At 42.2% G+C, this 72,089-nt stretch overlaps 1 protein-coding gene across 2 annotated transcripts; it reads left to right on the top strand.

Moving 5' to 3' along the window:
• The first annotated feature begins 11,901 nt into the window (after positions 1-11,901).
• KCNG4 (potassium voltage-gated channel modifier subfamily G member 4) lies at positions 11,902-42,207 on the top strand. 2 transcript variants are annotated; one of them, XM_048816930.2, is made up of 3 exons: positions 11,902-12,233; positions 13,071-13,879; positions 40,493-42,207. In XM_048816930.2, the coding sequence occupies exons 2-3, from the start codon at positions 13,130-13,132 to the stop codon at positions 41,276-41,278; spliced, it is 1,536 nt and encodes a 511-aa protein (XP_048672887.1). In that variant the 5' UTR covers positions 11,902-12,233; positions 13,071-13,129; the 3' UTR covers positions 41,279-42,207. The 2 variants fall into 2 exon arrangements, with proteins under 2 accessions (XP_048672887.1, XP_048672888.1); XM_048816931.2 differs by lacking the exon at positions 11,902-12,233 and having other exon boundaries at positions 12,981-13,879.
• The last annotated feature ends 29,882 nt before the right edge of the window (positions 42,208-72,089 follow it).

Genomic DNA, 72,089 nt, shown 5'->3' with positions numbered 1-72,089 from the left:
TCACGATATCTAAATTGACTTCTATTTGGTATAACCAAGTCATAAAAGAGCAACAAAAAACCATTCTGCTTAGGACACCGGCTCACGTATTGACTGATATATTTGATGGCTACCTGATTTTCTGAATTACATCCTAAACCAAAAATATCCCCACCACAACTCTTCAAAAATGGTTTAGGCTACAGGTTTGTGCTACAGTAAAACATTCTAGAAAGCTCAGGTTCTATAACCTGCATGGATCTGGAACCAATCAGCCATAACAAGTATGCAAAAGGCTGGAGCTCATTAAAGTTAAAGCAACTGCTTGGTTCATGTTTTATTTCACAAAGGGCAGTTTGGTTATTAGGATCCATTATGGCCTGCTCTTTGGATACTTATTTGTTCTGCCACACAGATATGATCTGACATTTGCTTTGTGATAATCTCCATTTATGCTACATACTATCTGGAGATGTGAGTGTGAATAACCCTCAACTGCCTGAAAATGATTTAAAACAGCAGCGCAATGACTATGAAAACCGAAACATAACCCCCGCCATCTAGATATATTATTAAAACCAGAGCAACATAGTCAAGGTGAAAGATATAGATACACAAGCCAACAAAATAAGGATCTAGTTTAACCTTGTTGGTATTACTTTCAAATACAAAATCATGACAGTAAAGAAAGAATAGTTCATTCCTTCCATTTCCAGTCATGTGGACAAGGCTGAATTAACATATAGGTCATACTTGAAAGGGCGTACTCTAACTTTGGGCCTTTGAAAATGGTTTTCTGTGCTTAATTTATTCCCTCGCTTCAGTTCTGTATAATCCTGGTATTTTTCACTATACTTTTCATCTGCTGTCTTTTTATGTCCCAAAACATTTGTAACCTCTACTCTGGCTCATCTGATTGTAATAGCAACGTCTTCTATTGTTACTTCGTACACTACATGAATAACAACAATAATGCAAGGTTCATGATAAAGCGGAGGCAGGCAAACTATGGCCTGTGGGCCACATCTGGCCTGCAGGACCGTCCTGCCCGGCCCCTGGGCTCCTGGCCGGGGAGGCTACCCCATGGCCCCTCCCCTACTGTTCCCCTTTCCCCACAGCCACGCCGGCAGTGCTCTGTGCGGCGGGGCTGCGCGCTCATGCAGGGCAGAGTGTTTGGCTCCGGCTGGGCAGCGTGGCTCCAGACATTCTGTTCTGAGCGGCATGGTAAGGGGGCCAGGGCCAGGGGTTGGATATGGGGCAGGAGGTCCTGGGGGCAGTCAGGGGACAGGGAACAGGGGGCGGTTGGATAGGGCAGAGGTTTGGGGTGGGCAGGCGACTGGGAACAGGGGGGGATTGGATAGGGGATGGGGTTCGGGGGGGCCTGCCAGGGAGCGGGGGTCCCTGGAGGGGGAGGGGATAAGGGTCAGGTGGATAGGGGTCAGGGCAGTCAGGGGATAGGAGCAGGGGGGGTTGGATAGGGGGCAGTCAGGGGACAGGGGGCGGTTGGATAGGGCGGTTGGATGGGGGGGTTGGATAGGGGGCAGTCAGGGGACAGGGAACAGGGGGCGGTTGGATAGGGCAGAGGTTTGGGGTGGGCAGGCGACTGGGAACAGGGGGGATTGGATAGGGGATGGGGTTCGGGGGGGCCTGCCAGGGAGCTGGGGTCCCTGGAGGGGGAGGGGATAAGGGTCAGGTGGATAGGGGTCAGGGCAGTCAGGGGATAGGAGCAGGGGGGGTTGGATAGAGGCGGGGGGTCCCAGGAGGGGATGGTTAGGGGCGGGGGTCCCGGGAGGGGGCATTCAGGGACAAGGAGCGGGGGGGGGGTTGGATGAGTGGGGGATTTTGAGGGGGGCAGTCAGGGTGAGGAAAGTGGGAGGGGTCGGATGGGGGCTGGGGCCAGGCTGTTTGGGGGGCACAGCCTTCCCTACCCAGCCCTCCATACCGTTTCTCACCCCGATGTGGCCCTCAGGCCAAAAAGTTTGCCCACCCCTGTGATAAAGCGTTAACGCTGGGATGAGATTTTCAAAAGTTCCTCTGTGGTTTAGGAGTACACCTCCTGGGATTTGAACTTGTTTGGGGGAGGGCGGGGGGGAATGAAAAATTTTGAAACTTCAAAGTTGTTTCCGTTTTGAAGTGGTCAAAACTGACCCAATTTACAATGTTTTGATTATTTTACAGAACTTTGTAATCCAGCTTTTTATCAATTGTTTTTATTGCCAATGCTTTCGAAACCACTATCAAACTAGTTATGGACATTTTTCGTTTGTTGAAAAATGTGGTTTCAGGTAATGAAAAACTTAATCATTAGAAACGTTTCAATTTTTTTTTTGCAAAAAGTAAAAGTTGTAGAAAAGCCACCAGCTTCACAGCATTTTCCATTTTCCATAAAAGCCCATTTTTCATTTAAAAAAAATCCCTTTTCATTCTAAAACTTTCAATAAGTTGTACTGACTATACAGATTTTTAAACAATGTACCATGCCCTGAAATAGGCAAAACTCCATTAACTCCAGTGAGAGTTCTGCCTTTGTAAGGACTGAGTAAGACCTTCAGGATTTGGGCTGTTGTGAGGGGAAAAAATATGAAGGAATGAAGCAGCATCAGTTCTTGATAACTGTTTCTTGTAGCTGTCTACCGTCTTGGCCTGGGCAGCCTGCTATTTAATGCGCCTCCTCCTGGGTCCTCCCACAGAACCACTTTTGGTTCTGACCACATTCTCCACACAGTCAAAGGGCTGTGAATATGTTTTGCATGGATGCCACTTTCCTTTACATAGCAACTTTCTCTCTCTGTGCAGCCCCACTGTGGCATCTTCTTCATATGTGGGAGAGCACTGGACAGTACACCTGGGTCTGAGATCACTCATACCGATGTGCAGTTTTTTGTTCTATGGCTTAATTTCTCCTGCCAGAAAACTCTGTTTTGACTAATAAGAAGCAGGCAGGAAATCAGCTTTTACAGATCTGCAGATTGAGATTTGAAAAAGCTGACAGGATAAGTATCTCAAAAACCAGCTCTCACCTTGGCAAGCTGCCACACTTTCAACTCTGAACCCAATTAAAACACTTTGGCATCAGTACTCTGAAAGAAAAGGACACAGCTTTGTTTCACAGCACCCCAAACTCTTACAAATACTATTATTATCAATAATATACTATTATTACTATACAAATTAACTATAAAAGCCCGCTATTTTCATCCTCTTTTTTCAGTTCTCTCTGAAACATGTTTACTCATTTGACCTTGGCAGCTGAACTCACTTATTTTATGGTTTACTAAAGTACCAATCAAGATGGACGAAGTCCTTTACAGACAGCTCTTGAACTGAGTGGGTTAAAGTCATCCCTGGTGTGCAGTGTAGTTATGCAAGGTTTGAATTTGGACCAGTCTCTCATCCCGGAGAGTGTTGTACCAATTCATAAACCAGAACCTAGTTAAAAAGCTAATCATATTTTTTTTTACTGAAATGTTTTTCACTGGAAAATGGCTTTCTGAAGAAACACATTTTTGTAAAAGACAAAAATTCTGTTTTTGTAAAACATGTTTAGGTTTTTGACAAAAAGAACCTGGAAACATGAAAACCAAAAATGTATCACTTTTCAGCAACCCAAAACCATACATTTAAAACCTCTTTTTTTGTTTGTTACCAAGACCCAAACAAGATTCAGTTTTCAATGTATTGGTTTTTCAACAATTGTCCAAAAATTATGAAGAAGTTTTTTGCCAAAACCGTTTTCATTGATTTTTTCCACTGGAAAAAAAAACCCTCATAAAATCTATCTAGATTCCATTCTCTCATAAGAAGCAGTCTTCTCAAATCCCACTCCCACTGGAAAATTTTGACATATGGACAGAAATATTTCGAGAGAGTTAGGACGTGGGTCAACACTTCAGTCAGCTTCCAGATTCTGGTGAGGTTCTAATTGCTGCATACCATGTACTACATTCCACGGAGATAAATACACAGAAACATTTGCAAAACTTCATGTTATCCCCACAAGCTCATAAATGGTAAGGGATTTCTCCTCATTTTAGAAGGCCACTGTACTAGGGTAAGAAGCAGCATGGAAAAGGGGATGGTGTAGTCATTAGGGTGCTAGTTTGGGCCTTAGGAGACCAGGATTAAATACCCTAACCTACCATAGACTTCTTACGTGAATTTGAGCAGGCTGCTTAGTCACTCTATGCCTCAGTTCCCCATCTGTAAAGTGGGGAAAATAGCACTGACCTACCTCACAGAGGTGTTGTGAGGAAAATACATTAAAAAAAATGTATTTTTCAACAAAGGTACTCAACTCCACTGTCAATTTTTTCTCCTAGCTGGGCCCCACAGGGCCCCAAACTTTGACTATCCACTCTGGCTGAAAAGGGAATCCATACTATCCCGATTTATGGCATCTTGTGTTGTTCCCTCTGAGCCAGGGTCCTTTGATATTCATAATTCTTACACAAGTTTAAATACATCCTATTGGAAGATGCACGCCCCCACACAAAGTGCTGCTATTCATTTATTCTTCTTTTTAGCCTTCCCAAAAGACACTTGAAATCAGAGCAAATCCCCAGTGTAGACAAAGGCTACAACTGAATAATTTAAGTAGAGAGATTCCAGCACTTCCCTTCCAAAGTCTAATAGAACTTTTTGGTAGGATATTTTTCTTGTCCAGTCTAAACCTTCAAATTGTCAATTTTTGCCAAGTATTCCACCCTGAACCACTCTGAAGAATTCTTCACTTTCCTTTAATATCTACAGACAGTTTTCATATAACCCATAAACAATCTTCTAGCTGTTATTCTTTTTGCCTCTTTTCGTCAGTCAGTACTTCCAAGTCCTTAGTCAACTTTGTCAATCTCCCCTGGAACCACCTCCATATTTTTAATATTTGTTTTGAGCTATGAAAATCCAACGTGGGACATAGAAATGGAACAAACCCAACTCTACATAAAGAAAATCCAAGACATTATGCGTACACGTACCAGTATATTCTGATTTGTTGGTTGTCTGTGTGTGCGGGCGGTAGTTTTTTTCTCTCTTGTTTGATGCTACTATATTACATTACAAGCTCTTTCAGCATTACTGCTTTCTAGACACCTCTCTTCCATTATACACCTCTCCCGCCCTATCATATAGCCTTGTTTCCTTCAGATTATTCCGCCCACACACCAGACTGTAATAGCTTTCCAGGTTCAATCTAATTTTATTAAAGCCTGCCATTTTCTTTAATCTTACTAAGTCCATTTATGGTTCTCTCTCTCTATCCTCCTGGGCACTTCCCTGGGCTTTAGTATTCATTAAAATGCCTTTTTAGTATTTGAGACATCTGCTGTTATACAAGTGCATGGGGTATTCTTCTACCCCACAAAAGTCAGACCTTTTCAAAATCAGTGTGATGACTGTTCTAAGATCAAAAAGAAATCAAACAGTGTTTGAATGAGCATGTTTTCCCTAAGGTATGACATCACTGGTAGATGGTGATACCTTCTGACTTTACAGGGCAGGAGGTAAAGTACAGGTTGAGACTAGAGGGAACGGTTTGCAAGAATGGACCAGCTCTTCTGCTGTGGCTGAGGACTGCACAGTAGAGGGGCATCGTAGAGATGGACCTTGCGCTACCCCAATATATCTTAGAGCAACTTGAAGGCTCCTGCATGTTATGCCAGTACCAACAGCGCCATTTTGCTTGCTCCCAGGGACCATTTTCCAGCTCTTTCAGTAGGCCTGCTCTCAGTGTGACTGCATAGGTGTAACTGGAGGGACAAAATGTAGGCCACACAATTGATTTTCATAATATCCAAGGTAATAATTAATATTAATGAATAATGTTGTCAACAAATTTTGCCTCTTATTCTGCTCATGAATGGCCAGATTTTCCAGACTGAGGACCAGTAATTTCCATTGTTTTCAATGAGAACTGTTGAGTCCTACTGAGAAACTGGTCCCAGGTGGATAGTCATTATTCATTATTTAAAATTCTTCATCTGTTCTTATCCCGTAGCTTATTTAAATAGTTTTGTTGTCCACTGTTCAAAACTAAAGCTGTTTAGGTGGGACATAAAGGTTACTTGGTATGTTCCAGTTGAATGTCACTCTTAGAATTCCATTGTGAATACTCATGATCGGTCATTTGACATTTGCTTTCCTCGAATACAGTCAATTATTCACTTAAAATTCGCTGTTTTGGAGAACAAACCTACCTGTTAACTCATTTTCTGGAAGATCCATGGAAAATGAGCACATAAAAGGTGCAAATAAAACTGAAGCAAATTCCCTGTTCTGTTCTAGTCTTCTTGCCCCACATATAGTGAAAATATTGGGGAAAAGAGAGAGAGAATATATAGATTTGGTCCATACTGCATATCATTGACCCAGTGCTGCAGATATTTGCATAAATGAGTAACATTATGCGTGTGAATAATCCACTGACTTCAATGGAGTCATGGCTGCCAAGAATTTGACCCGATCAGTTCATTCATCCAATCCAAAAAAGAAAATAAACAGTTTTCACAAAAGACAGTGAGTGACAAGAATAAAATACAATGAAGATGTGACTCAATATTTTAAAATGTCAGCTGTCTAGTGGTTTAAATGGGGTGCCTTGTCATACTGTGTAACAAAGCAGCAGTACACATTGCCTAATCTACCACTGGATAATTCTAGGTTTATACTGGCATAATTCTAATGGACTCCATGGAGCTACAATGGTGTCAACCTGGAGTAATGCAGTAGCTGGCCAAAGTGTATTCAATTTAATTATGCATACAAAATAGGCATTTATCAAGAAAAAATATTTCTGTTGTGTAGTAAAAACAAATCCTGGGGAGAGACATCATAGCGTGAAGCTAATACTGCTGAATTGAATCAAATGTTGGTGTAAATCCTAAAAGTTTACTTGGAAATTTATGTCATAATTAAGCTTGAAAAGAAAACTAAGCTCTCTACCTATGTTCAAATATTAAGATGGGGATCTGAAAGCACACTGAATTTCCACGTAACAAGGCTATCTAAATTCAATTAATGCTGCAACTGTTAACCAACTGGAAACCCAATGGAAAGATTTAAATTAATTCTTGATTGTTAAAATACTCCTTTGGACTCTGCGTCTTATTTATTCTGCAAATGGAATTGAGAATCATTTTATTTATCTCAGGAATTCATGTGGTATGAGCAACAAGAACCAGAAGGCAGGATGAATACATTTATGGACAAGCTGAGCTAGAGAGAAGAATTCTTAGTAGACAAAGGACCAGATCTGCAGCTGGTGTAAATGAGCACAACACTATTGTCTTCAGTGGAATTACACCTATGGGCCCAAGATCTTTTCTAAACCAATGAAGAAAGATTACAGGTGGATTATTTTTTGCTGTGTGTGCTGGTTTTTCTTTTTTCAGAATGGGGTTTGTGGGTGCTTACATTTTTGCTCTTACTGTGCATTTATATTTCTCTATATAATTAATTCCATTCACACTTTTATTTTCTCTCACTTTGGAAGCATGAAATGCCTCTGCTGGCTATAGATGCCAGGGAAAGCGTTATCTTCATATTAGATTTAAGCATTACAAAGAGGCTGGGAGGGAGGGGAAGACTGACAATAGCGCCATTATGAAATTACATGGCTGCTCATTGCAGAAGGATTGGAAGCCTCAAAAGAATGTAAATTTTCAGAATGTAAAATCTATGTTCCATGAGATTGTCTGTTACAAATAAGTAACATTAGCAATGAATGATAAATAATCTGGCCCTGATTCCAGCAGCTTGGTGCTGCTCTGGCAATGCAACAAATCCAGAAACTGGAGTGCGGCCAACTAGCAACTCCCAGGACACTTTTTGCCTATATCTTATGTAGGGACATGCCTGGAGAAGAGAGAATATTCCAAATGGATTGAACAAATTTTACAAGCTAGAATGGTAAATGCATACAGCAATGATGCTCAGAAGATTATGGTCTCTGCGTGAATCTGGAAAATGGCCATGCACCGCCTGGAAAGTTGAATCCTTTGAGGAACATGGGACTTTACTGTGTGCTCAGAAAACAAGATACACCAAGAAATACCAGAGCCCCTGTTCATTCTGTACTGGGAAGGCAGAAATTTTGAATCAATATGGGATCCTGGCATAACTGGAGGTGAAGGTAAAGGAAAAGAAAATGATCATTAAATCTTCACAATGAAGAAGACTCAAATGGAGTCAACGTCCACTGTTTCTCCTCATATTCTGCAGAATCTATATACTGATAAAAAACCTTAATGAGCAACGATGTTAATTGCGTCAGTGTCGAACTATGGAAATCCAGAAAATCTGTGTTGCCACTGCAGTTAGATATGGCCTATTGTTCCTTAAAAAGCCACTGCCAGACTCACGTATGTTCCAGTTTGTTTGGCCACTGGAAAAGACCCACACATAACCAGACTCACCCACCACCTGGGTGGATTCATGTTGGATATACATAGTTGAATTGTCATTTCTAACGTTATATACCTGCTCCTTTGGAAGTCAGTGGGAGTTTTGCCATTGATTTTCACGGAACCAGGATTGAAACTTTTACTTAGGTTCACACATGGCTAGATTGAGTCTTTAGCCTTGGTTCTGAGTAAGGGGAAATATGCAACTGCTTTGCCCCAGGAGCAGAGTCATACTTCCTCACCTGCTCCACTCTTACTCAGGAAAGGGGGAATTCTGAGAATTACACCCCTCAAAAGGAGGCAGCTAACATCCCAAGTCTGGTCAGCAAATATATGGGGAAACCACCTCTCTCCAGACATTTACTCCCGGGTGATGTATCTGGAGAGCAAGGACTGGGCTTCACCCCATTCTTAAGAAGCACATGGGCCAAACAAGAGTACATGAGTCCTCACTCACTCCTATTCCCCTGCTCGGCTGAGTAAGTGATGGGGACCATTTAGCCCATTATGAGCATTATTACTTATAGTCCGGTGCAACTCAGCCAGCTTGTGTCACATTAACAATTATTGCATGTGGCAGCATTTGGGCCTTTTAGAGTTTTCAATATTTGTTTTCCCACTGCAGAAAACAGAAAGACACCTACAATTTCCCAGAGAGTTCTTCCTGCTTTCGTCCTCAGGGTGTCCTCACTATTAATCATAGGATGGCTGGGTACAAAGGAAATGCACTAGGCATCCATAAAAGCAAGTTACAGTAGAATAGCAAAAACATCCATGAACAAAAGGAAGGGAGATAAGGACATCGTCATCACTTAGCAGGTAAAAATAATCAGGAGGCTGGGGCTGAATTTATGGTAGCAGAAAGATAACAGGAGTTGATATGACTGAGGGGGTGGGTAATAAAGGAAGGAGGGATGAGAAGAATTAGAGAGACTGCAAGAGAAATCGAACGAGAGGGAGGAAAAGGGAGAGAGGGATAGCGAGTTTCAAACTGAGTGAGTGAGGGAAATTTACAGTGAAAGAAAATTACCTGGGAACCATCTGGAGTGAGCTTGAAAAAAGACCGGTAACTAAAAGACAAGGAAAGGTAACAGAAGTGCAACTATAAGAAGAGAGAGATGAATTGGGTAGAGGGGACACAGTGACGTGTCCTTAAAAGCACAAAATAGGAGAAACAGAAAGCAAGAATTGGATACAGTGGAAGGATGGTCTGAGGGTTAAGAGTGGGATGCAGGAGATCTGGTTCAGTTCAGTTCCTGGCCCCATCACAGACTTCCATGTGTGACCTTGGGAAAGCTATTTAGGGCTTGTCTAAGTGAACAGTTAGTGCATGGCAAGTGGACTAGCATGACATTCACTCTCTTATGTGGATTCTGCTACCGTGCACTAAAAATTCCCTAGTGTACTTTGATCTACTCTGCTTTGAAATGGGAGTAGGTCAGTGTGCACGAGGGAACTTTCAGTGCGTGATACCAAGATCCACATGGACAGTTAGTGCACAGCATACTAGTGTGCTGTAGATTTATTCCCCAGCTTGTCATCGCTGTCTAGACAAGCCCTGAGTCTCTCTGTGCCCCAGGCCCTATCTGCAAAATGGGGATAATGATATTTCCACCTTGTCTATGTAGACTGTGAACTCTTCAGGACTGTCTAATGCTAATACTGCTTAGCACAATGGGGCCCTGATTTCAGCTGGGGGCGCTACTGTAAAACAAATAATAAGATTCCTAATACCAGGGATGAGGCATTAAATAGTCATAAACACACATTTTTTGGTGAATACTGATAAAATTTTATTATTCATCGTAGTGCAATTTTGCGCATTGCTGTTGGACACATTCTTGTCTCAATACACTTCAGAAACATTACCTTTAAATATACCAGACCGGGGGGAAGGAGGGGGGGGGCGGGCGCAGAGGTAACTCGGCGATGCTGATTGATTTGCCATTTTATGAAATAATTTATCCAAAGTTAATTAGAATGGGATTGTTTTTTCTTTGCACAGAAATCCATGGGAATGGCTGATATGAAGAGTAAACAGCTACATTTTTTAATGTGCTAGGATTTAGTGATTTTGAGCTACATTCCCAGGGGTCTGTTGACTAAAGGCATCTATCTCGTCTTCTCAGTAGATGGCATGATTAGCACCTGTGTGTAAACTCCAGTGCGGGAACTTGATAAGAAGTTCATCATCTGGGCACCATGTGGGCCAAAGGAGATGTGCCAAAGTGACCAATTAGAACTAGTTGCCTTCCTGTCCTAAACGGTGCCCAAGCATAACTGTACATTGATCAACAGCTGCACCATTCTGCTTCAAAGGGGCTGCAATTCGGTGGTAGGTGATTCCTCCAAAAGTTAAGTGTGGAAGTGGGGCAAAATGAGCCAAGGGAACAAAGGCCCAGATCCTAAAAGATATTTAGGCTTGATTTCAATGGAAGGTAGGAGCCACCATACCTTTGAGGATCTGGGCCAAAGTGCACAGTACATTGACTGTGTGAATGAGAGAGGCACTCAAACCAAAACCCAAAGAGCCAATGAAATCCAAACTCTGAGGAACACTTTTGCAAATAGCCCTTATCCATGCAATGGGCCAAAGAAAACCTTTGGGTCTGAACACCCTGTGTTAAAATCCAGCTCTGGATCTGAGCTCTGACTTTGGACAACCCAGGTACTATACATCCTAAGGCTGTTGCCTGGGCAGAGTTAGCTCACCATTTGGGAGCACAAGCCTTTGGGGATCTGCTGATCAGCTCATTGATCCTACTGTGGCACGGTGAGTGGAATACTGATCTAATCCATGCCTCCTTTCTTACACTCCCATCATTCAACCCCAAGTCCCAGTAGCATTGCAGCCACCAGATATATCCAATCCCCCTTGATCAAATGTGGAAGAAAGGGAGAGAAGGAATATATGGAATATCCTCCTGCCTCAACTGCTTGTGTAATAAAAAGGTGAGAATACTCTCCCTGCCCTGGGGGGCGGGGGGTGGGGGTGGGGGCTGAGAGTCTTCTGGGCAGCTCTGTGGGAAGGTTCTGACCCCACGCCCAGGTCTCAGGGGGCAGGTGGGTAGGGAGACCCACTGTGCCGGGGAATGTCTTCTCCCAGCAACCAGGAGGGAGGCGGGATACATCCTCCAGCAACCAAGCAACTTACCTTTCCCCATAAAATCCCATTAGTTAGTCCCTATTTCAGAAGATGGCCAGCGGTGCTGTGAATGGAAGCTGCTCCCAAAGTACTCAGCTGGTGTCTCCAAAGCAAACATCTCTATGAAGATTCATATAGGTAGCAGGTGTTAATGGGGACAGGGGTTGTTTTATTAACTCTGTTTGCCAGAATTTATTTATTACTGCACATGATTACAGGGGATGCCTCTTTCACTGCAGACTGCTACTGAGTTGCTGCTGCTGCCTGCTGGATGGATGGATGCTGGAGAGATTATTTCTAAGCCCTTCCTCCTTCTCCCTCCCTGCTCTTTCAGGACCACACTGACAATCCCCAAGGGAAGCAGAGGACAGATGGGGAAGAGGGCAGGCTCCACCAGCTCTCCCTCAGTTGATTTCACCATGTCGCCCCAGGAGTCCAGATAAGGAGCTGCCTCCTGAGTCTCTGATAGCCTATGAGGATGCCCTTTTGCAAAGGGACTGCTGGTCAATATATGGATATATTCCTTCCACAGGGGATAGAGTGAGAGAGAGGGGAGGGACTGAGATTTACTGGGTGCAATAGAGATTCTCAATGTAATCACTACTCTTAAAATATGCCCAAGTCTCTCTGCTAACTGGTACCAGAGGAAAGTCTTCAGTTTGCAGCATGTGTGCAGGAGAGCAGGATACCTGGAAGCAGCCTGTGTCAGGGTGGTAAGTAACTTTGGGGAAGTTGCTTTGGGATTTTTATTGTTGTGGTGGGTTCAGGAGATTAGTTGCTAATGCTTGTTACAGATCAAGGACAAAAAGAGGGGTTTGTTCTTTATTAGGAGACTATAAATCAGCCCATAAACTGGGATAATATTTTGCTCTCTGGGATTGTGCATACTCCAAAGTTTTCTCTGGCTGGGCAAATTTTACTTATGTCCTCTCAGTAATTTGCAATGAACAGCGGTAGATAAATAAGGCTACTCATAATTTATATAGCCCTTTCTATCTTCAAAAGTACTGTACAAATGCCCAGGAGAGGTTGGTAAGGAGGGAGCATAGTGAAAAAGAGAAGGAGGAATTTCAATCTGTGTACATTTCAAGTTAAAACAATTTAGAAGAACCATGCATCCAGCTGATGATGGGTAATTGACCAGTCTAACTTTAGTAACTATTAAGCAGCTTCCTTTAGCTGGTACATATTTAAGTGTTTATAGAAATAGCAGAGGCATGAGACAAGCAAATGCTAGCAAATACAAAGACATGCTTGTGACGAAAACGAACTCCAAATGGAAGAGACCGATCTGTTCACTTTATGACTTGCAGTCATCCAGTGCGCTGCAATAATAATGAACAAGGCTTCATTTTTTCTGTGTGTGTATATGTGTGTGTGTGTTACCAGAAAATTAATGACAGGGGATTCACAGGCTGCAGATTTCAAAAAGAGGTGCAGTATGACTTATATACACACGCGCTTTGTGAATGTCTTGGGAAAGTAGCCTGTGATGCCTTTTAACTCATAATAACCTTTACTATGTTTCTCTCCTCCACCCCCATCTTTAGGGTGAAGAGTTAACCCTGCTCTGGTGCCATTTCGGATGTCCCAGTAAGAGCTCTCAGAAATGCCTATTGTCTCGGGAGGCAGCAACCAGGACTATAGTAATGTTAGCTTTGGTTCTTGTAGTTCCTTGAACCATCTATTCCCTATCTCTGTTGACACCCCTTCTGTCAAAGGGGTCCACTATCAAAGGGCCAGCAGGATTTACCACCCTGATCAGCTCTGTACTGTTGATGTGAAGAGGGAGATCATAATAAATGTTGGAGGAATCAAATACCTACTGCCTTGGAGCACTTTAGACGAATTCCCACTGACCCGGCTAAGCAAGCTAAAGTTTTGCAGCAGCTACGATGAAATTATTCAGCTGTGTGATGATTATGATGAAGACACCCATGAGTTCTTCTTCGACCGGAATCCCAAAGCTTTTGGGATGATCGTCAGCTTTCTAGCAGCAGGGAAGCTGATGCTCTTCCAAGACATGTGTGCCTTGTCATTCCAGGAGGAGCTGAGATACTGGGGAATTGAGGAATCCAACTTGGAGAAATGCTGCTTCCGAAAACTGTTTCAAAAACTGCAGGAGCTGGCAGAGATGCACAAGGAGGAAGAGATGCAAATGAGCAAGGAGACCACATGTGTCCTGGTTGAGGAAACACAATTTGGACAATTTATGAATAAACTCAGGGATATGGTCGAAAATCCCCAGTCAGGACTCCCAGGAAAAGTCTTTGCTTGTCTCTCCATCCTCTTTGTGGCCACCACAGCTATAAGCCTTTGTGTTAGCACAATGCCGGACTTAAGAGCCGAAGAAGACAGGGTAAGTAAGTCCCCTTTCAGCTAATATTACAACCCTCTATAAACCTACTATAGTGTTACAAGAAACAAACCTGTCATTGTTAAACATGCATCACAAAAAGATATAAAACAATCCTCAGAGAAAATCCTCAGGAAACAATATCAAAATTTGCCTATGTATATTATTTATTATAAATAGAAATAACTCCTGAAACTGACTTTGTATCAGTTTCAAAGTCATATTCAGTCACAAAGAATTAAACAAAGTTTTGTAGTGCTTGCCAGCCAGAGATATAGAAAAGGCTTTCTGAATGGAATCAAAGAAGTAAGATCATACAGTTAGCAAATATGCATGCAATTAGCAAATACCGAGTATTCAACATTGTAACACAGCATTCCCCCCACCTTACCCACAGCTTAGGAAAGCGTTGTTAACAAAAGTTATTTTATTTGCTGCTAGCAGGAGTCTCACACTCAGTCATAGCAGAGTTTCATCTACCACATGCTTTATCCTACCATAGGATCCACTCTGGTTATCAGCAATATTTCAATCGGACTTAGTGAAAGAAATATTTTCCCCTGCATCTTTATTTTTAAAAATAGCAAGTTGTCTTCTGTTGTGATAACTAGATCAACTCTGATGTAGTTATTGTTTTAGGAGACTTGAAATAATTTTTCCAGAACAATATTGTGTTACATTTTGTACAATGATAACACAGTATGATATACAAACAAAGAACACCACAGAAGCGGAGTTTCAAAGTTTGCCTCCAAAATGGATGCACAAGTTTTGTGTCTGTAGTACCCTGCATTTGGCACACACAAAAATTGCAGAAACACTATTAAAGTGTTGCTGAAATTTTAACCCATTAAGTACATATAAACCCTCTCAAAACACTTCTCCAAAATAATTAAGGGCAAATAAAACCAAACTTATATCATATGTAGGAGAAACTTTCAATGTTTTAAAGATCTGTCATTCTAATAAGAAAAGAAATGGAGATAAGAATGTAATGTGATTTTAGGTATAATAACATCCAAACTACCACTGAATTCTTCCGCATGCTGTATTCCACAAATTGATTCTGAAAGTAACATGACACTTTTCAAAATACTGACACCAAGATTAAAGAAACAAGCCACATTCATTTTTCCCCACTGATGCCATAGATAAGTTTATCAGTTTATTGTGCATGGCTTAATTTAACCATTTTCACATTTATTGCACAATATGCTGTGTCATTTTATTGTCAAAGTAGTAATTCAGAAAGGCACAGAATGCAATCACATCAAAGATATGTCATGATATTTGATGTCTTTCAATAAGGCTAAGGATTGCACAGAAGACTGGGATTTAAAGAGATCATTTTCTGTTCTATATAACCTTGAATTTCTACTTACATTTATATAAAAAGTTTGAATCCCTTCAGTAATATCTCTGAGTATCTAAGAGCCTCCCAAAGCTATTGCATTTTGAAGTCAAAATTGTTAAGATGTTTCAGTGCCTTTTCCAAGACGCAGCTTAAACACAGAGCATGTTTTTATGGCTATAAGCAAAATGAACACAAAGACTTCTATGGGAAATATTGCTTCCTATTAACTTTGTTCCTAAAAAAGAGCATGATGCATATTTTATCTCAAATTTAAAACATAAAACAAGAGAACTCTTGTCTAAGTATTTTTAAAGAAAAATAAAAAACACATAATTGGTGTATCAGATCTCAACGAGGTCTAATTTGCTGCATTTTTAAAAATTAACCCTATCTTTAGAAGACAAGAATTTTGAGCAGAGGGGTACAAATGTAGCTGGTAGTAAGATGCAGCAGCCTCACTGCAGCCAGAGTGTTCTGTAAAATAGAGCTGTGTGAATGAGCATAGGTTTTTTCATATATAGTCAGGTTTTTAATGTGTAGACACTTTAAAAAGCTGGGATTAAGACATAAATAATATAGAATCATAGAATTCTATCCATTCAGAGATGCTGCAGTATTTGAGAAAGAGTCTGCAGGGGAAGTGGGAGTAATGGGGTGAAGTTGAGCAAAGGATAAAGTTAGGGCTGCTCTACACTGGGAACTTACATTGGTAGAACTATGTCTTTTAGGGATTTGAAATATCCACACCTTGAAAGATTTAGCAATACCAACATAATCCTCGGTGTAGACAGCGCTAGGTCAATGGAAGAATTCTTCTCATCAACCTAGCTACAGCCTCTCAGAGAGGTGGATTACCTACTCTGACAGGAGAACGTCTCCTGTCTAAATAGTGTTTACATTCAAGCACTATAGCATTTCCCGTCTCAATATCAGAATCTATTAGACGGTGTAATAGCATTCTAGGGACCACGTACAAAGTTATAATAATCCCATTGTTTGACTCAATTTAAACCAAGATTGGCAAAGCACTTGAGAATGTATGGTGGTGAACTGACCTGGCTTGTGGAGGGACAGACTACAGGATTTAATAAGTATTTTCCTTCTGTCATTTCTATGAGGCTGTGAACTGACCCTATATGCCTAAAGCGCTGCAGCACCGAAGGTCTCCTTTCTGGGGGGCCTCAGAACAGTGTCTTATCTAGAGCTTGGCAAGTAACTCATAGCAAGTAATGTAGTCAAGAAATGTAGCTTCTTGGTCGTCGCTATGACTCATCCACCCACAATCTACAATTTTCTTGAATGTATTTGTTATTCAAAAGTATTCCCCGCATGACTTCAGTAAAGGGTGCCTAGCAGGGGGTATGTTCACCAGCAGCTTCAGATGAGCATTCAGAATGTGAAATTCTTGCTGCTCGGACTAGACACAAAGGTCATGTGATTTGCTTCTTTCCACTGACTACATGAGTGCAGCTCTTTGAATCAGGTTTCCGGTGTTAACCAGCAGCAACGTTCAGATCCAGATCTGAATTCAAAACAGTCCAAAGTTGAGGGCTGTTCAGTTCTGGGGTTTTGGCTTGGACCCACCTCTGACCAGAACTTTGCTGAAAGGTATTGTAAGGGTCAATTCCCCCATGTCAGGAAGGAGGGTGTATTGCTTCCAAGATAGCAATAAGAAAGATTTTACCTCTGTTGCCACATGTACCTCTCCGGGCTCCTTTCAGCATCCCAGCCACACTCCATAGTGTCAGAATTGGCTGCTCTCCAGTGCCTGAAGAAGGAAGAAAGCAAAAAGAGAAGGGGGAATAATACAAGGTGAGCTTGACTTCTGTCGGAGGGTTTGGCTGTCTCGGCACTGCATGCTCTGCAGTAACATTCCCTTCTCGCTCCAGCTAAGCATCCCAGAAATGGGCTGCCTGGGCAAGCAGAAGAAGAACAAACAGAACAACTTGCCACCAAAGGGAAAGCGAAAACTCGGGCTCTGCTGAGAGATGTGGCACTCAGCCAAGTAACAAGCATCTGCATCAGGGAAGCCCAGCTGCCATAGTAACAGGAGAGAGGAAAGGAAGGAAGGTGGCCATTTCTACAGAAATGTAGCAATAGGGAGGGGAGGACTTCAGGAAAGCAGACTTCGACTCCCTCAGGGAACGGATGGGTAGGATCCCCTGGGGGACTAACATGAAGGGGAAAGGAGTCCAGGAGAGCTGGCTGTATTTCAAGGAATCCCTGTTGAGGTTACAGGGACAAACCATCCTGATGAGTCGAAAGAATAGTAAATATGGCAGGCGACCAGCTTGGCTTAACGGTGAAATCCTAGCGGATCTTAAACATAAAAAAGAAGCTTACAAGAAGTGGAAGGTTGGACATATGACCAGGGAAGATTATAAAAATATTGCTCGGGCTTGTAGGAATGAAATCAGGAGGGCCAAATAGCACCTGGAGCTGCAGCTAGCAAGAGATGTCAAGAGTAACAAGAAGGGTTTCTTCAGGTATGTTGGCAACAAGAAGAAAGCCAAGGAAAGTGTGGGGCCCTTAATGAATGAGGGAGGCAATCTAGTGACAGAGGATGTGGAAAAAGCTAATGTACTCAATGCTTTTTTTGCCTCTGTCTTCACTAACAAGGTCAGCTCCCAGACTGCTGCGCTGGGCATCACAACATGGGGAATAGATGGCCAGCCCTCTGTGGAGAAAGAGGTGGTTAGGGACTATTTAGAAAAGCTGGACGTGCACAAGTCCATGGGGCCGGACGAGTTGCATCCGAGAGTGCTAAAGGAATTGGCGGCTGTGATTGCAGAGCCATTGGCCATTATCTTTGAAAACTCGTGGCGAACGGGGGAAGTCCCAGATGACTGGAAAAAGGCTAATGTAGTGCCAATCTTTAAAAAAAGGAAGAAGGAGGATCCTGGCAACTACAGGCCAGTCAGCCTCACCTCAATCCCCGGAAAAATCATGGAGCAGGTCCTCAAAGAATCAATCCTGAAGCACTTGCATGAGAGGAAAGTGATCAGGAACAGTCAGCATGGATTCACCAGGGAAGGTCATGCCTGACTAATCTAATCGCCTTCTATGATGAGATTACTGGTTCTGTGGATGAAGGGAAAGCAGTGGATGTATTGTTTCTTGACTTTAGCAAAGCTTTTGACACGGTCTCCCACAGTATTCTTGTCAGCAAGTTAAGGAAGTATGGGCTGGATGAATGCACTATAAGGTGGGTAGAAAGCTGGCTAGATTGTCGGGCTCAACGGGTAGTGATCAATGGCTCCATGTCTAGTTGGCAGACGGTGTCAAGTGGAGTGCCCCAGGGGTTGGTCCTGGGGCCGGTTTTGTTCAATATCTTCATAAATGATCTGGAGGATGGTGTGGATTGCACTCTCAGCAAATTTGTGGATGATACTAAACTGGGAGGAGTGGTAGATACGCTGGAGGGCAGGGATAGGATACAGAGGGACCTAGACAAATTGGAGGATTGGGCCAAAAGGAACCTGATGAGGTTCAATAAGGACAAGTGCAGGGTCCTGCACTTAGGACGGAAGAACCCAATGCACAGCTACAGACTAGGGACCGAATGGCTAGGCAGCAGTTCTGCAGAAAAGGACCTAGGGGTGACAGTGGACGAGAAGCTGGATATGAGTCAGCAGTGTGCCCTTGTTGCCAAGAAGGCCAATGGCATTTTGGGATGTATAAGTAGGGGCATAGCGAGCAGATCGAGGTACGTGATCGTCCCCCTCTATTCGACATTGGTGAGGCCTCATCTGGAGTACTGTGTCCAGTTTTGGGCCCCACACTACAAGAAGGATGTGGATAAATTGGAGAGAGTCCAGCGAAGGGCAACAAAAATGATTAGGGGTCTGGAACACATGAGTTATGAGGAGAGGCTGAGGGACCTGGGATTGTTTAGTCTGCAGAAGAGAAGAATGAGGGGGGATTTGATAGCTGCTTTCAACTACCTGAAAGGGGGTTCCAAAGAGGATGGTTCTAGACTATTCTCAGTGGTAGAAGAGGACAGGACAAGGAGTAATGGTCTCAAGTTGCAGTGGGGGAGGTTTAGGTTGGATATTAGGAAAAACTTTTTCACTAGGAGGGTGGTGAAACACCGGAATGCATTACCTAGGGAGGTGGTAGAATCTCCTTCCTTAGAAGTTTTTAAGGTCAGGCTTGACAAAGCCCTGGCTGGGATGATTTAATTGGGGATTGGTCCTGCTTTGAGCAGTGGGTTGGACTAGATGACCTCCTGAGGTCCCTTCCAACCCTGATATTCTATGATTCTATGACTGTCGTAAAGGCACAGATCCCACTTAAAGGCAAATGAGGAAGAGAAAATTAGGAGTCTGTGTTTCCTGTAATCCCCTTCTGAGGCATGGCCAAAATGAAGACCCTGATTCATTCTGTGTTAGGGTTTGCCCACAAGAACAATAAATGCCATGTAAATTCCCATGGGTATTTCAAGCAATACTTAGACACCCAGTTATAAGCACCTTGGAAATATGAAAGACACAGAGAGAAGGACATACAATTTGTATATACTTTATGTAACCCACTGGTTAGTGTTATGAGTTCCCCAGTGTACCCAGACCACAAAGGATATGAGTCTGTTAGAGTCCCCCAGTACAGAGAACTGGATCTTTAGTTCAAGAAGTAGAGACACAAGCTTATTGCTCTAGACTCGAAGTTCCTGGCTTAATCCATGGTTTATTCGGCAAGATGGTAGCTGTCACAATTGGTCTTAATTTATAATCAGAAGAAAGAGTATAAAATGACCCAAGGACAAATTGGATCATTTGTGCAAACAGTTAATACAAGTGCATATGCAGTTATGGAAAAGGCACTCATAGGCATGCAAATATCTGTATTTTTATCTGCACTTTGATCATGCAGGCTTCTGGAAATTTGTCCCATAATGTCATCTATGAGTGTACAAAATGAAATAATCCCAACATAGGTGCACAGATGTAGATGTGGCACTTCCTTACAAGAGTTGGGAAGAAAGAGAACTGTGCTGCAGATAAGTAGATGATGTAGAGCAGGCAGACACAAGCCATAAAATCCAGATTCAAAATTTCCCAAGTGAGCAGTGGCTGTTCAGATAAAGGGGGTTAGCTCAATCCATTATAGACAAGTAAAGGGTTCTGCTCCAGGGTTATAATTCAAACACAAAGACCTGAGAGGCAGAAAAGTCACCATAATGGTCATTGCACAGTTTTCAGCAGGCTGCAGAGATAAAGAGTGTAGCTAATCCAAAGATAAAAGAAAAGGAGTACTTGTGGCACCTTAGAGACTAACCAATTTATTTGAGCATGAGCTTTCGTGAGCTACAGCTCACTTCATCAGATGCATACCGTGGAAACTGTAGCAGACTTTATATATACACAGAGAATATGAAACAATACCTCCTCCCACCCCACTGTCCTGCTGGTAATAGCTTATCTAAAGTGATCATCAGGTGGGCCATTTCCAGCACAAATCCAGGTTTTCTCACCCTCCACCCCCCACACAAATTCACTCTCCTGCTGGTGCTAGCCCATCCAAAGTGACAATTCTTTACATAATCAAGTCGGGCTATTTCCTGCATAAATCCAGGTTTTCTCACATCCCCTCCACCCCCATACACACACAAACTCACTCTCCTGCTGGTAATAGCTCATCTAAACTGACCACTCTCCAAGTTTAAATCCAAGTTAAACCAGAACATCTGGGGGGGGGGGGGGGTAGAAAAAAACAAGAGGAAACAGGCTACCTTGCATAATGACTTAGCCACTCCCAGTCTCTATTTAAGCCTAAATTAATAGTATCCAATTTGCAAATGAATTCCAATTCAGCAAGGTAGCCTGTTTCCTCTTGTTTTTTTCTACCCCCCCCCCCAGATGTTCTGGTTTAACTTGGATTTAAACTTGGAGAGTGGTCAGTTTAGATGAGCTATTACCAGCAGGAGAGTGAGTTTGTGTGTGTATGGGGGTGGAGGGGATGTGAGAAAACCTGGATTTGTGCTGGAAATGGCCCACCTGATGATCACTTTAGATAAGCTATTACCAGCAGGACAGTGGGGTGGGAGGAGGTATTGTTTCATATTCTCTGTGTATATATAAAGTCTGCTACAGTTTCCACAGTATGCATCTGATGAAGTGAGCTGTAGCTCACGAAAGCTCATGCTCAAATAAATTGGTTAGTCTCTAAGGTGCCACAAGTACTCCTTTTCTTTTTGCGAATACAGACTAACACGGCTGTTACTCTGAAACCTGTCAAAGATAAAAGAGGTGACCAGAATGGAATCCAACCACTATAGAAGTGCTTGATTAGGGAAAGGATCTGCTTTGAACTGGACACCAGTGGAAGTTTCTTTTGAAGAGTCGGGGGAGATTTGGGATGACTAAGCAGAAAAGATGCAGCAAAGCCTTTTCCTCAGAAAAGAAAACTAAAGTTAACAAAAGCAGGCAACACAGCCCCCAAACATGGACTCCACCATAGTCCTATGGTCCTGGATGTGGAGTCCAAGCTTTCTCAAGGTAGTCTGCCTTTTCCCAAGTTGTGCAGCATAAAGACCCCCAAACCAGAGGGCAAATAAAAAGAGCCTCCAAACCATTATTTGGTAAAATCTAATGATTTTGAAACCTATCAAGTATTTTGGGGCCCTGGTTTGTGATATTTGAATGCTGTATGAATCATACTGAAAATGTCCCTAGACTCTAGAGGAAACTACAGAGAAAAAAACATCTTGAGCAGTTGAAGTATTTTTACCACACAGGTGAAAAGACAATTTATTGACCTTATTGGGAAGGGAAAGAGGAAAATCAAAGACCAACTATTTGTATTGTCAGGGTTAATAACTCCACTACTCAGTCTCTTGCCTATAAACGCACTGCACCTTCTTACACTGAAATAGCCCAGGCTACTCAGGCCAGTAGTACAGGTCCAATATTCAGGAGGAACAATTATTAGTTTGCCTTACACTAGTCCAGTCTTGGCTATTTCCCAACAGTATTACAGTAGTCCCTTGGCTTCTCACTCGACTCCAGTGGATCACACAGCTGTTATTAGCACCCAATCAGTTCAAATTCTGTATGCTATCACATGCATTCTATTTGGATAAATATGCTTTATAGGGGACCTTTTTTGTGTTTTTGAAGTTGCAGATACCTACAGTAGGACCAAATCATAGAATCATAGAATATCAGGGTTGGAAGGGACCCCAGAAGGTCATCTAGTCCAACCCCCTGCTTGAAGCAGGACCAATTCCCAGTTAAATCATCCCAGCTAGGGCTTTGTCAAGCCTGACCTTAAAAACCTCTAAGGAAGGAAATCCAGTTCACTTTACTCACACAAGTAGTCTGAGTAATTTCAACAGGAATAACTGTGTAATGGCTACCTCCTTTGGAGTGATAGGCATCTCCTCTTGCGTGTTAGACCTTTCCAAAAACAGAGGTCAACGGTAGCCAGCACAAACTTTAATTTTATGACAATAATGCCTCTGTGTAACAAACCCCTTAATCTTACACCCGTGAAATTCCTTCTCCATTATGATATATTGTTTTCGAAAGTTCTCAATCCATTGATTTCAGTGAAGTTAAGTCCAGATTTAGCCTGGTGTACCTGAGATCAGAATCCGGCCTTTCATTGCTAATGAGATTTTACAGTTCTATCTCAGGCATGCTAAAGATACTGCTTAGACTATGGATGGATTATGAAATTGTGCATGGAATGTTAACATCCTTTTTTAGCAGTATTATTTTAACTTACAGTGTTATCTGGAAGTCTCGATCATGTTTAGGGGTCCCATTGGTCTGTGCACTGCACAAACATATAATAAGAGACAACCACTACCCTGAAGAACTGACAATCTAAGTAGACAAGAAATAGGAGGAGAAATGGTGGGGAGGAAGTGACTTGTCCCAGGTCTAACAGCAATCACATGAGCCCCACTCCAGGCCTCTATCCACTTGACTATGCTGCTTCTCATGTTTAAAAAGTGAGTTCCACTAAGCTTGCTCCTTGAAATACAATAATTCCTGCATAGCGACCTCCCATCCTTCATATTCTGGGCCCAGAAACAGAAGGGCCAACTTTCAGCTGGTGTAAGTCAGATTCATACCTTCAAGTCATGATCTTTCTTAGGTACTTATATGCCCCCCAGTTATCATAGTGTCTGAGCACTGAAAACTTTTAACATATTTATTCTTATACTCTGCCAGCCATGGGCAGTGGTATCACAGTTCCATTGAACAGCTGCGGGACTCAGTGTTTCCGTGCATAAGTGACTTGCCCAAGTTTATGCAGCAAGTCTGTAGCAAAGCAGGTCTGTCAAGACTTTTACTCAGGACTCAAGATTATGAATTAGTTAATATAACATAATAAAGATCATGAATACAATAATATAGAAACACAATAATATAATAAAGATTATAAATTAATATAAAATAATAAAGTATTACTTTTCCATTTTAATGTTTTGTTCCCAATAAAAGACACAATGTACTGTGTACATATGCAAACATAATATCTCAATTTATTTGCTAATGCCCATATTACTACAAACCCAATATTAACACTATTATTATTTATTATGTATACTACTTGAGTGCATTGGAGCCCTGCTAAAGGACCTGAAGCCTGTACTAGTTTTACAGTAGTTTTCAGATGTCTGGATTATTTTTTTTCAAGCTGAATTGGGTGGGAGATCGCTGTGTGACGAGAGTACACCATGTTTTTAACAGCTAGCGGTCCTGCAAATAGGTTATAGTCTTTCTTTCCACAGGCATCCAACCTTTTCATTTCACTGCATCCATAACAGGGAGTTTTCAAGTTCTCCCAGAGTGTCGTTTGATTTAACGGAGCGTAGTTTAATTATTCAAACAGCAGCAGCAATGCCGGCATGGTGACTCAGCGGCAGTGCAGTCAGATTCCTGCTGCTCCAAATCAGAAACAGAATCAGAATGGTGCATATGCTGAATCTCCAAATTCTGATTTTCCAGTCAAAAGGTCTCAGTTCTCTCCTGCATCTGAGCTCTGCTTAGCACACAGAGAAGGGGGGGAAAGGGCCTGGTTATGGCTCTCTGATTCTGCAATGGCCCAATCCAGGCATGAACTAGAGCAATTTAGGGGCTGCTATAATATATGCCATTGATGTATATTCCCTAATGGTCCTTACACCACTGAAGGGTTGGCAGAAGCAGGCCACAGTGCTGGTCCATCTCTTCCCACACACAACACACCTCCTTCCTCTGACATGTCCCCTATACACAGGTTGCTGGAACACCTGGTGCAGGAGCTGATTTTCCCAGCTTTACCCTACTGGAGAAGTTTCACTCCACCTGGGGAATACTTTGCTGTCAAGTTTTGGCCAGAATCCAGCCCTTTGTGCTGTCTCAGAGGGGACGGGGCTGGATGGTGATGCTGAATCTGGCCCAAGAAGCAAGTTGCCTGGGGAAATGAGGTGGCAAGTTCCTATGGTTGCTTACGAGAGATACTTCTGAATCCTCTAAATACAGGCCTGAATAATTTCCATCTGAGTGGACCACAGTGCTGTGCAAATGAACCCTGCTAGGATAATGATCAATCTGTGCAAGCAGGCAGAAGGCAGGTTCTATTCTACTATAACTCGAATAGCCTACAGCAACAACGCTGTCTGCTCCCATCTGTCGGTGTCTTAGTGGACACTGACCTCAATCCATATAATTGCGTGTAAGGCTGAAGGGAGGAAATGGGCAGTAATAGGCCACATTTGAATCTGCCAAACAAAATCTGCATGTGCCAAGATAAGTTTAGCAGATGTTTGAGTTGTGACCTTGCTTCACCACACTGCAATGCTGTGTTGATCTGTTGCCGGGGACCATATTCCAGCAGCCCATGTTAAAAGCACATGCTGCAAAGCAAAGCCAACCATTTTCTAATACACTCATCCAGGCAGACCCCCTTATGCTTCAGTATGAGTTTGAATTTGGGCTACTGTAAACAGTCAAACACAAACTCTTCTGGGTTCACTTACCACTGATTTTGTGCTATTTCAAAGCACATGTGGTTGGATTATGGTATTCTGCAGGATACTAATGAATCTTGTGCCTACCGCATTTCACAAAAAGCGAAGCCCTATAACTCTGACTGTGGAATACTAATAACCCTATTAACTGAGGAGGGACAGGTCTGATACCTACATCATCTGTGTGGGTTGTGTGAGTTCTGGGTTCAGTTCCTGACTTTGCCACTGACTTGCTGTGTGATGATGAGCAAGTCGTATCCCTGTCTGTAATACTGGAATAACAATATTTTGCACACTGGGTGTTCTGATTAATTCATTCTTTGTAAAGCACTCGAGGCTCCAGCACTCGAGGCTGGATTCTAAAATAACAATATTGTTAATCTTCTTTGTAGGTCACAGTTTCAAAGCCTTGATTAAGCTATTTGTATACATTCGGCTAATGCAGGATTTGAATCTCCAATATATGGCTTGAAAATAGGGTCACCGAGGACTACATTCTAGCAGCTCATGTTAAGAGCACATGCTCTTTCAACCGGAATGTCCAGTCAAAAAGGAAACCTCGTTGCTCTCTCCACCATCCTCTGTGAGGGGGAGGAAAGGGGACAGGGGCAGGACCTCAGGGGAAGAGGCAGAGCAGGGGGCGGGGGAAGGTTCTGGCACTCAGTGTCTGATTTTCACAAATGAGAAAGTTGGCCACCCTACTTGGAAAATATTATTTTCTGTAATGGTGGACAGGCTGTTGAAATAATCCACACACCAGCATATGCTACCAAAATACAAGTAATAGTATATCCTGGCCCATGTGATATCTGAAAATATACACCTGGTCAGGTGTTCATTGCTTAAACCACCTAAAGCCACTGTCCTCAACATGAGCAAGGCTGATGAGACAAAACAAGGAGGGAGGCAGGATAAATAATAGAGATTTGCTCTTCTTGTACTTCAGAAAATCAGAAATTTGTCTTGTTTATTTTGTCTTGCAAGTGGCTCATTTCACCCCACTTCATTCAGCATGAAAACTATTAGTGATTACCAGGATCTCTTCTGTAAATCTGCCTCTGGTGTGAGGCTCTTCACTCAGTTGGAGTCCATTATCAATATTCATTTCTACCCTGGCGTGGTATGGTCTTCTTAAGTTAGCTGACATGGTGGTGCACTCTATGTCGTTTGAACAGACAAGGTGAATTGTAACTACAGTTGCAGTAAAACCACTCCCGAGAGGAGCAAAGTTTTCCTATAGCAATTGAACTCTACATGCTATTCCCTCACAGAAAAACCTGATTGCACCAATTAAGTTTTCATAAGGCGTGAACACAATTAAAAGGCAGAATATCACACCACGGATGCAACACAAACCTCTCCAAGCTCGTTACTAAAAAGAAGAGCAGTGTTCAAAATTAGATCAGTGTATGTCACACTAAAGAGGTCATGTGTCCGAAGGCTGGACCAGCATGGAATAGTAAGAGAAGAGAACTTGTGCAAGTGAATATAAAAATACTGTCAGCAACCCTTCTAACTAATTAAAGCCTCAGTAAAGAATCAAAGAAACATAGACAAAGAGATCATCATAGGACTTTTAGAGACCATCAGGAGTTCTTAGCGCGTCTCCTCCAACTTAAAGTGTCCAAGACTAAGTAATATAGTAATAGATTGTCATACACTTTGCCGGTCCTTCTCTTGTATAACATCATGCAGCTCTTTCCCTATGGTGGAAAGTCATAACAAAATTGAAGAAGTCTTCAATCAAGTTTTATAGACATGGGAAAAATTCAGCCACTTATGTAATGTACCTGGATGTTCAGAAAGGCTTTGACCAGGTCCCTCACCAAAGGCTCTTTTGCAAACTAAGCTGTCATGGGAAAGAGGGAAGTTCCTCTCATGGATCTGTAACTGGTTAAAAGGAAGGAACAAAAGGGTAGGATTGGATAGTCAGTTTTCACAATAGCGAGAGGTGAATAGCGGAGTCTCCCAAGGCTCTGTACTGGGACCTGTGCTGTACAACATATTCATAAATGATCTGGAAAAGGGAATGAACAGTGAGGTGGCAAAATTTGCAGATGAAACAAAATTACTCAGTGGAGTTAAGTCCAAAGCTGACTGCGAAGAGCTACAAAACTAATCTCACTAAACTGGGTGACAAAATGGCAGATGGAATTTGATGTTCATAAGTGCAAAGTTGTGCACACTGGAAAAATAATCCCAACTACACATCCATAATTATGGGATCTAAATTAGCTGTTACTACTCAAGAAAGAGATTTTACAGTCATCATGGATTGTTCTCTGAAAACATCTGCTCAATGTGTAGTAGCAGTTAAAAAAGTTAACAAAATGTTAGGAACCATGAGGAAAAGAACAGATAAAACAGAAAATATCATAATGCCACTGTATAAATCCATGGTACACCCACACCATGAATACTGCATGCAGTTCTGGCTGCCCCATCTCAAAAAAGATATATTGGAAAGGGTGCAGATAAGGGCAACAAAATGATTAGGGGTACAGAAATACTTCCATACAAGCAGAGATTAAAAAGACTGGAAATGGTCAGCTTAGAAAAGAGACGACTAAAGGGGATATGATAAAAGTCTATAAAATCATGAATGGTGTGGAGAAAGTGAATAAGGAAGTATTACCCCTTTACATAACAGAAGAAACAAGGGTCACCCAATGAAATTAATGGGCAGCAAGTTTAAAACAAACAAAAGGAAGTACTTCTTCACACAACTCATAATCAACCTGTAGAACTTGTTGCCAGGGGATGCTGTGAAGGACAAAAGTATAACTGGGTTCAGAAAAAGAATTAGATAAGTTCATGGAAGATAGGTCCATCAATGGTCATTAGCCAAGATGGTCAGGGATGCAACCATACTCACAGTGTCTCTAAACCTCCATCTGCCAGAATCTGGGACTCAGACAACAGGGGATGGCTCACCTGTTTTGTTCATTCCCTTTCAAGAATCTGGCACTGGTGACTGTCAGACGACAGAATACTGGGCTAGATGGACCACTGGGTTGACCCAGTATGACCATTCTTGTGTTCTTAAGAAAAGTTCTGAATAAAAATGTAGGCCGATGGATAAAACCATGAGCCTGGAAAGAAAAATACTGCTCTCAACAGCAGCAGAGTTTCAGTGTCTTTTCTCAGGCCACTCAACTACTCAGAACAGGGAGCCCCAATTGCTAAAGACCTTTCCAGTTTCCCAACAGTTTCTCCAACACCACTTTCTCCTCACCTTCCTAGCCCCACCCCGAACACCCAGGTGAAAGGCAAAGGTCTGGGTTAACCCCTTAGGTACTGGGCTTGTGAAACATCTTTCTACCTTATCACAAAACAAAGAAATTGATGGCCATGATAAATAGCGTAACAAGTGAAATCCTCCTTAACATAAAGAAACTTTGCAAGGAATGACTATTTCATGTGGAATTAGGAAGCTGCTCCTCCATACATTTCATGCACACACACACTGCTGCACAAATTCTTGTCATACTGGTCAGACCAATGGTCAATTTAGTCCAGTAGCCCATCGTCAACCAGGCGAGTACCTGATGCTTCAGAGGAATGTGTAAGAAGCCCTGCAGTGAGCAGTTATGGAATAACCTGCCCATAGAAAAAAATTCTTCCTAGTCCCCATTAGTTAGAGTTTGGTTTATGTTCTGAAGCAGGAGAGTTTATAACTCTTCCAAAACTCCTGTTTATTATTTTAGTATTTTCTGTTATAACTCTCTCTCCTTATCTATGGGAATGTTCATTAATTGTACATATTGGAAGTATATTTTTTAACTTTCTTTCAACAGTGCCCTACAAAGCACTGGAGAAACTAGGAATTTATCATCATTTCCCTTGTCCCGTGCTACCAGACAACTGACATTTTACTTAATCTACAGTACAGGAGACTTATATCTGCGCACATGTTATCATTTCATAGTGCAGGACCATTGGGATGTGCCATTTTCCATGCTCTCTGGGTAACAATCATAAGCAGAATATGAGATGCTTTGAGAAAGTCACTGGGAGGAGCTGAAATTGGCTTTGATACTTAATTCCTATTTTTTTCCTCTGACATTTGCTACTTTAGAGTTTTGATGTTAGTCTTGTTCTAATGAGAAGCTCAGGAATAGGACTGTCATCTACTGAACCCTAGAAAGATTGATGGTAGGGAGGAATATTATATCCAAAACATAATATATATAGGCTAATATATAAAAATAGTCCTAATATATAAAACACACATATGGAGTCCCTGGGTGAAATTATTTTCCCACTGAAGTCAATGGGAGTGTTTTTATTGACTTCAATAGGACCAGGGTTTCATCCTGTGTTTCTAGATAGCCAACTAGACAGATTTTATTTTCAGGAAGCATATAATGTGTATGTATTTTAATATTTTTTGAGCATTTGCTTAGAGGTTGGGGTTTTTTTTGCAGATATACTATATAAATTGGCTGAATAAGTAAACAATAAATCTTTTATTTCAATAGACTGTTTGAAGCAGGGAAAGGTGTGCTTTCAACACTGTGATGGAGAGTGTGGAAGTATTATTTTATATTATTTGTCTTTTTTTTTTGTTCTACTCAAGAGAAAGTTTTATGTCCGATAAGTCTCAGATAAGTCGTGGCAGAAATAAAAAAAGCAGAGTAAGATTTCCTAGTATGTGCAAGTAGAAGGTTATTTCTCACTGAAATTGGTAATAGTGAGTTTGGGAAGATGATCATTCAGCTTTCAAAGGAAGAAAGCAGACGTAAGTTATCTACCTCTGGATGGCTGGGGGGGGGGGAGGGGGCTGGGGAAGAGAGAAGAGGGTAACAAAAGGTGTGGGGTGAAATAAACTAATCAGTTCTGAAGAAATTGTACCTGAAAATTTCACCAGGAGGCAGCTTAGACCGTTTTGTTTTATGGCTAAAATTCTTGGCAAAAAGACTTCTTTTCCTGTGGTTTCCTGGTAGAGGAGACTCATGAAGGCTGAGGGGCCTGACAGAGAGATGTGGAATCTCAAAACAAGCACCCTGCTGGAAGGCTTTATTGTATCTTAGGTAATATTCCTCCATTTGGCACACAAGCCCAAATGTACAAAGCTAAATGAAGTAGCTGATGTACTTGTAATTCAGCCCAGATACCAAAACTTTTAAATCACGCCTGAAAATAATGAATAATTCACAAGTCATTAGAGTGACCACAGGCAGACAAAGTACAGGCTGTGCTGAAAGAATAATTTCCATCTTGGAGAAAGAGAACTCTGCATACTGTGACTGCTGATTATAAGCAATTACATCAAGCTAAGTCAGCAAACTCTCCATACATAATGCGCAGCCCATTGAAGTCCATGGCACTGACTTCAATGAGGCTAAAATCTGATCCCCTATGAATAAAACAAAGGATTCAGATTCCTCATTATCTTTTGAGGTGCTTGCTTTCAAGCCTAAATCTTGAAGCTAGAGATAAAACCCAAACTGCTTATTCTAGAGCCAAGCATCAGGACACCTCCTTTAAGGGCAATCTCAGAGCAGGCAGCTCAGGGGAGGAAAGTTCTGTGATCTTATTCTCACTAAGTTTCCTCCAAACTCAAACCACATTGTTAGGGAAAAAGGTTTCCCCTCCCGTCTAGGGTTAGGAGGGTAGCCTTCCCTGGACTTCTGTATTAGCCAAACAAAACACAGAGTTGTGGCTCTTGGATAAAGTGAGGCACTTTAATGCTAGCAAGTACGACAGCTGAAGGGCTCACCAATTCCTTCACAGAGGAAAATGGCAAAGCCCCGAACAAAGAACAGAGATGAGCTTTTATAGCCTGGTTCAACATACATTGTGATATCTCTTCCAGTTCAAACCGGTTAACCCAGTCTGTTTGAAGTTCTGGGGTAGGTATGAACATGGAGGCTTATCTGTATAAGGAATTCTTTCCCCAAAACGGGGAGTACAGGTTACACACAATTCACATTCTTTCTACCCATAACTTTAGAGAGAAAACAGATAAGCATAGAAAAAAGACAGAAGCCTAGCTTTACATGATTATAGGGTTGTCTTCTGGTTCTTTTCTTTAGCAACATGGTGAGCTCTTAAGCTTGGAATCACTGTCCCACTCTGGCCAGACTGTGTCTTGAAGTCACAGGTTCACATGCTACACCTCCCCTGAGAGTGCTCTGGGATTGGGCTCCGTTCCTCCTCTTTCTCACTGGCCCACAAAAGAATCATGGCCACTGTGCTACCCATTAGACAGGTACAGCTCATGATCCTCTCTGTAGATGGTCCTCCTACCTCTCCATGATCTTTTAGGGGTGTTACCAAGGAGCTATGTTTGAGCACAGAGCATGCAATTGTAGCTGGCCCTTGTGCAGCAGGTGCAAAGGAAAATAAGATTCTTTGGACTTTCTCCATGCCTTTCTGCACCCACAAAATGGCAGCCACAATCTAGCCCTGAGCAGCAGGTATTTCAGTCTCATTTTCAAGCCTCTTAACAACATTAGCTGAAATTATTGCTCCCTAGCATCCCCTTGCTACTCCCCTGGGCCCGTAATTACAGCCTCCCTGGCAATCTAATTAGTGTAATCCCAGCATGAAATTTCAACTGATGATGACAACAGTATTTTACTAACCCATTACTCCTGTTCTCATATAGAAAACCATCCTGGATTTATGGGGAAATAATAGAATTCTTATCCCCCCAAGGACTGCACGGCTAATGCATTTGAGATGCCTTCATTTTGAATATCTATTCAGTAACAAAAAATGTATGGGCCCTGCTTCAAAACCCCTTGCTGACTTGACTGGGATTTGGATCAGGCCTATAATGCATCAAAGCATGTGTTCCTTAACAGTTATAGCATCCTGCTGTGGAAATATTATGCAGTTGCCTGTGTCTTTTGAGTCTTTGTCACAATGGTGGTTTTCCAGAGGTTTATTCACAATATTTAAATGAACATTTCAGTTTTAGTCAAACATCAAGAGCAGGTTTCATATTAATTTACTATCCCAAGGTGTAGGATTTTAATGTGTTAATCTATTGGACAGGTGGACCATATTTTAAGGCAAGAGCAAATGATGGGTACTATGGAGCATTCGGGAGAGAGAGAGAGCAATATGGACTCAGATCCTCAAAGATATTTAGGCACCTAACTCCAATGGAAATATCTTTGAGGATCTAAGTCATGCTGATTATTATCGAGTTTAGTGTCAATTTGCTATGGCCCAGTGAATTCTTCTAATTACATAGACACTGGGGGACCTGAAGGTAATGGAACTATGCTGATTTACACCAGCTGAGGTCTGACGCACTGTGACCACTGGATGGTTTTCTGATCATCTGGACTTTGCCAGAAGACCCAGTGTTTGACTCTCTTATCACTGAGGTGAAGTGCTCAATGTAGTTTCTCATGTACGCGACATTTTCTAAAGTTTATCCAATTCCTAAGTGACTGAGGGGATGGGGGAGGCAAGTTGTGTTTGACTCTTGCCTTCAGGTTGAACAAATAACATTTTTAGGCTCAGCCAGGGACAAGGGAAATAGTGAATCCATCACAGCCCATGGCAGTTGACGTTTGCAAAACTGTCTTGATGTAGCGGCTCAGAAGATAGCACTGGTATCATGTGATGTCATAAATATAAAGGGAAGGGGTAAACCCCTTTAAAATCCCTCCTGGCCAGAGGAAAACTCCTCTCACCTGTAAAGGGTTAAGAAGCTAAAGGTAACCTTGCTGGCACCTGACCAAAATGACCAATGAGGAGACAAGATACTTTCAAAAGCTGGGAGGAGGGAGAGAAACAAAGGGTCTGTCTATATGCTGCTTTTGTTGGGGATAGAACAGGAATGGAGTCTTAGAACTTTTAGTAAGTAATCTAGCTAGGTATGCGTTAGATTATGATTTCTTTAAATGGCTGAGAAAAGAATTGTGCTGAATAGAATAACTATTTCTGTCTGTGTATCTTTTTTGTAACTTAAGGTTTTGCCTAGAGGGATTCTCTATGTTTTGAATCTAATTACCCTGTGAGGTATCTACCATCCTGATTTTACAGAGGGGATTTCCTTACTTCTATTTACTCCTATTTCTATTAAAAGTCTTCTTGTAAGAAAACTGAATGCTTTTTCATTGTTCTCAGATCCGAGGGTTTGGGTCTGTGGTCACCTACGCAAATTGGTGAGGCTTTTTACCAAACCTTGTCCAGGAAGTGGGGTGCAAGGTTTTGGGAAGCATTTGGGGGGAAAGATGTTTCCAGACAGCTCTTCCCCAGTAACCAGTATTTGTTTGGTGGTGGTAGCGGCCAATCCAAGGACAAAGGGTGGAATATTTTGTATCTTGGGGAAGTTTTGATCTAAGCTGGTAAAGATAAGCTTAGGAGGTTTTCATGCAGGTCCCCACATCTGTACCCTAGCGTTCAGAGTGGGGAGGAACCTTGACATGGTGGCAGAGTGGTGGGATTAACCTGAAATCATTTTGAGATCCAGTTGAGATTTTTTGAACTAGAAATACAGATTTTAAAAAGGAAATTTTTTTGCCTTTGGAAAGGAAGTCCAGAAAGCAGCTGAAACTGAAAGCAGCTTGTTTTTTCTCTGCTTTGTGGCCAAGCAGAGACAAAAGGGGATTATCTTTGTGAATTGCAGGTTTTCTTTGCCTAGAGGCAGGGTACTTAACTCCTGCAGGGAAATTCACAGTCTTCCAACCCAGAGTTTTTTTTCCCCTAAAAGTAAACAAGGGGGGGGGGGAGTGTTCTACCGATTTGCCTGGAGACAAAAGTGGCAGGGTTTTTTTGTTTTTTTTTAGGATTTTGATTTTTTACAAGGAGCACAAGTTTGAAAAGGAATTTTTTTTTTCCTTTAGGCTGCTGGTAAGCAGGTTTCCAAGTAGTTGGAGGTTTTTTGCTTTGATTTGGGCCCAGAGCAGAGACAAGGGAATTGTCTTTTTCTGTAGGCTGACAAGTGAGCTGTAGCTCACGAAAGCTCATGCTCAAATAAATTGGTTAGTCTCTAAGGTGCCACAAGTACTCCTTTTCTTTTTGCAAATACAGACTAACACGGCTGTTACTCTGAAACCTATCAGAGAATAGGTATTCTATTCCAGCACAGCAAAATTTTACAGCCAAGTTTTGTTTGTTTATTTCTAAACCTCGGGTGTAAAGTTAGTTAAAAACAGAGAGGTTAGAATGACAAAATCCACGGCTCGACAAAAGCTGGAATTAGCCAGATTTCAGGCTGAGGAAAAACAAAGGGAACATGAAAGACAGATAGAACTCATGCGGCTGAAGAAGGAGGAGAGGGAAAAAGAGAGGAAGCATGCACTGGAGATGGAGAAGGTAAAGGCTCAGCAGAATATACCAACAAACCCTAGCAATCCTTCTCCAGGTACCACTCCTCATCCAAGAAAGTTCCCCACCTACAAGGCAGGCGATGATACTGAGGCCTTCCTAGAAAACTTCGAAAGGGCCTGCCTTGGGTACAACATCTCTACTGACCAATACATGGTAGAGCTGAGGCCGCAGCTCAGTGGACCCTTAGCTGAGGTGGCAGCTGAAATGCCTAAAGAACACATGAACAAGTATGAACTGTTTAAATCCAAGGCGAGAGTCAGAATGGGGACAACACCCGAGCATTCTCGTCGGAGGTTCAGAGCCCTAAGGTGGAAACCAGAGATGTCATTTACCCAACATGCCTACCACATTGTGAAACATTGGGATGCCTGGATATCAGGAGCAAGTGTTGAATCTCCAGTAAATTTGCCCTTCCTAATGCAAATGGAACAATTCTTAGAGGGGGTTCCTGAGGAAATAGAAAGATACATCCTAGATGGGAAGCCCAAAACTGTAATCGAGGCAGGAGAGATTGGAGCCAGATGGGTGGAGGTGGCAGAGAAGAAGAAAACTGGTCGCAGTTGGAGCGGAGACCAGAAGGGACAACCCCAGACCACACCCTATTACCGGGGGCTGCCCAAGGCCCCACCTACCTCCCAAAGAACCCTCCAGACACCTTATCGTCCCACCACCCCATTCTCCAGCAACCCACCTCGCCCCAGTGACCTGTCAGCTGGACGATGTTTTAAATGTAACGAGCTGGGGCATGTAAAGGCCAACTGCCCCAAGAACCCCAACAGGTTACAGTTCATTGCACCGGAATCACACCAGAGGTCCGCAGGCCCAGATACCTCCCAGATACCCTTGGAGCGGAGGGAAACTGTGAGTGTGGGCGGGAAGAAGGTCACCGCGTGGAGGGACACCGGAGCACAAGTGTCAGCTATCCATGCTTCCTTAGTGGACCCCAATTTAATCAACCCAGAGATCCAAGTGACGATTCAACCCTCCAAGTCCAACGCTTTCAATTTGCATACAGCCAAGTTGCCTGTCCAGTACAAGGGCTGGTCAGGAACGTGGACTTTTGCAGTCTATGATGATTATTCCATCCCCATGCTGTTGGGGGAAGACTTGGCCAATCATGTGAAGCAGGCCAAGAGGGTGGGAACGGTCACCCGCAGCCAGGCTAAAGAAGCCGTGAGGCCTAGCTTTGTTCCGGAAACTTCTATCAGGACCCGGTCAGAGGTGATGGACCCGGTCCCCAGGCCAATGTCTGCAACAGCAGTAGTGGATCCAGTCCCAGAGATCCAGACGGAACCAGTCCCAGAACCGGAACCAGCCAAACAACCAACACCAGACCCATTGCCAGCACTGAATCCAGTACTTTCAACCTCAACAACAGAGAGCCCCACCGAACCTGAACTGGCAGCAGCCGATAATCCTACACAAGAGGCTCATCCGGAGCCTGAATCCCAACATAGTGCACCTGCGGAGAGCGGTTCACCGTCAACAGAAACAGCTCCATCCCCTACATCGCTTCCAGAGGGACCAAGCCTAGGTCCACAATCCCATGAGGAACTGATGTCTCCAACATCAAGGGAACAGTTTCAGACCGAACAGGAAGCAGATGAAAGCCTCCAGAGAGCTTGGACGGCGGCACGGAGCAACCCACCGCCTCTCAGCTCTTCTAATCGATCCAGGTTTGTTGTAGAAAGAGGACTTTTATACAAGGAAACTCTTTCTGGTGGACACCAGGAAGACTGGCATCCTCAGAGACAGTTGGTAGTTCCAACTAAATACCAGGCCAAGCTCTTGAGCTTAGCCCATAATCACCCTAGTGGCCATGCTGGGGTGAACAGGACCAAAGACCGTTTTGGGGGGTCATTCCACTGGGAGGGAATGGGCAAGGATGTTTCTACCTATGTCCGGTCTTGTGAGGTGTGCCAAAGAGTGGGAAAACCCCAAGACCAGGTCAAAGCCCCTCTCCAGCCACTCCCCATCATTGAAGTTCCATTTCAGCAAGTAGCTGTGGATATTCTGGGTCCTTTTCCAAAAAAGACAGCCAGAGGAAAGCAGTACATACTGACTTTCATGGATTTTGCCACCCGATGGCCGGAAGCAGTAGCTCTAAGCAACACCAGGGCTAAAAGTGTGTGCCAGGCACTAGCAGACATTTTTGCCAGGGTAGGTTGGCCCTCCGACATCCTCACAGATGCAGAGACTAATTTCCTGGCAGGAACTATGGAAAACCTTTGGGAAGCTCATGGGGTAAATCACTTGGTTGCCACTCCTTACCACCATCAAACAAATGGCATGGTGGAGAAGTTTAATGGGACTTTGGGGGTCATGATACGTAAATTCGTAAATGAGCACTCCAATGATTGGGACCTAGTGTTGCAGCAGTTGCTCTTTGCCTACAGAGCTGTACCACACCCCAGTTTAGGGTTTTCCCCATTTGAACTTGTATATGGCAGTGAGGTTAAGGGGCCATTGCAGTTGGTGAAGCAGCAATGGGAGGGATTTACACCTTCTCCAGGAACTAACATTCTGGACTTTGTAACCAACCTACAAAACACCCTCCAAACCTCTTTAGCCCTTGCTAAAGAAAACTTACAGGATGCTCAAAAAGAGGAAAAAGCCTGGTATGATAAACATGCCAGACAGCGTTCCTTCAAAGTAGGAGACCAGGTCATGGTCTTAAAGGCGCTCCAGGCCCATAAAATGGAAGCATCGTGGGAAGGGCCATTCACGGTCCAGGAGCGCCTGGGAGCTGTTAATTATCTCATAGCATTCCCCACCTCCAACCAAAAGCCTAAGGTGTACCATATTAATTCTCTAAAGCCCTTTTATTCCAGAGAATTAAAGGTTTGTCAGTTTACAGCCCAGGGAGGAGACGATGCTGAGTGGCCTGAAGGTGTCTACTACGAAGGGAAAAGCTGGTGGTGTGGAAGAGGTGAACCTCTCCATGACCCTTGGGCATATGCAGCGACAGCAGATCAAGGAGCTGTGCACTAGGTACGCGCCAACGTTCTCAGCCACCCCAGGACTGACTGAACGGGCATACCACTCCATTGACACAGGTAATGCTCACCCAATTAGAGTCCAACCTTACCGGGTGTCTCCTCAAGCTAAAACTGCTATAGAACGGGAGATCCAGGATATGTTACAGATGGGTGTAATCCGCCCCTCTGGAAGTGCATGGGCATCTCCAGTGGTTTTAGTTCCCAAACCAGATGGGGAAATACGTTTTTGCGTGGACTACCGTAAGCTAAATGCTGTAACTCGCCCAGGCAACTATCCAATGCCATGCACAGATGAACTATTAGAGAAACTGGGATGGGCCAGTTTCATCTGGTAGAGATGACATCATCTAAGTCATCTCTACCTTGGACTTAACCAAGGGGTATTGGCAGGTACCGCTAGATGAATCTGCCAAGGAAAGGTCAGCCTTCACCACACATCTCGGGCTGTATGAATTTAATGTACTCCCTTTCGGGCTCCGAAATGCACCCGCCACCTTCCAAAGACTTGTAGATGGTCTCCTAGCGGGATTAGGAGAATATGCAGTCGCCTACCTTAATGCTGTGGCCATATTTTCAGATTCCTGGGCAAACCACCTGGAACATCTACAAAAAGTCCTTGAGCGCATAAGGGAGGCAGGACTAACTGTTAAGGCTAAGAAGTGTCAAATAGGCCTAAACAGAGTGACTTACCTTGGACACCAGGTGGGTCAAGGAACTATCAGCCCCCTACAGGCCAAAGTGGATGCTATCCAAAAGTGGCCTGTCCCAAAGTCAAAGAAACAGGTTCAATCCTTCTTAGGCTTGGCCGGTTATTACAGACGATTTGTACCACAATACAGCCAAATCGCCGCCCCACTGACAGACCTAACCAAACAGAAACAACCAAATGCTGTTCAGTGGACCAAAAAGTGTCAGAAGGCCTTTAACAAGCTTAAAGCGACACTCATGTCTGACCCTGTACTAAGGGCCCCAGACTTTGACAAACCGTTCCTAGTAACCACAGATGCGTCCGAGCGTGGTGTGGGAGCAGTTTTAATGCAGAAAGGACCTGATCAAGAATTCCACCCTGTAGTGTTTCTCAGCAAAAAACTGTGAGAGGGAAAGCAACTGGTCAGTCACTGAAAAAGAATGTTACGCCATTGTCTAGGCTCTGGAAAAGCTACGCCCATATGTTTGGGGACGGCGTTTCCACCTGCAAACCGACCATGCTGCACTGAAGTGGCTTCAAACTGTCAAAGAAACTAACAAAAAACTTTTTCGGTGGAGTTTAGCTCTCCAAGATTTTGATTTCGACATCCAACACATCTCAGGAGCTTCTAACAAAGTGGCTAATGCACTCTCCCGTGAAAGTTTCCCAGAATCAACTGGTTAAAATCGTCCTTGAGATGTGGAAAATATTGTTAGTCTTTATGTACGTGGTAGTATATTTAGAGATGCATGTGTCTTATTACCTCTGTTTTTCCTAGAGCTCCAGGAAGAAATCCCAGCCAGTGTTTCACCCTAGCTGAGATTTGGGGGGCATGTCATAAATATAAAGGGAAGGGTAAACCCCTTTAAAATCCCTCCTGGCCAGAGGAAAACTCCTCTCACCTGTAAAGGGTTAAGAAGCTAAAGGTAACCTCGCTGGCACCTGACCAAAATGACCAATAAGGAGACAAGATACTTTCAAACGCTGGGAGGAGGGAGAGAAACAAAGGGTCTGTGGGTCTGTCTTTATGCTGCCTTTGCCGGGGATAGACCAGGAATGGAGTCTTAGAACTTTTAGTAAGTAATCTAGCTAGGTACATGTTAGATTATGATTTCTTTAAATGGCTGAGAAAAGAATTGTGCTGAATAGAATAACTATTTCTGTCTGTGTATCTTTTTTGTAACTTAAGGTTTTGCCTAGAGGGATTCTCTATGTTTTGAATCTAATTACCCTGTAAGGTATCTACCATCCTGATTTTACAGAGGGGATTTCTTTACTTCTATTTACTCCTATTTCGATTAAAAGTCTTCTTGTAAGAAAACTGAATGCTTTTTCATTGTTCTCAGATCCAAGGGTTTGGGTCTGTGGTCACCTATGCAAATTGGTGAGGCTTTTTACCAAACCTTGTCCAGGAAGTGGGATGCAAGGTTTTGGGAAGTATTTTGGGGGAAAGACGTTTCCAAACAGCTCTTCCCCAGTAACCAGTATTTGTTTGGTGGTGGTAGCGGCCAATCCAAGGACAAAGGGTGGAATATTTTGTATCTTGGGGAAGTTTTGACCTAAGCTGGTAAAGATAAGCTTAGGAGGTTTTCATACAGGTCCTCACATCTGTACCCTAGCATTCAGAGTGGGGGAGGAACCTTGACATGTGACCTCAACCCTAGAACAGAAATCTCCATTGGTACGTTGCACCTGCTGGATGAGTGTTTTTTAAAATTTAATCTTCCTTTTGATTTGAATGTTATAGCATACTTGCAGATACTGGAAGAAAAGATGTGGTTCATACTAGGGCTCAACTAGGGGCAAGGTCTAAATGGCCTAGTAAGTCTTCTACATCTCTGAACTATTTCCCTTCATTACATCAAATTACCTAGTATCTGTGCAGTCACCACAGATTGAATAGTACTTTACACACAGAGCAGAAAGAGAACCAGAACATCCATAAAATAATCCCTCATTTAGGGTTAAATTTACTTCTGTTCAGACTTATGCACCATTTAAGTCTCAGTTAATTTCTATTTTCAGGGCTTAAGTGGGATTTAAATAGTCCATATGCCTTGTGCTGGGCCTTTGCACAAAGATAAATTTCATCCATTCAGACTCATAAGAATAATACAATTAAAACAACACCAGTTCACTTGAATAGCTTTTTAACAGAATGTAACATGGCTGCTATAGAAGTAGCTATTTGCTGCGTTTGTTTCCCCCCAATACCAGTACACCCATGAAGATGCACATTTCTTCTTCTTTAATGATTTCTGATGTCAGTTCAGAGATTGCTCATTTATTTGACCTTCTGTTTGTTTTGCGCCAGGGTGAATGTTCTCAGAAGTGCTATTACATCTTTGTCATCGAGACCATCTGCGTGGCTTGGTTCTCGCTGGAGCTCTGCCTCCGATTCATTCAGGCGAAGAGCAAGTGTCACTTCTTCAGAGGCCCCCTAAATATAATTGATTTCTTGGCTATTTCACCCTATTATGTTTCCCTCATAGTGGTAGATGACGAGCCAAGTGAGGAGGCTGAGAGGCCGAGCAGCAACTCATATTTGGAGAAGATTGGACTGGTGCTACGAGTCTTACGTGCCTTGAAGATCTTGTATGTAATGCGCCTTGCCAGGCACTCCTTAGGCCTGCAGACTTTGGGGCTCACGGTTCGAAGGTGCACCCGAGAATTTGGCCTGCTTTTGCTCTTTTTGTGTGTAGCTGTCACCCTGTTTTCTCCCCTGGTCTACTTGGCTGAGAATGAATCTGGGAAGGTCCTTGAATTTACAAGCATTCCTGCCTCATACTGGTGGGCTATCATCTCAATGACCACTGTGGGATATGGAGATATGGTACCAAGAAGTGTCCCAGGCCAGATGGTGGCTCTGAGTAGCATCCTCAGTGGGATTCTAATTATGGCTTTCCCAGCAACCTCGATATTCCACACTTTCTCCCATTCCTATTCAGAGTTGAGACAACAACATGAAAGATTACAGTCCCAGCTAAACAGGATAAAAAGCACCAATCACTCCGGTGAAACTGATACCTTCAATGAGTCAGACAGTTTGACTTCAGAGGCGCCAATGTCGCCGATTAAGTACATTTACAGAGGAAACTAAGGCTTGCTGCAAAATGTCTTTAAGTACATGAATAAAGCAAAGCAACAACATGTGACTTACCATGTGCAATGCAATTGCTGAAATGGGTATAATAAATTGACCAAGCCAAATGGAGTCTGACAATACATCACTATGGACTTAGTCGTACATCACTTTGACTAAGGAAGTCAAAGGTCAGGGGTTATTCAACAACAGATATTTATTAAGCACTACCATTCTCTTCTTATTGATAAAACTAATGATAAAGTCCAACTTTGTCTATATCATAAAAAATATCCAGCTGAATCCCTAACACTGAATGAGTAGCAAGCAGAATTTTGCTGACCTAAATAACAATTGTTCTTTTGTTTGCCTTTGAGTTTCCAGTGTTCTTTGCAATTAACAACTGGAGCCAAGCATTAGAATGGATTCTTGTAGGGCTACGCATCATTGCCCTTTTTACAATGCTCATCAATTGGTATATAAAAGAGTCCTTGATATCAATACATATCTATATCCAAAGGCACCAACAAGCTAAAATAAAAGTTTTTAAAGCTCGTTCTGCAATTACATGATCTATCTATAAGTAAAGAATTGCACTGCTACTGTAAATGATTTACATAATCCCATAAAAGACTTTGGTTAAAATGCAATTTCAATCTGCCATCTGTAAACATTTCACACTAGATACAAAAAGTTTTCAGGCTTTTTTCTTACATGTACTCGACTCAGATAATGACGAAAGAATTAAAAAAGCTTAGTGACTAAAAGAGAGGAATCAATGTTATCCTGTTTATTGGAGTGTGATGGTGTGTCACCATGTAAGAAAGGTTAAAAATAAATCTGGCAGACATGATAGCACTCTGATATTGATGCCCTTTGAATATTTAGAAACAGTGAAATGAATTATTTAGGATGGGACAATAGGTGTAGTTAGGAATGAGGGGATTAAACAGAAAAGGGTTTGGTTGAATATCAGGAAACATTTCCAGAAAGGTATTTGGTTTGGTTTCCTACAGAAAATTGTGGACACGTCACTTGAGACATTTAGATCCAGACAGGTCAAGGCACTAGACAATGTAATAAGCCGCAATGTTACCTCATGGGATAATCTAGATGGCCTAGACAGTTTTTTTGCAATTCTAACTTCTTAGATGCTCTGAATTAAATTAATTGGGACCTAATGTAAAGTGTGGGGCCTAACTTTATGAACTAACGCCTGAGTTCAGCATGGTACTTACATGTAGGGCTTGTCTACACAATGAGTTAGTACTCAGCAAGCTGGGGCATAAATTTACAGCACGCTAGAATGCCTCACACTAACTGTCCACGTAGGCCCTAAAAGTTCCCTAGTGTGTTTGACCTTTTGCTGTTGCACAAAGCACCCGAGGGAACTTTTGGTGCATGGTAGCAGTGTCCACATGGCCAGTACACCCTAGCTTGCTGTGCACTAACTTGTCCTATAGACATTCTCATAGGCTTCAATGGGACTAGTCTCTTAGCTAACGTTAAGTACATATTTAAGTACCTTGCTGAATCAAAGCCTAAATTAATTAAGTTTCAGACCTGACTGGCAGTCTAAATTATTGTGTTTTTTAAAATCTTACTAAAGTCCCACGAAAGTGAATATTATGGTCCAAATTTTCAAAGGGCTGTGTTATATATGCACCACTGCAAAGCTCCAATCTCACACTGTACTTTGCAGGACAAAGCCCCAATGCATTCACATTCATTGTAAACATATAATTGTTCAGGAAATTGCACATGCAATCACCTTATTTGCACATACAAACGTGCAAATACAGTGTTATGTGACTGCAATGGGTGTTTACACATTTTGTGTGGCTCACCCTTCATATGGATATTTGAGAATTTGTATTTATCCTAACTGCCTCATTGTTTATAAATAGTAAACCACAACCAGGATTATTTATCATTGCAATGAGCTGAGAGAGGGTTACATGACTTGGAATTATGTCCTGTATTGTCTGGTGTTTGACCCTGTGACCTAAAACAAAGAAAACTCAGCAGGTCAGAGATCTGATGCTCCAACATAATCAGGGCATGAAGATACTGTATTTGAGGCATTTAAACTTATTTCACACACTGAACCAAATTCTGCCCTATTTTTTACCTCTATCCACCTGATTTCTATCTGTAACTAAGCTAACCCATATTGTCCTACCTGCCAGCAAGTCTTTAAAGCACTGGTCCCCAAACTGTGAGGGGCATGCGGCAGAGCCTGGGCCAGCATCCCCTGCTCCGGCCACAGTTTCGCTCTGCCCCCTGCCCAGCTCTGCCCTCATTCCCTCTCCACCCCCAGGCCAGCTCCGATTCTAACACCAGCTGTTCCTCCATCCCCAGTTCAGCCCCCAGCTCTGCCTTCAGCCCAAGCTCCTCTGCTGAGCCAACTGTGCAATAAGGGAGGGGGACGCAGACAGATTCCATTATTGGTAAGGGGGGGCCTGACAGGAAAAGTTTGGGCACCGTTGCTTTAGAGTATATACCTCTGTGAAATACACATTTACATTAAAGCATTGGTATTCTCTGGAAACATATATAATTAGTCAATGCCATTGATTTTCTTTCTTAAATTAGTAGTTTTTATCGGTTTAAGAATTATTTCAACGTGATCAAGTGCATAACCAGCCCAGCAAAATTGTTCTAAAAAAATTAAATAACCAGGTAAGTGCATGGCCTTTTTGTTGATGTCAAGTGTCGTATCGGTTTAATTTCTGATCCGTCCTTTGTCAAGCGGCTATATCATGCTCAGTCAACGGTCCCAATGAGCTAAGCCTCAATTCAGCACTTAAGCACACAGGTAAGTCCTACTGAAGTCAATGAAGTATACATCTGTTGAACAGAAGTAGGGATTACTCGCATGATTCCGCTGAAGCGTGTGTTTCCATGCTAGGGCCTTAAGATACATTTCTATCTCTAATTGATCTCATCCTATAGCTTGGTCTGGGCTGCACTGGCTTCCATTGAAATTGGCCTTCATGATTCACTGTGTTAGTAGAAAGAAAAAAAAATGTGTTGAAAGGAACATTTAGTGCCTGTATAATTCAGTCTAGTAATGAATTCAGTACAGGCAGTTACAATTAACGGATGTTGTTGCTGCCAAGTACATATCATTTCATAACCAGACTTATGAATAGTTGAGGTACCTGACGTTCAGCTGCTCTTAGTTTCAGCTCTGTTTTTTCCCCTCAGCTAAACCTCGGAAACAGCAATCAGCAGCACTGAGAAATATGGTCTATTATCAAGGTATGGACCATAATTTTAGCTCTTACTGATAGCATCACATTCCTTTTAAAGCACAGGCCCTCTCTGTCTCTGGGGTCAACCTGCTGCTGGGTCATAGCTGGGTCACAGGGTTCCCCTTCCAAATCCTGCTCATGCTTCCATGTTTGGGGAGACTGGAAGAGACCTCATCCTGCAAGCCAGCTATTGATTCCACACATGGAGGGCAACACACAGAGAGTAGTCTGGCTCCTGCTTCAGATTTGCTGCCACAGCAACTGCTGAAAGAGGAAGCGAAATAGTTGGAGACAATGGTGACCAAGCGAAATGGTTGGAGAGTACAATGTAGGGGCTTCAGTGAGAAATTGACACAATCTGAAGGATCCCTCAAGATATTAATTAGAGATGGATCAAAACAAGGATCATAGACCCTCACCTGCTTTTGAACTTTGCTGGAGTTTGGATTTGGATTCCCTGAACAAAACCCACACACTAGTGTACTGGTTCCAGGTCAGACCTCCAGGATCTTATTTTTCTATTTCATTGCAGCTGCCCCAGAAATTTCACCAGACCAGTGCTTCATTCTCCTAGTGCGAATACAAATTACAGCTGTTTGAAAACCACCATTTTATTTTCCTTTCAAAAATTTGCAGAAGAATGTTTGCCAGTGTGGGTTTGCACTTCGAATTTCAGTGTGTGCTTACATTTGCATCAAAAATATAAATTTCCACATGTTTTCAGTGCAAAGACCATTTTATCTTGGCAACAGGCCTGTTTTTCTCGAAAACATCCATTTTCATTGAGAAAAAGGGAATCATTCTGCTATGGGTACTGCTTTGAGAACTTGCATATAAATGGTCTCATAAATAAATAAAAGTGTTTTGAATTTTATTATAAATATTTTTCCACCTTAAATTAATGCATATAGAGCAGTGTTGCCTAGTGGATCGAGGGCATCACCTTTGTGCCTCAGTTTCTCCATCTATAAAATGCAGCTAATGAGACTGATCTTTGTAAATCACTTTGCAAGTTATTGATAAAAACTATATCTATATAAGAGCTAGGCATTATGATTATTATATTTTATTTTATTGTATGTATTGTTATTATCATAACATCATTAGCAAAACTCCCACTGACTTCACTGGTGGAGGATTTTGTTAGCTTAGTTTTTTGTTGGGTGTCATGGAATCTGCTACAGCTTAACAGCTATCTTCATTGTACAGCCTGAGGTTTGTATCCCACACACTAGCATGCATATATAATTAAGGATACAGGGTTTAATATTTAACTCAGATAAATTCATCAGTGCGATTAGTGTGATAGTCTGATGAATTCTGTTACAATTTACTCCTGAATGTACTGCATAATTTAATCATGAATCAGACAGCAAAGTGAAGCAATTTAGGTGCACTCAGTATTGTTATTTCAAACTTTATTAATTAAGGGAGAATTATACATTTCTGCTGAATAAAATTGACTAAGCACCCTCAACTAAATCTTATTCATAATGAATTGTGCATAATGAATTCTGATTATTATGCAGTAAATTATTTTAAAGCTTGATACTAACCTTTAAATACAGATGAAGACATAAGAATATTCATGAAAATGAAAATGAAAACGAAAACAAGTTCTCTAATCGGCTGAGAGAAAGTTTTAGTCTCCTAACACTAGTGATTTTTCTTAATCACTCATTAAAATAAAACAAAGAGTGAAGATTTACTGTGTAATATTCATTTTCTAATCAGTCATAGAAGGTGAAAGGCCAGATAATTCAGCCCAGCTCCCTGCTAATGCATGATTGTTCCTTATGCTACGTAAGCTACTGTTCTGTCCAATCTAGTTTTAAATATCTCAGATGACAGGGCTTCCACTATTTCCCTTAGAAGATTATTGCACAAGCTTAATACCAGAATCACAGAAGTTACAGATGGAAAAGACCTATTAATTCTAATAATATATGAATAATACTGAACATTTTTAACATACACACTTGTATCTTTTCTGGCCTCTCTTTTGAGAGAGTCAGGTGGGTTTTCCCTGTAAGCAAAGCACAAAAACTAGGTAAAATAGTACTCTTTGTTTCTAGGCAGGTAACATTTATCTATCTTGATTTCTACTATTTCATTGTATGTAAGTGTTCACCACATAGTGGACAAAATTTTCAGCTTATGGGTGCTGTTCATTTGTTCTATTCATTTTTTGCAGTGTTAGGATTGGTCTCCTAAATTACATAGCATTTTTTTTTCTGGGTGACTGAAACGTTTTAATCAGCAGAATGAAGAATGAAGAACAAAGAATGATTTGTAAACAGACTTGTTTGTCCATAGGCACCTGTGTATGTAAGCAAAGAGGAGTATTGGTAGGAAGAACAATGCTTCCCTAAATTGCAAACAAATGTATTTTTTCACAAATAGTGATTTTTTAAGATGTACAAACATCATCAAACAAAAATATTCACTCAAATTTTGAATGGCTGTTTGCAAAATTTGACCAAGCCCTATTCATAAGACATCATCCATGGATTCTGAAAATACATATGCATTTAGGAAGGCATCTATGAGGAAGCAGATTTCTCTAGATTCGGTCACTCTGGTGTTATATATGAAAAGTTTTATTGAGGTCTCTTCATTAATGCCGTCTCACGATGAAAACACAACCTTCTTCCAGCTGGCCATTGTACAGGATCCTTTATACATGTACTGCTGATATCTCCCATGGCCAATGTAGTGTGACTTGGTGAAAAATGAATGAGATCTAGTGGCTTCTTGGAGGAGGATTTGTGGCTGAGAGAATAACTAGCAAAAATTCACACTCAACATCTAAGTGAACAGAGATTCTACGTAGCTAACATAAGCACTGAAATGTTGGGAAGTCTCCCCAAAAGTATCTGAATTTTTGTGGTTCCTTTTTCTGTGATCACCACCCCATCCCCTTTTACAAGTGTTAACATTCTACTTCCAACTGACCCCAGCTCCCAGGAGCTTGTTCTATCTTTGATTCTAAAGGTGAGTTATGTGCCCAGCAGCTGTTGTAGTCTCTCTGCTCAGTTCCAATGCCTGGTCTACATGAAAAATCTCTCACATGCAGTGCATTGTGGGGCTTCCTCTTTTATGAATGAGATTTCCATTCAGACTGACACCAGGGACCAAGAGATTGGTACAGTAACGGGGACCAGGAACATCAGCACCATGGGAGGAAAGCCTATGAAGCATCTTAGCCAAACTTTAAAGTAGAGTTGGGGGCCAGCTTGGGGACAGGCTGAATAGTCAGGCTGGATTTTATTTTTTCTTGATTTGATCACCCATGAAAATACCAAATGGCCTGCAATAAGGAAATGCATGTGTTCAATAGGAAATGGTTGGAACAGACCCTTTGGATAATTTTTTAGAAAGTTATAATCTGTTCTATCACCATTAATAAATTCCATAACTACGTAATGAAATGTAATCAAGCAGACACAGCACCTATTGGTATTTGAAATTTTAAATCTTTAATACGAGGTCCACTGCTTCATACCTGGCAATTTTACTTTTTTTTTTTTTTTTTTTTTTAAAATAGACTTTACTGCAGTGATACTCAGACTGAGGCTTAGGAGCCGCAAGTGGCTCTTTAATGCGTCTCCTGAAGCTCTTTGTAGCACATGATATTAAAACATTGTGATTTATTTATTAACCAGTCTAAGTTATTAACCAATTGTAGAATACTTGGTCAGTCATTTTGCTGGCAGAATTATATATTATAAGTAGTAAATGAAATAATGAATTCATACTACTGTGGCTCTTTTGGGTAAGTTTGGCTCCTGAACCACAGAGGTCTGAGCATCACTGCTCTAATACTTAATGTAGTTGGCCAGAGTTCTGTATATGTAGGCAATAAAGTAATATCTTTCAAATATTCTTGCTCAGTAGTTCTAGGGTTCAGCTATGTACCAGTTACTGTTCGATATTAGGCACAAATCACTGGTTATCATCTTGAGTGTTTCCATGACCTTTATTATCACCAGCTGTCATCATACTAACTTTTATCAACAAGAACAAATTAGGTGTAAAGTCTTCTCCTTAAAATTAAAGTGACTCATATACACCTGAAAGGTTGCAATATATATCTATTTCTAGCCCATCAGTGGGACCTGATTCTCCATTTCCTCATGCCATTTACATCAGTGCAAAGTGGAAGTAAAGTGCTTCCAAATTGGAGTAGTTGCATTTTATACCCACCTTGCACAGCTGAAAATGATGACACAAGCTGTAAGACAGTGGAGAGTGTGCTCTTATGGTATCTCCATGCCAGTACAATAACTTTTCAGATCACACTAATTACCGGCATCATATTATCACAAATGACATGAACTTTTATTATAACAAAAACTTTGCTGAGGTTTTCATAGCTTGTCTTTTAGTCAGCCTAATGTTTCTGTCCCTTTCACCCACAAAGATGGACAAGGACTAGACTGGATAAATTCTAAATTCTGTGTCTCCAGAGTTCATTTTTCTGCCTGCTTGCACATGGATCTATATGAGGAAATGCCAGTTTTCCAGAAGACGTGCTATCTCAATAAAGGATATTTTTCCCCAATCCCAAACTTATGGATATAGTGCAATAAACACTCACGATTACTTGACTCCATTAATGGATGGAAAAAGCCAATAAAACATATGGTAAGCCTTTTGTTTCTGTTAATCATCAGGCAGGCGGACTGCCAGATAGGCAAATCTGTTAAGGTTTTCTAATTACAAATTTCACTTGCAAATTACTTCTTTCTTAAAGTATCTTCTTTACAGGAACACAGCAGATAAACAATATGGTACAAAGAATTATATTTTTCAATGGGCTAGATTCTAAGCTGATGTAAAGAGGCCTAGTTCCACTGAAGCAGTGTTGTAGAAGGAACAGATAGGTCCTTACCGAAGGGAGGAAACTACTTTTCAAATCTGAGTCTGTTCAGTAATTCGTAAAAATGAGATGAGAAACAGAATTCGACTCTGTTTTAAAAACTCTGAGCCTGAATATACAGGAACACCATACAGAAAAACTCCCATTACTACAATAAGAATTTTGCCTGTGGTCAGGCATGAGGATTGTGAGACCAGCTCCTGTATACAGTTGGTGTTTTAAGTTCTATTGATTTGTTCAGGTATGAAGAGGTTACTAATAAAAGGCTCTAGTTTACGGGTAGATTGGGTTGAATAAGTAAAAAAGTATGATTCACTAAAAGAATCTGAAATTAAATTTGCTGTTAAACTTGGGGCCATATAATGCATTATTTTATTTGTACAACTACCTATATTCACCAAAGTATTTGTGATTTTCCATTTGAACCAGAAGCAGATTATTCACTGTTCGTTCTTTGCCATTCATTATTCTCCTGTTAAGAACTTTCAGATGTCCATCCAGAAAGCAGAAATATACTATATGACAAACCACACATGCCCAAAAGTGAATAAATAACTAGTCAAGGTATATGGCGAGTGAACTGTCAATAATTTGGAAAGTATTCCCCCCCCCAACTATTTTTCAAATACTTACAAATACTAGATATTCACTGAAATCAGGAATGGTTCCTGAATGATTCATAGACTACAAAAAGACCTAAATTCATTAAATTTTTGCTTCGACAAATGCTATTTGGCCAGATCCATTTAAAAGCTCTATAATAGCTGATAAATCTGCTCATTTTGTAGGAGGTGTTTGCAAACCAATAGAATTTAGTACAGTAGTTTTGAAAGTTAATATAGATAATTCCACCAGCTCAATAAGATATGTGTTTTTTTAAAAAAAACAAAACAAAGCAAAACAACTTATTTCATATTAGAAGAGGATACTTACAGGAAATTGTAGGCGGAGATTTATGCAACAAGGGAATCTGAGATTGTGAAATATCCTGTCTGAAAGAGTACAGAATTCTGAATTGCATTTCTGAATAGGATTGTTACTAAGAGTCCACTGCAGAGAGCTGTGGTGGGGCAAAATCTGCGGTGTAAAATCGCAGATGGGACATCACCAGAGCAAGACACCTCCTTTGAGGTCACACTAGAAAGTACAAAAGGTAAAATGAGTTTTAAATGATCACCCTTGGGGACAAAGCATATCCGCGGGGTTGGCTAATAGACTTTCTGGTCTTTAATCACGCTGTTTGTTGAAACAACAACAAATTAAGGCCCTGATCCTGCAAGGTCCTGAACACTTTCTTAAACTGCTAAGAGCCTTTTGCACTCACGGAAGTGCAGAGAGGCTGAGCCGCCCAGCACACTGCAAAAGCATGAGAAATCTGCTGAAGGTTAAGGTACAGCAGCTTAGTTTTATGCTCTTGTTCATCTAGAACTCTGGCACAGATTTACTCAGGCTTTCTCAGGAAAACACTGGTCCTAAAAAGAATTGTTTTAAGGTAGATAGTTTCATGCTGCCTGTGGGATGCCAAAAGATGGAGAATCAGAGCCAGATGCTCAGCTGGTGTAAATCAGCATAGCTTTATTGAAATCAATGATCCTTTCCCAGTTTACACCAGTTGAGGAGAACACTTTAAGGCACAGATCCTCAAAGGTATTAATGCAAGTTAGACACCTAAATACTTCTGGGGTCTGGGCCTAAATGTTCTTCTTTCTGCTGCAGCAATCTCTCTTCCACCCTTGTCATTCAGCACGCGCATTAAGCCTATTGTGTTATTCAGAGGTGTAAAACAGAGTATTGTAAAGAAAGACAGAAAAAGATTATTCATCCTTTTTACCATCAGCACCTAAGAATGATGGGAAGAGCAATCCACCAGATTGGCTTGACTGTGACACTTTACCCTTCAGCAGTTTTGCTGTCATGAACTGCAGGCCCCAGAAATGCATGCAAGTCAAATATAGACCCTTGTATATTTCCATCCTTAACTGCACTCTGCCATTGCAAGCACCTTTCCCCCACAACCCTCTGAAGCATATACGACCCATTCTCTGAAATGGCCACAACTGTAAAGCCATCTGCTAGTAGGGATCGTACTAGGACATTCAAATCCCAGTTTTTGAAAGGCAGGGATCGTAATAGGACATTCAAATCCCATATTAGATCTGTATTAAGTACAGGAGTACTTGTGGCACCTTAGAGACTAACAAATTTATTTGAGCACAAGCTTTCGTGGGCTACAGCCCACTTCATTGGATGCATGCAGTGGAAAATACAGTAGGACGATTTTATATACACAGAGAACATGAAACAATGGGTGTCTCATGTTCAGATCTGTATTGTGGCTGATCCCATGTGGGATGCAAGAATGGGCAATGGTGTTGCATGGTGGCAGAAGAACATACAAGAAATCTCCCCTTATCCTTGTACAGAAGCCAATTACAATGGAACCATTGTTCTGTGCTAGTTCTGATGTTACTCTCTCCAGAGGGAGAGGGGAGAGGCTAGGTTAAGGGGGATATATATTGGATAGGTAGAAGTGAGAGGTGGGAATGTCAGTACCTGCAGCTGTCCATTAGAAACCGGCTGTGTGCTTGCTATATGCTAGTTTGCCTAGGTCAGGAGAGGATATATTTTAATTAGAGCTCCGGGGAGCTGTTGAACAAGCTCCTCTAGGGCCTGATCATATAGAAAAGCCAGCGTAATCACAGTTGTTTACTTGCTAAGAGCTGGATAAAAAAGCAGCTCTGAGAGTTGCCATTATTTATTTATGTGATTCTCTCATTTTATTCAGAGAGTGAGAGCAATCAGCAAAGAAAGTCTCCGGAAACAAAACAAGCCCACAGAAGCATTCATTTTTCCTAAGTGATTTCTCTGTTGAATAATCAAGCTTCTACTAGGTTTGGAAGCTTTTCTTTTTCAAGAGAGCTTATTAGCCAAGTGGCTTCTTCCAGGCTCTCACTGGAACGCAGATCACCAAGACTGTCTAAGAGTTTAATAGGAGTTTCCAATTGTATCCACTGCATGGTCTTTGTAATCAGAGATCTCACAATATTCATTTAGTTAATGAAAACACAAGACTGTATTTAATTTCAGCAATATTCAAGCATGCACTCTTTTGTGGATGTATTTTAATTAGTGGTAGAGGATACTGTTCCTAACATATTAAAGGAACTGCATTCATATAATCAAGGGAAAAGCAGAGAGAAGAGCTAACCCAGGGCCTGATCCTGCTAACACATATGTGACACGTATGTGGGACATCCCACTGAACTGTGTTTGCCTGACTAGAGCCTTCAATGGAATGGGGAGGCAGTGTGGCCTAGTGGAGAGAGCACTAGAAGACTCAAGAGACTTAGATTCTATTCCCAGCTTTGCCACTGGTCTCCTGGGTGGCTTTAGGTGAGTCACTTCGCCTTACTGTGCCTCATCTTTAAAATGGGGATAACGGTACCTCCTTGGTAAAGCACTCAGATATAATGCCTAGCACAACTGTACCCTCAGCTCAATTGAGGTCTCAAAGTTCTACTGCAATGCAAATAATGATACTAAGTGGGGATATCGTGAAGGAAAATACTCGTATGTTGTAGCACTGTTTTCTTACAGGGGATTGCAAGAGGAGTTCTTATTCTCTGTAGCGTATGAATTACCAGACTGGATCTTACCAAGATCCATCTGTCTGTGACAGATGCTTCAGGTGCAAGAAATCCTGTAGCAGGCAGTGATGCAATATTCTGCCCATGAAATATTTTATTCTAGCCCCATATGAAAGGCCCAATTATAATTGACATCTAGGGCTCCTGTTATGCAAATACAGTTTAAAGGGACTAATCCTCTCTTTTTTCTTCTCTTCTCTCTTTATTTCAGTGACACCGAAGCATCTCCCCTACCCTGATAGTGGAGACTCGCCATCAAAATCTCGGGTCAGGAGGCACTTTTGAAACCAGCTTCCCTTAAGCCCCCACTATATTTACTGGGCTGCTTAAAAAAGGTCTTGTTACTGCTGCTTTAGCAGTACTTGTTACTACTACCGCCTAGTGCCATGTGTGCTACACAGTGAATGATGATTGAACAGATAACCCCTGCACTGGAGGAGAGATGTTACTGGCATTAACAGCTGTCTAGGAAAAATGGAATTCACAGCTTTGATTGGTTCATACTGAATTAAGATAAAATGTAAAATAAATGTTTTTTTTTCATTGTTCTGAATAGAATGACCATTTATTACATGGACAACTTGCATTAGGCAGGGTGATATGTGACAATGTTGAATGCTGTGGTGATATAAGGAAACCTTGGGATCCTTTTGTGTCTGTTCCCATTCTTTGGCTTATGGTAGCCAGTTGTACCCTACAATACATTTAACCTCCAAGCTGTTGCCTTATGACTGAAGTAAGCTAGCAGTCAGTAGGTCTAAATCAGATTCTTTCTTCAAAGAAAAGCAAGAGAACTCCCACCATCCTGATATTCTTGTCCTCCCTCTAGTGCGCTCGTATATGAATTGCATTTACATACTTCTGTGCTACTCAGTTAACATTAGAAACAAAATAAGGACTTGTGAAGCCCTTTTTCAAGGCTGGCTAAACTTGCTATTCCTGTACTTGGAGGTTTATTCACCATACTCACTACTGTTTGCATACAGACAGCTCATTTGAGTTCCTCCGATTCCTTCCTCGGCTTCTTTTTGCCCCTTTTGTATGAGAAACATAACACCTTTATACCATCTGCCCTCTGCATCACCTACAGATTTTTTTGTATACTTGTCTCCATAAGTTACCCTTCTAGTTCCTTTTCTCTAAGCAATCCAGAGCATGCTGCTCGCCGCAGTCCACCACACATCGCAGAGCCAGAAGAATGAACCCTCAAAACGCTCACATACCAAACTAACAGGTACTCATGTAATGTATAACTTGTAACTAGGATGGATACGCTGTTGCTTTCCTTCCTAATTACAGGTGTCAATCGCCAGCTTCTAAACTTACATGGTTGCCCCTTCCTTTAAGCTGCTCTGAAGTGTGGAGAACCACAAACACATTAAAAGCTGCACTGGGTCATTTGGCCTGACAGCGGAGACTTTGAAAAGCTGAGAGTACATTTCAGTCTGGTTTATCATAGGGGCAGGAATATTCACAAGTTTAACAGTCCCAGAAGAACTGTAAGGGGTCAGTGTGGGCTCTTCAGCCACAGGGCTGCAATGAAGAGGCAGTTGTACTTCTCCAGCAGAAATTCTCAGGCAAATTTGCCTCCTGGGGCTCTATGGAGCACCATCACAATGTCACAGATGAGGTAGGGCTGTCATTCCCACTCCCTTTGTGCTGTGGTAGGTACTAGCTTTTCAGAACCCTCACACTCTCACATGCAAGGACACGGCTTTTCCAAGTCCCCTAAGCCATGCGCACATTGGGGAGCACTCTTTGTGCCCTCCCCTCATTCCAGACACAACCAAGCCCTAACTATCCATTATGAAAGTAAAGGTCCTATGGCAGCCCATTATATCACAGCAGCAACGTGATACTTTTTAAAGATCCTGGGCCCAGTATGTTTCTCCAACATACATAGATTCATAGATATTAAGTTCAGGAGGGACCATTATGATCATCTTGTCCGATCTCCTGCACAACACAGGCCACAGAATCTCACCCACCCACTCATGCGATAAACCTCTCACCTATGTCTGAGCTAATGAAGTCCTCAAATCATGGTTTAAAGTCTTCAAAGTTCAGAGAATCCTCCAGCAAGTGACCCATGCCCCATGCTACAGAGGAAGGCGAAAAACCCCCAGGGCCTCTTCTAATCTGCCTTGGAGGAAAATTCCTTCCCGACCCCAAATATGGCGATCAGCTGAACCCTGAGCACGTGGGCAAGATTCACCAGCTAGTAAGAATAAATGAAATCCTTATACTAATGAACACTCTAGGAGCAGCTGACTGCTCCTTGGACTGACAGGGAACACCATCTCTAATTTCCCTGTAGCTTGAGCTCAGTATGGATAGAAACCTTCTCCTCTTTCCTATCTATCAACACTGAGCAGCCTAAACTTCTTGTGACCCCATCCTCACCCCCAGATCTCTGTGCTTTACAGAGGGTCACAGCCTCTAGAAATTTATAATGATCTCCAGCTGGCCCTCATCCCCAATTAACAGAGGGATGTTTTCCCCCCCCCCAGCCCTTGTCCTGAATCATTAACCCTTTGTGTGCCCCATGACACCACTAAAAGAAGAGGGGAGTGAGAGAGAAAAGGCTTAGCTGGAGCCCCTCCAAATACTCACATTGGGAACTCAGTGACATGGTTAAATCCCTCATGTCACAATGTTACAGGAGGGATCTCCTAACCAGTGTGTTGTAAATAAGATAAACAGTTTGGAATCACTGTGTTACAGAAATACTGTTCATGTTCTAGTTTAAAACGCTTCAGTCTTTTCACCCAAACTAAAAGGATGATGCAGGATTTGATCTATAATTTAAACACAGGTCAGCTCCTTTCATAATCCAGAAGCACTGAACACAGGCACGTCTCATTATGGGATGTAGCTTTATTCCATCATGCTGAAAAGAGCTAGTGAACGTATGTTCATGGAAAGGAAGCTCCAGGCTAAAAGCTCAAGTATCAGTTGGAGAAATGGCAAAATACATTACACTCATTCTTTGTCTTGGAGCAGGTGTTCCAATCAACAATTTAAAAAAACCCATAATTGTCTGTATTTCATCATTTATAATCCAAATATAATGCATAGAACAGTATGCAAATCAGATCCCTGTTAGCATGAAACTTACAAGAGGGTCTGTAGCCTGGCCAAGTAAATTGATGCTTTGTCCTAAGTAGCAGGAGACAGTTGATCATATCCTCAGTCTTCTGCCAGCAGATAAATCTCTAAGGGACCTGGGGAAAAAAATCATATATAGCAAATGTCTTAGAAACTAGGTCAGGAGAGAATTCAGACATGCACTTATATGTAAGATCAAGAGAGCAACAGGAAATGTCAAATATTAATCTACATAATTTTACCTGTGAAGATTTAAATCCAGTATTTTAAAGATTTTTGAAATCCTCAGTGATCTAATTGATTAGTCATTGTTTTATAATTAGAAGTTGGTTTTTGATATGCAATTTATCTTTGCATGGAATGTTCAGAACCAAGAGTTACTTCATGAAAAAATTAAATCATAGCACATGATCCTGAAAATATCTATTCCTGAGCATAATGTTTACTACTGTATGTAGTCCCATTGATCAGTGTTTGCCAGCCCCTGGAGACAGCCCTAGCCTGTGGAGCCCAGCTGCCATGAGATGCTCCCCTGGCTCTGTTGCTGCTCCAGGACCAGGAGCACCAAGGAAGAGGAGAGCGAGTGCCTTGGGGAGCATCTCATGGCAGCTGGGCTTCCCGGGCTGGTGTGGAGAGGCAAGAGCTCGTCAGGGGTGCAGCTCAGAGCTGGGCTCTCCACTCTGTCTGTGGTGCGCCCGGCCATGTAGAGGTGGCCTGGCTCAGGGAAAAGGGCAGGGAAGGATGCCAGGCAGCCAGTCAGCATTCCAGCTCCAGTGCTTATATTTGTGCCAGGCCTGAGCCCAGCACCTTTAGGCTTGGCAGTTCATAGCCCTGGCAAATCTGGGCTTGCTGCATCAGTTGTGAAAGTAAAAAAAAATTGCTTGAGCCTTGGCACCCCTTTCATTACAGATTAAGCACTGCCCAGCTCTCACAGAGTGGAGAGCCAGGGGCCAAGTGAGCCAGGCAGATCCAGCCAGCTTCCGATCCGCTGGGTCCTGGCAAGAGGCGGATCCTGGCAAGAGTGCGCCCCACAGTTTGAAAACCTCTGTGCTAAATGGAAGGTAGAAATCTGGGGGGGGGGGGGAAGCACATGACCCTGCATGACCCCCTTGTGTCACTTCTAGGGGGTGCAAATATGCTTGCTTGCCCCGGGTATGGCTCTGAATGAGGGCTACATGAATTAGTGCTATTTAATGAGTTGAGCACACCTATGTAAAACCTGCAGTTCATTGAGCCTTTGCTGGCACCGTTTGGGGGTTAAAATCTTGCAAGAACAGCCCAAAGAACTTTGGCACAATCAAGTTGAAACCAAAACCTTACACTTGGTTTAGGGTCAGATCCGAATGGCAATGGTAGCCTTAAACCTCCTATTTTTTTCCAAAACTGCATCTTTGCCTCTCAGATATTATGTATTAAGGAAGCACACAGGTATCTTGGCATACTTAAATATTACATATTAAATGTGAAGCAGAATATTGACTCCATATAAAGGCCACGCGAAACCCACGTCAGTGCTGATCATATATTCTTTTGCATTGCCCTCTTAGTTCTTGATTTTGCGGTTGCCACTTTAATACCGGTTTCTGTGATTGCTGCTGTTGAAATGGGAGATCCAGATCCACAAAGAAATCAGTGGGAGTAAGGCATCTAAACTCCTTTGAAGATCAGGGCTTAACTCTATAAAGAACAGGAGCACAAATTGACAGATCAGGAACGCGCAAACTGATCTGTAGCATTTTGAACTAATAAGACAGAGCGAGTTGAAATTTTTGAATGAAAAGGGACGGGGTTTTGTTGTTATTGTTTTTAATCCAAACCCAGCCATTTTTTTAAAATGATTTTTCCCTCCCACAAAAGATTGTTGACATTGTCAAAATGTTTCATCATTTGTGAAAATTTGGGCCTTTCCTCTGTCAAGATGTTTTGTTTATCAAGAACCTGGTTGTTCAAAACAATGAAAAATGGGTCCATTCCAAAGACTTTAAAAGGAAAACAAGTTCAAAATTTCAACATAGGTTTTCATTTTTCAACCAGCTTTAAATAAGAACTCAGAATTCAGTCTGTATAGCTCGTTCTTTTATCTAATATTCATCTATTCCTTCTTCTTCCCCTCTTTTGATTGACAATATTTCAGTGATGCAACCTGGAGAACAATTCAATGTAATTCTCACACATATCACATTTTTTCACTTTCAGATATTTTACTACCTCATATGGCATTAAAGAGAAGTTTATTATCAACTTGCGGACTGGCTTAAACATACACATTCACAGAGTTACGCGAAGCTGAATTGGATCTTCATCAATAGCTCTTTTCCCCTTTGTTTCCTATTTTGTGGGAGGATTTTACTCTTCCTACCATCCATCTGCACAAAGAGAATTTAGAATGCATTTCATAATGAAACCCTTCTAAAAATCACCTTGTATGATTGAGGAAGTTATTCTGAAATAACTAGAAAAGGAGTACTTGTGGCACCTTAGAGACTAACAAATTTATCTGAGCATAAGCTTTCGTGAGCTACAGCTCACTTCATCGGATGCATTCAGTGGAAAATACAGTGGAGAGATTTATATACATAGAGAACATGAAACAATGGGTGTTACCATACACACTGTAACCAAAGTGAGCTATTACCAGCAGGAGAGCGGGGGGGGGGGAACCTTTTGTAGTGATAATCAAGGTGGGCCATTTCCAGCAGTTGACAAGAACGTCTGAGGAACAGTGGGCGAGGAGGGAGGGGGATAAACATGGGGAAATAGTTTTACTTTGTATAATGATCCATCCACTCCCAGTCTCTATTCAAGCCTAAGTTAATTGTATCCAGTTTGCAAATTAATTCCAATTCAGCAGTCTCTCGTTGGAGTCTGTTTCTTAAGTTTTTTTGTTGAAGAATTGCCACTTTTAGGTCTGTAATCGAGTGAACAGAGAGATTGAAGCGTTCTCCGACTGGTTTTTTAATGTTATAATTCTTGACGTCTGATTTGTGTCCATTTATTTTTTTACGTAGAGACTGTCCGGTTTGGCCAATGTACATGGCAGAGGGGCATTGCTGGCACGTGATGGCATAGATCACATTGGTGGATGTGCAGGTGAACGAGCCTCTGATAGTGTCGCTGATGTGATTAGGCCCTATAACTCGGTGTGCTCTTGTCAGAAGATTAATTTCAGAAAAAAAACCAGGAGAGAAAACACCCACATTTCTTTTACTCTAGAACAGCAGGAAAGTTTAACATCAGCTTTCATCTGGTAGCCATTAAACCTTGAATTGTTTTCTAGGTGGAATTATCGCGACATGTTCCATAAGGATTAACTAATATATTGCTATTAGAATAGTCACTGACTCAGTATATCCAAAGATTGGAAGATTAAACAAGAGCTGTTTGTCATAAAAGCAGGGCAAAATGCTTTGTTTCTTATTCAGGATGGAAAAGTTACAATTTTCAGCATTTCAGAGGCTGGTTTCCCATTTGCCATCTTGACAAGAAGGTTTTGTTTTTTTTCCAAACAGCAAAACTGGCTGGTCACGTCTCTCAGCAGAATGCTGCATTTCAACAACTGTGCATTACAGATGATCGTGAATCATAAAGCATTAGAGACTCATGCTGATTTCCTTTGTTCAGTTTCTGACAGCCTAGCAAGTAATTCATTAATTAACGTTTTCTATAATCAGGCAATTCTCTCTTGCATAGGGCACAAGTGTCCAACACAACTGGATGTACCTAACACATCAGATTGTTATAAAGTTTGAAGAGGTGTTCAACAATATTGCTGATATGAAACATGATGCTCTGAATGGTGTTTATTTTAAAAAGAAAACTATTCATATTTGCACAGATTCCACTTTCATTTCCAAACTGAATACACAATATAAAAGCCTGCACATTCTGAGTGCTTGTCACTGCCTTATCAGCTTTCGGTTCCATTTCCTAACTGAACATTTAGATCAGTTAGACACATTTTGCTCTGCTAAACAGCTTTCCCTGTAAAGGAAATTGTTGCTTTGCTGTCAACCTTTACTTATTTAGGCCCAAATTTTCAGAAGTGAACAGTGATTCAATTTTTGGGTACCCAACTTGAGATCAGAAAGATGCAGGTTATAAATAAACATCTGTCATATGTAGTATCTTTTTATTGTGCTTTGATGACAATCTGTAAATAGTATCCAAATCAGACACATTTCCCATCTAAACTTTTGACATGCTATCTCTAAACATGGAAGAAGTATATAAAGTTTCATTTACTATACATACCTTATAATATAAACAAAGACAAACACTGATAGAACACGCTATATTGAATTCTCAGCTGAGCAGCAATGTCATGCTATTAAAGAAAGCAATTAATTAGATTAATGGACATTTACTGGAATAATTAGGAAATGTTGATTTTTATATGAGAAAGATGATTAATTCAGAGCCAACCACCAGATGTAAATCCAAATCAGATTTTTTTTTGCATTTAAATTTTACTTTTGAATCTATGCCTCTCTCCAAGTTTTGTATTAGAAATGCCAGTTAAAGTCAGGGCTGTAGTAAAGAGAGGAAAGATAACATGTCAGACAAAAATATCTAGTACTGCCACCCCCAAAGGTTCAAAAATCTTGAGTCAGACCCCCAAAATCATGAGGGTCTTTTCAAAATAAAGATTATACTGTGGTTTTGGGTCTGTGTTTTTGAACACCCCCTGCCCACCCGCATTGTGTGCGTGTGACAATTACTGTCGCTCACTCTCCCAAATGTATTGAGTATGGTGATTTCAGCCCCCATGCAGAAGTTCTCAGCCCCACATATGCCCATCCCCTGCCCAGCAATTAATTCTGCCCCCAGATCAGTCATCTCCCTCACAGTCCACACATCAACTCTGATTCCACAGCTGCCTGTCACATCAATTCTACCCATCCCTCAGCAGCCCTCACATCAGTTCTGCCCCCACATCTGCCCAGCCCCCACATCAGTTCTGTTCCCCAAACCCTGCATCTCCTGGGATTCTTCATCCCCTTTCTCCCAGTTCTAGAGGGGGAGACTGTACCCCTTGTCCCTTTCCCTGCTGGGTGTTTGCAGGGATGGAGGGGGAGAAGTAGAGGAGCTGTCCCATTGTTTTGAGGGTAAAAAGGGGAGTGTAGCCACCCTGAGCTGCTGGGCCCTTTCTCTCTCTCCTGCCTCCCACAGTGAGAATGGTACCAACTCCTGAGGGAGCGGGAGAGAGCTCTGCCTGCTTCCTGCTGCAGCCCTCAATGGATGCTCTTTCCCAGGAGGTGGCCCATCCAACTGAAATCCCAGGACTCATGAAAAAAGTCACAAGACTTGGCTTGTCACAAGTGAGTCCCACAGGAAGATGCATGTATGCATAAATACATTGGTTGAGATTTTCAGAGCTAGGGGGCTCGGACAGCCAGGGTGAGATTTTCAGAAGCTCCTAAAGGAGTTATTCATGCACCCAGCTCCCAACGACTGACAATGGGAGCCGGGCACTTAACTCATTTAGACACTTTTGAAAACTGTCTGAATTGTCTTTTGAAAATTGGGTGCCCAGATTGTCTGGGTATCTTTGAAAATCTTAGCCTGTGTATATAAAGTTATGATGCACTGCGGAGACAATGCCAAATATTCAGTGACCCTGTATGCATTTCCATTTGGTAATTATTCACCAAACTGGGTATATTCAGTTGCACTGGTGGAAATCTCAGTCCCCAACAGTGGAACGTCTGCCTACTGAGGCAGTGGTACAAATCATTTGCAGTGTCTAGGAGAACTTGTCCAAGTGAGAGAAGCTCTGACACACTTGGTGTTCACAGCTGAGTGATTTCCCACTTCTTTCCAGGCTCCTGTTTAGCCTTGCAGCCATGCTCTGTTAAAAGTCTCCAGTTCAACATATGCAGAGGCTGAAATTAATTATCTCAATAACCATGCATCACTCTGTGCCTTTCCTTTCAGGGTAACACAAATAGAAACAGAATGGCTTCTGTAGACAACATCCATAGAGGCTACCTCGGGCAATTCTATGAACTCTTATATCGTCGGTCAAGCCCCAGACCCAGTAACTGACAGTGTGTGGGCAGACTGTTGCACCCAGGCAGAGAACCACTGACTTCAATGCGGCTTCCCCACAGTCTGCCCCTACACGGTCAGCTGCAGGGTCTGCCCCTGCAGGTCAGCTGTACATTTGTACAGCGCCATTGCCTTCAGTGCGGACATGCAGGTATAACTGAGAGCAGAATTTGGCTTACCGAGCTTCTTTGGTTATTCTCTGCTATACCTGGTCGGTTTCATTGCACACAATGGTCCACATCCTCAGGTGGTGTAAATCAGCATAGCTCCATGGACTCCAGCAGAGTTGCATTAGTTTACACCAGCTGAGAATTTGGCCCAGTATTCCAAAAGGTGCTGGTATTAGCACCAGAATAACTCCCTGGCATGTAGTGATTTATAGGGAAATACGGGGCTACATTCTGCCCTGTCATACAGCCTTAATACTTAGAAAATTATCACTTGGTGTCAGGGACAGCTATTATCCACATATTTCCCAATTAACCCCTCTCTCCCTCCATATCCTGGTCTTGAGTTGTGCCGTACTTTTTTATTCTACAGCAGTGGTTCTCAAACATATTTGATCGTGCCCCCTGCCCTCTCCCCCATTTGTGTCTGTAGTGGTGTACGCCCTTCCCGCCACACAATACCAATAAAAAAAAATCAACGTGCGACTCTCACTAAAAACAGTATGATCCATTGTAATAAGAGCAAATGCAAAACTGCGACTCCAGTTGATGCTTGCCATTAATGTGCATGCTGAGTCGTAGCAAACGGATTAACGTACAGATGGCAACAACTTTGTATAATGCTAGGCAAGCTTAACAGAAATCCATCAAAATGCACAGCATCACCTAGAATCAAATGCATAGCACCGTCTGAGGACCCGATATGTCTGGAGGAACCAGCGTTGCTAGGTATTCATTACTGTGGGTAAAATGTGCTCAGTGAGGGTTTTTCCCCTAAAGTTTCTCATGCCTGCCCTCCCCCCACCTCACCCCTGGGCAATAGCAAGTTCAACAGCTATAGCCTCTTGGTTTCCCTTACCTTACACTTCTCTCCATGTGGCCTCATGGGAATTCCGACCCCTTGCATCTACCTTGAACAAATCACCTGGATTTGTTGGCTTTGTTTCTTGGGAAGTGCTGCCCCCTTGGTACCATCAACTCAGTGAAGGCGGACCTGCCCAATTTATACTCAAAAGTTTTTGCTAGCTCGTGGACTAAACATCCCAACAACAGCTAGCTTTTACCCTTTGCTCTCATTGCTCTACATGAAGCACCAGAAAGTCCTGGCAGTTTTTGAATCTATTTGACAGTTAACATGGTGATTTATTCCTATTATTTGTTATTATTTTCCCAGGGCCAAAATTGATAACTCAGTACTCATAAATTGCATGTTCGGCCAGAACATCAGTTGGTGTAAATTGCCGGAGCTCCACTGAAGTCAGTTGGAGCTATACCAATTTTCACCAGTTGAGGATCAGGCCCTAGGTCCCTGCCCAGCAGAGCTTGCAATCTATTTGCACACCAGATGCACTTAAAAGGCAACAAAAGGGTGGGATACAAGATAAGGGAAAGAAAAATAAAAGCAAGGATTATGCTGTTACTCAGCCAAGGTATGTACATAAACCAGGTAGAATATTTGTGTATAGTTTTAAATATATAATAAATAGCCCCTAGAGAGAAAAATGCCATGGCACATGTCTAGTCATCGAGCAGGGCAGATGGGCCCTATGGAGGTTTTTGAAGATGAGGAGGGTGACGGCTTGGTGAACCAGTTCAGGCAAGGCACTAGTGGCACTAAAGCAATCAAAAATGAACACAAAGCAAAGCAACTTGCCAACTGTTGAAAAGTCTGAGTCTCTGGGTCTCCATTTTCTCTGAAAAAAATTATGATTGCTAGTACTGAAGCTCCCGCTTAGGTCAGGATCCACTATGCTAGGAACTGTAAAGACACACAGTCCCCGCTCCATCGACCCTACCATCTAAACAAAAGGTGTGGGAGAGGAAGGATTATTATCCCCACTTTAAAGGTGGGCAACCTTGGCACAGAGATATTAAATGACTTGTCCAAGGGTGTTTGTGGCACACATGGAAACTGAACCCCTATTTCCCAAGTCCCAGACCACCTCCTTAGACACAAGACCATCCGTCTCGATACACCAGGCTATAGCTATCCAATATATTTGTAAATCCAATCTGTAATAAACCTAGGGCTCTCTAAGGAATCATGTCTTTACTCTCTTGCTCTTATGTCATGTTATTTATTTATGACAGGTTTCAGAGGAACAGCCGTGTTAGTCTGTATTCGCAAAAAGAAAAGGAGTACTTGTGGCACCTTAGAGACTAACCAATTTATTTGAGCATGAGCTTTCGTGAGCTACAGCTCACTTCATCAGATGTTTACCGTGGAAACTGCAGCAGACTTTATATACACACAGAGAATATGAAACAATACCTCCTCCCACCCCACTGTCCTGCTGGTAATAGCTTATCTAAAGTGATCAACAGGTGGGCCATTTCCAGCACAAATCCAGGTTTTCTCACCCTCCACCCCCCACCTGTTGATCACTTTAGATAAGCTATTACCAGCAGGACAGTGGGGTGGGAGGAGGTATTGTTTCATATTCTCTGTGTGTATATAAAGTCTGCTGCAGTTTCCACGGTAAACATCTGATGAAGTGAGCTGTAGCTCACGAAAGCTCATGCTCAAATAAATTGGTTAGTCTCTAAGGTGCCACAAGTACTCCTTTTCTTTTTATTTATTTATGTTGTTTGTGCGCCATTATCCTCTGGTAGGGTTGGTGCAAAGGTCCACCCAGTAACGCAAATGTATTCACATACCACCCATAAAACGCGCACCCCAAGAGACTGAAGGGAGCTTAGACAAGCTTGCAGAGACGCTTCCTTGTCTCTTTCTTCTCCTTTCTTTGTTTTGAAGTTCTAGAGTTCTCATTCAATCCTACCTTCTGCCTCTAAAAATAATGTGAGCTATGGACCTGGTCTACTGTTCCCTGACATCAGTGGAAAGCATCCCATTGACATCAATGGGCTTTCCATCAGCCCCTTCGTAGTCCTCTACATGAAATGTGACATTGTACAAACAAGAATGTCTTCAGTGCTGGTGTGAGATAACAAATGACTGCTGGGGACCAATAATGGCTGCAATGGAACATCTATTATCAACCAGTAAGCAACCAGCTTACTTTAAAAACAGATTCACCCAGGAACTTGTTCCTTTGCCACAAGCCCCTACTATTTTATTTGCAAAGCAAGAAGCTGAATGCAGGTCAAGCTGAACAGGTGGAATTTTATTAACCCTGTGGATGGCTCTGTCCACATGGCTGAGTTGCTTCCAGAATAACTCTCCACATTCCCAGTTCCACTGGCGTCTCTTCAATAACAGTCACTCCAGGGAACATGGGCCTTCTGCGTCCAGTTCCACTGAGCATGATACACCTATATCCAAACCCTCAATGCTGGATCAAGGGAATGGGACAGAAAGAGATAGATCCTGGAGATTCAGAGCTTGCATGATTATCAGGAGTGCTGGAGCTATTATTAAATAAATTGGTTAGTCTCTAAGGTGCCACAAGTACTCCTTTTCTTTTTGCGAATACAGACTAACACGGCTGTTCCTCTGAAACCTGTCATTATTAGGACTGTTAAAGTATTTAACATGTGCTGCAAGTTCTTTGCAGCTAGTTATCCACACAACAGCTCATCCATGGATTCTTAATGATTTGCTCAGACATGGAGGAGCAGTAGGAGCATCCTACTTTTGATCCACAGGAGGAGGATTTAACTCAGGTTGGCAGTCAGATCTAACAAATGTTTCTCTTCAGTGATGCTCTTGATGGATGGTATTGCAGTGGCGCTTGCCAGAGCAGCAGCTGGTGCTAGCAAAGGGTGAGGGATACGTGCATCTGATTCTGACCCGGTGTGGATGCAGTTCAGCTTAAACAGCTCCTTTGGAACAAGCATTAACAACAAAGTCTAGCAGAATATTATTGTTTAATAATGAGCTTCCTTGGGAGATTTAGATTTCTGACCACGTAAGTAAAAGGGCATGGATTTCTTTGGCCAGGGGGAAGCTCTGCTGACAGTTATTTAGACACAAGCTCAAAATACACAAAGCCCAGACCCTCCAAGAATTTTAGGCACATAACTCCCATTCACTCCAATGGGAGTTAGGCACTAAATCCCTGGATGATCTGGGCCATGATCTTTTCATAATTATACACGCATCTTCTACTTCCAATATTTTAAATCAAATGTACATAGGGCATCATTTTGCCCTTGCATATAATTGCTGAGTGCATTTTACAGCCCTTCTACACCTAAAACACTCCCAAATCCTACAGTCAGTCTTCTTTGTTAAAGCTCACAATCACTGTTCCCACCAAGACTGCGTCTACAGCTACTAGTGGGTGAAAAATAGAAGGCCAATTTGAGGATCTGCAGAAAATTAGGGAATCTGGGTTAGATCCTCAACTGGTTTGGCATAGCTCCATTGAAGTCAGAAGAGCTATGCCATCTATGTAGATTTATACCAGCTAAGGATCTGACTGATCATTCCTAAAATGAACTTTACGAAATGTTCTCTCCATGCATGGTCCAAGGGAGTGAGAAAGATGAAACAATGACCTCTCCATTTTTTAGTAGGCAAAGTAATGCACCCAGGATATCTTCCTGAAAATCAACCAACCAACATCAATGCAGGCTGTGAAGCCTCAGACCTCAGCAGCTGCTCTTCAATCAACAACTTTTGTGCAGTCACAAATGCCTCCCACTGAAGAATCATTTTGGGTGAAAAAAGTTGATGAATCATGATCTGCTTCTCACAATGGCCCATTGTATATTATTGACTTGGGTTCACAATTCACTTGTCTAAAGCAGTTGCAACATTCAGATATAAGTGTCAAGACTTTTAAAGTGATGTTGCAGAATGTTCAGTTTATAATATTTATGTGTCAATTTTTGGAGTTATAGCAACAAATGTTAAAGTTTTGCTGAAATGGTTGAAAAATGAAAAGAACTGCAGAATTTGGGGGATTTTATATTATTTTCATTATAAATAAATCATTTGCTAAAGTCACTTTCCGCACATTATTTTAGATTTATTTGACGCTTCAGGTTTGAGAATGGAGATGAATCTAAAAGGCTGGGTTACAGTCACTTGAGATGTAGACAATTTTAGTATATGAGCAGTGCTCATATATTTCAACTTCTTGCAATTTATGTGATTTACAAAGTTGCAAGGGGTATGCAGGAGTATAATCTATTGCTTAGAGCCATCGGGATTCAGAACTTCTGCATTCAGTTTCTGATTCTCCACAGACTTTAGCTGTGGCCCGTTGCAAGTCACTTAAGCCCTCCATGCTACATACTATTACCTGTCACAGTAAGGATATCTGACTGGAAGACCAGAATGAATTGTTAAATGAAAAGGGAATGCTGAATTAGATTGTAAAAGGTCTCAGCATTGTGTGACTTTTCTTTTCTGAGGCTACCCAATTTTGTTTTACTAACACTGTCCAAAATGGCTTCAGTTCTTATTCAGCTTCCTACGGGGGGGGGGGGGGAATTACAGCCCTGAAAATATTAGGGTTATTTATAGTCCCACAAAGAATCAGAGCGTTAATATTGGGAGACAAACTCAAAGAGTTATTCAGCATATATTTTTTTCCCTTTTCACAGAGCCTGACAATCCTAATTAATCAAATCTTACGATAGCGAATATCAACTACCTGCTCTTTGGCTGGCAGAGTTCTTAAAGCCTCTATGTACTCAGGTAAATAACTTGCTCCATTGTTTTATTATTGGAATACATTAAAACCATAACTTTTAATCTCTTTAGAAAACGCTTTGTCACATAGGTCTGCAGTAGCATGTGCATTTCTGCAAAAATAATAACCGCACAAATGCTGCTTTTCATCTGTAGATCTCTAAGCACTTTACAACGGTGGGTAAGTAATATATTATACCCATTTTATAGATGGGGAAGCTGAGGTGTACAGAGCTCAGTGGCCTGAGTTTCAGAGGTGCTGAGTACTCACTGCTCTTATTGACTGCATTTGGAATTGTTCAGTGTGATGGCCAGTGCTTGCTGGCTGCATCGCCTGGTGGTTAGGGAATCAGATCTTTTGTTACCACACCCCTATTCTTTCTCCCAGACCACCTTCACACCTGGTGTCAGTCTTAGTTATCCTGGGGGTGGAGTCGACCCTGTGGTCAGGTCAGGTTATCCATTCAGCCCTATCTCCCCATAGTGGGGCAGGATGTCTGGGAAGATAGGGATTCAGCTTTTGACCCCCATGAGTGCCAACCCCAGCCGGAGGTTTCAAAAGGTACTTATACTTCCCTTCCTTCCCATCAGGGAAGAGTCTAGAATGTCAGGGGTTCCATGCCCTTCTTAATAGGGGGGTAGGGTTAGTAGGGGAGCCCGGGTCCTCCCATTCCACCGGGCTCTGGCCCAGCACCCAGGGGCGCCTTATGGCTGCCTCTGGTGGGCCACTAAATACCACTCACTCTGTTGTCCAAGTCTTTCCGTCTGTCCCAAAATAGTAACAGAAAAGGGTACTAACTGAATCTTCAGGCCATCTGGACACAGGGCAGGCTCTTCTTCTCCAGGAGAAGGGTTCTGCAGCACTCTTCCTCAGGAGCTCTCAGGGCAGGTCCTTCTCCCCACCTCATCAGCCCCCATCTGAGCTGTCTGAGTCCCTTTTATGCTCCACCTTCAGCTGGTGCACAATCTGCAGGTATGGCTGGGCAGGGTCATCTGGGCCAGAGTTGCTCTTTAACCCCTTTGGTTCTAGTGCAGGGTTTATACACCCAGTCACATTCAGCATGTCTGAAGAAAAACATTGAACCTCAATAGCAAGATTTGCCCAAAAACTCAGCTCCCAGTTAGGGATCTACATGAAGAAGCCGGATTTTCAAAAGTGAGAACAGTCAGAGCTGTTGGCTACCATGGGCTTTTGAAAATCTGCCCATTTCCTTTAGTTGCCTAAATGAGAACTGAGCTCTTGCCAAGAATGTGGCCCCAAGAGCTTTGCCTAATGTCACAAAACCAGGCAGTGGCAGGGTCAGAAACAGAACCCAAGTTACCTGACCTGCAGTCCAATGACTGATTCATGTCATTCTATTGTTTCTTGCAGATGTCTGATTTTAGTACCGATCTGGTAGGCCACCGGTTTCCTCCTGGTTTGAGCTCACTCGATATTCACTTTGAAGAAGTCATTAATTTGTTATATTGCTGTACAGCATGATAATTAATGGCATTGTCTCAAAGTCACAACATCCCTGAGGCACGTATTAATTGTCCACTAAAACATGAGTTTTCATGCTATAACAAATTAACTTGTGCCATCATATATATAACCAGCTCTTTGGCTGACAGTTTGAGCCCTACATATGGTGCTGCGTTTGTGCTGTGCATCTTCTAATTGCTGCTCTGCTTTCACATGGTTACACAGCTAAATCTCGTAACAAGCTTTGCTCATGTTACATGAAAACTGATTATTAACTGATCTGGATTTCAAAGCACACTGTGGGACGGATGCCTGGCACAAGCGAGAAAGGAGTGAAGAATGATGGGAACCAGCTTATGCAAAAAGAGAATGCAGATTTACGAACAGAAATGAAAGAAGGTCAGAATACATTTTTTGAAAGACAGGTGCACACATTACACAAAGTTCTAGGATGGTCTAGTAGATGTGATTGGCACGTAGTAAAATTTTCAGGATCTTGTCCTAAGGTACATGGTGCAGTGGCTGAGATACAACACTGGGAATCAAGAAACCAGGGTTTCATTCCTGGCTTTGTCACTGTCTGTGACCTTGGACAAAAGATGCCCTGAAAATCAGGCCCTAGATTTTTCTGTGCCTCTGTTACAGACAGAATTATAGAAATGTATCACAGAATCATAGAATATCAGGGTTGGAAGGGACCTCAGAAAGTCATCTAGTCCAACCCCCTGCTCAAAGCAGGACCAATCCCCAACTAAATCATCCCAGCCAGGGCTTTGTCAAGCCTGACCTTGAAAACCTCTAAGGAAGGAGATTCCACCACCTCCCTAGGTAACCCATTCCAGTGCTTCACCACCCTCCTAGTGAAAAAGTTTTTCCTAATATCCAACTTAAACCACCCCCACTGCAACTTGAAACCATTACTCCTTGTTCTGTCATCTGGTACCACTGAGAACAGTCTAGATCCATCCTCTTTGGAACCCCCCTTCAGGTAGTTGAAAGCAGCTCTCAAATCCCCCCTCATTCTTCTATTCTGCAGACTAAAGAATCCCAGTCCTCTCAGCCTCTCCTCATAAGTCATGTGCTCCAGACCCCTAATAATTTTTGTTGCCCTCCACTGGACTCTTTCCAATTTTTCCACATCCTTCTTGTAGTATAGGGCCCCAAACTGGACACAGTACTCCAGATGAGGCCTCACCAATGTCGAATAGAGGGGAATGATCACGTCCCTCGATCTGCTGGCAATGCCCCTACTTATACAGCCCAAAATGCCATTGGCCTTCTTGGCAACAAGGGCACACTATTGACTTATATCTAAAATGGCATCCCCTCTTGTCAGTTCAGCAATTACTTGATGAAGGAATCCATCAGCTATCGCATCTAGGAAAATCTGAGCCCTATTATTATTACTAGCACTTGTCCTCCAGTCTATATCTGGGAAGTTAAAGTCTCCATGATCACGCAGTTTCCATAGTATTTACTTCATTAAAAACATTAAAGAGGGCTCTGTCCATATCCATATTAGATCCCGGTGGTCTATAGCACACCCCAAGCACACAGGGGAGGCTCTAGTAGTTTTCTTCCCCAATATGATTTTTGCCCAGACCGACTCTGTCTTATCCATTCCATTGCTTCTTATTTCTTTACATTCTACCTCATCATTGATATACAATGCTACTCCACCACCTTTACCTTTATTTCGGTCTTTCCTAAACAGCACATACCCTTCAATACCTGTAGTCCAGTCATGACTACTATTCCACCATGTTTCTGTTATCCCTATAATATCCGGTTTCACTTCCTGCACCAGTAGCTCTAGTTCCTCCATTTTGTTACCTAGGCTCCTCGCATTGGTGTACAAACATCTTAATTTTTGATGTTTGGCCTCGCTCGCATTCTGTACCCGATTAGGCATGGACATTCTACAGCCAGTATGACCTATTAGACTGGTATCCACACTGCCCTTCCTCCTTATGTCCATTCTCCTACCCACGGCTGTATCCTTTCTTACTTTGTTTTCTTCCCTCTCAATGCTAAAATCCGGCGTGGAGATTACTTGGACATCTCCCAACCATCTCCCCCGAATTCCTAGTTTAAAGCTCTCTTAATCAGTTGTGCCAGCCTCCATCCTAGAAGTCTATTTCCTTCCCTATTCAGATGCAGTCCATCCTGAGAGAACTGTCCTCTGTTCATGAATGCCTCCCAGTGGCCATACATCCCAAAGCCCTCCTTTTAGCACCACTGTGTGAGCCATCTGTTGATAGTCATAATCTTGTCACACCTTTGTTGCCCTTCTCTAGGAACAGGCAGAATCCCACTGAAGATCACCTGAGCCTCGATTTCCTTAAGCGTCTTCCCCAGCCTGGCATAGTCTCCCTTGATACGTTCCAGCAAGAATCTACCGGAATAATTTGTTCCCACATGAAGGACGATCAGTGGATTCTTTCCCACTCCCTTTAGGATCCTTTTCAACCTCAGGTCCACATCCTATATCTTAGCACCCAGCACACCCTTCTATTCTCTGGATCAGCTCTGGTTACAGGCCTGTCCATTCTTCTCAGTAAGGAGTCCCTGATCACGGAGACCTGCCTTTTCCTGGTGACGGTGTGATTCTCCAGTCTATCCCCTGTTTCCTCTGGCTGCAAGTTCTTTTCAT

Source organism: Caretta caretta, chromosome 12 (genome assembly GCF_965140235.1).
Source record: "Caretta caretta isolate rCarCar2 chromosome 12, rCarCar1.hap1, whole genome shotgun sequence".
Taxonomy (NCBI): Eukaryota; Metazoa; Chordata; order Testudines; family Cheloniidae; genus Caretta; species Caretta caretta.
The sequence above is the reverse complement of the archived record's forward strand: the minus strand, read 5'-3'. Positions and strand labels throughout refer to the sequence as shown.

Coding starts and splice junctions, on each gene's coding strand:
- KCNG4 (XM_048816930.2), top strand. CDS start 13,130: ATGCCTATTGTCTCGGGAGGCAGCAACCAGGACTATAGTAATGTTAGC. Junction 13,880..40,492: donor TAAGAGCCGAAGAAGACAGG/GTAAGTAAGTCC, acceptor GTTTTGCGCCAG/GGTGAATGTTCTCAGAAGTG.